The 57,412-nt window shown below is 40.2% G+C and overlaps 4 protein-coding genes across 11 annotated transcripts in view; 3 read left to right on the top strand and 1 right to left on the bottom strand.

Moving 5' to 3' along the window:
* The window catches only part of LOC131227638 (uncharacterized), an 11,828-nt gene extending 11,639 nt beyond the window's left edge, over positions 1-189 (top strand). For both annotated transcript variants that reach the window (XM_058223443.1, XM_058223441.1), the window contains one exon: positions 1-189. This exon is cut by the window's left edge and continues 57 nt beyond it. In XM_058223443.1, coding sequence (XP_058079426.1) covers positions 1-27 — 27 coding nt within the window. In that variant the 3' untranslated portion in view covers positions 28-189.
* Positions 190-14,100: 13,911 nt separating this feature from the next.
* LOC131227315 (uncharacterized) lies at positions 14,101-25,249 on the top strand. Of its 5 annotated transcripts, none has more exons than XM_058223091.1 (4): positions 14,103-14,840; positions 18,722-18,817; positions 23,622-23,689; positions 24,139-24,642. In XM_058223091.1, exons 1-4 carry the CDS (start codon positions 14,223-14,225, stop codon positions 24,170-24,172), a joined length of 816 nt encoding a protein of 271 aa, XP_058079074.1. In that variant the 5' UTR covers positions 14,103-14,222; the 3' UTR covers positions 24,173-24,642. The 5 variants fall into 5 exon arrangements, with proteins under 5 accessions (XP_058079076.1, XP_058079077.1, XP_058079075.1 ...); XM_058223090.1 differs by lacking the exon at positions 24,139-24,642 and adding an exon at positions 24,961-25,249 and having other exon boundaries at positions 14,104-14,840; XM_058223093.1 differs by lacking the exon at positions 18,722-18,817 and having other exon boundaries at positions 14,101-14,840.
* Positions 25,250-31,050: 5,801 nt separating this feature from the next.
* Positions 31,051-41,297, top strand: LOC131227065 (fatty-acid-binding protein 2). Of its 3 annotated transcripts, XM_058222770.1 has the most exons (12): positions 31,078-31,181; positions 31,845-31,961; positions 32,899-33,443; positions 33,548-33,767; positions 35,714-35,789; positions 35,964-36,066; positions 37,491-37,559; positions 39,064-39,100; positions 39,201-39,275; positions 39,361-39,412; positions 39,768-39,812; positions 40,751-41,297. In XM_058222770.1, the coding sequence occupies exons 3-12, from the start codon at positions 32,986-32,988 to the stop codon at positions 40,849-40,851; spliced, it is 1,236 nt and encodes a 411-aa protein (XP_058078753.1). In that variant the 5' UTR covers positions 31,078-31,181; positions 31,845-31,961; positions 32,899-32,985; the 3' UTR covers positions 40,852-41,297. The 3 variants fall into 3 exon arrangements, with proteins under 3 accessions (XP_058078752.1, XP_058078754.1, XP_058078753.1); XM_058222769.1 differs by lacking the exon at positions 31,845-31,961 and having other exon boundaries at positions 31,051-31,181; XM_058222771.1 differs by lacking the exons at positions 31,845-31,961; positions 37,491-37,559 and having other exon boundaries at positions 31,051-31,181.
* A 14,343-nt stretch (positions 41,298-55,640) lies between these two features.
* Positions 55,641-57,412, bottom strand: part of LOC131227180 (protein OXIDATIVE STRESS 3 LIKE 1-like) — a 4,139-nt gene continuing 2,367 nt past the window's right edge. Inside the window, exon 2 of the mRNA XM_058222922.1 lies at positions 55,641-56,317. Within this exon, the coding sequence (XP_058078905.1) occupies positions 55,873-56,317 (445 nt within the window). The 3' untranslated portion in view covers positions 55,641-55,872. The remainder of the gene's footprint in view (positions 56,318-57,412) is intronic.

The raw sequence follows: 57,412 nt of genomic DNA, 5'->3' as shown, positions 1-57,412 counted from the left end.
GTTGGAGAACCCTCGGATGGTCAATGATCTGATCAAACGGTTCATATTGAATTCACATTAACCATGCATGGAGATGAAGATCCAGTAAGAAGAATCCCTCCCATGCAAGATCCAATCTGATGTTCGATTGTATTGTATCTTCCATATACCAGCAATAAACATCTATCAACATAAAAGAGAAACGATCAATCTGACCGTTTGTCAGTCCCGCACACACTTCATGGGCCAGTTTGTGAAAATCACACCAATCGGATTATTCTAGTTTCAATCCGTACCATGCATTGTATTGCCCTAATATTAATCACTTTGATCATATGATCCTAGCCATCCAATCCATGGAAGACTGTTGGGCATGGGAGAAAGATGCCAGCTTTGAATGGATATGATCATGTCGTCTGCGTGGCTTTTGCATGGTGGGACATGAATATACAGCCCAGTTCGATCGATTAGACGGACGCGGACTCGGTCCTGGCAGGGGCTCTGTGGGGTCCACCTTGATTTATGTGTTTTATCTCCGCCATTCATCCATTTTCACAGTTCATATTGGGCCCAAAAAGGGATCAGATCCGACGCTTAAGTGGGCCACACAACACGAAGCAGTGTTGATAATGAGTAGCCGTTCAATCCCCACTGTCTCCTGTGATGTGGCCCATATGAGCCTTGGATCTGCCTTCTTTCTCTGCCTTCTTTTTGGACAAATGTCTTAAAATGGTCTGTCAAAATGGGTGGACCGTTGGATAAAACATATATGTCATGGTGGGTCCCATGGAGCCTCTTCAGGTTGGACTGCCCATTATCGTGAGGGAGTACGCATTGAACATGTCATGTTACGATGTACCAAAAATCATGCTACGACGATCGTTTGGCTGGCCTGGTCATTTGGTGATAGAGCTGTAAACGAATAGGGTTAGCTCGGTCAGCTTACCCTACTCGACTTGCAGAAGTTAGACTTTCCTCGTCTTGAAATTAGATTAGGACTGAGTTGACCTGGTTTTTGGAGTACGAGTAAATTTTAAGCTGAGTTTGAACTTGCTCGAGCTCAACTCAAACCTTAACTCGGCTCGGGACTCAATTATTTTTATCTTGATGGTGCCCGTCAAGTGTTTTAATGAAATAAGGCAACGGAGTATTGTTTTTAGTGCGTACATTCTCTGCACACTTGGTGGTGAGGAAGTAATGGATACAATACAAACTACTATTTTTTTTATAAAAAAAAAGAAAAAAAAAACTTTACATTATAAGATTAATTTCATGTTCTATTTTTTTAATATTGCTCACCAGTTATTTAATGAAATAACAGTAAAGTGTTATTGCTGTTTTATATTTTGTGAGAGATTGAATGCTTATCATATGTGTTTGAGAAAATGTCGCATACCCGAATTGCTTTAGTTTTGAATTATGCCCAGCTAACCAATCAGACTGGAGGACCAAGCCGAGTTTGAGTTGGGGTTAGATGCTATGTCTGTCTGGCTCCGTCACCGGTGAAGATTATTTTGGTCCCCCAAATTTTCAGCACCTTACCTAATGGATGGATGGGATCTATGACACTTGTTCCGCTCCAATATTCGTGCGATCTGATCTTTCCATGATGTGGAAAGAGTTCTTTCTATCTTCTAGGTAAATATCAAGAGAATTTTACTCATTGTGTGGGCCACAATGATTGAATTGACTGTTTGAAAATTTTCCTACCCGTTCATTTCTTTCGATACACTGTGGCCATTTGAGGTGTCAAATGACCTGACATTTATGCCTGAAGATCTAAACAATGTAGCTTACTTGACTGATTGCCTGGATCTTACACACGTGTGTGGATGTGTATGGATCCTCATGCTTGTGAATTAGCAAATCAAGCTAGGACTGTACACAAGCCATGTTAGCTCGAAAAGCTCTCTTGGCTCGGCTCAATCTAACTCAGCTTAACTCAGCTTGATCAATGATTCGAGATGAGCCTAGTTTCATATAACCCACCTCGTTTTGAAAATGAGCTGAATTCGAACATCGTGGATCTCAACTCAAACTTAGCTCGACTCGAAGCTTGGGCTCGGCCCGACTCATATATATGTATATATATATATATATATATATATATATATATATATATATATATATGTATTAAAAATTTTAAAAAGTTAAAACTTAAATTGTACCCTTTTGTCTGCCCATTTCTTACTATTTTTCTTCCTTACTCAACTCGCCGTGCCCGACCTCTATAATGTCTCCCTCCCTATCTCTCTCTCAACTTCAACAATAATGTACATCTATAACTTTATATAATATTAATTAATTAATTAATTAATTAATTGAAGGGTTGGGTCGAGTTGCTAGGTTGAGTCGAGTACAGGTAGGATGACAGGTTGAGCCGAGTCGAGAGCAGAGTTGACTCGACTCAAAGTAAGCTTGCCTCGACTTGATCTACTAACTCGCCTCAAGCCCGACTCGAGACAAAATCACATCAACTTGATCCACTAGCTCACCTCCAGCTCGACCCAAAAAATTTGGCAAACAATCTAAGCTCCCATGGTTAGCTCGCCTCGAGCTCGACCCAAAAATTTTGGCAAACAATCTAAGCTCCCACGGTTAGCTCGCTCAAGCTCGAGGAGAGGACGTATGAGTCCAGCCAAGCTTGGCCCACCTAAACTCAACTCAGCTCGATGTACAACCTTAGACCTGGCACAAGGAATCACTCGCATGGGCGGATGGGTGTTACACGATGACACGTGACACCTTGTTTAGTGTCACCGTTACCGTGTAGGGCCCACCTTAATGAATTTGTTTTACATCAACGCAGCTCATCCGTTTCTTCCGCTCATTTCAAGAACAATTATCCAAATCTCTTGAAAAAGTGGTGGATCGCCTTTAAAGGCCTTTTTTCGCCCACCGCAGTTTCAGATCAAGCTGATCTTTGTATTCTCCCTTTATCCGGATTTATCTGACATTCTCAGTGGGTCGGATGGAAAATAAAAATCACGGATCTGCTCAGTGTGGGCCATAGGAAGTTTTTAATGGTCGGAAATCAATCACCACTGTTCTCTGTGGTGTGGTCCACCTGATATTTGAATCTTCTTAATATTTGGGACCACGAGTTAAAATGGGATGAAAAAACGGTTGAACGGCTTGGATATACAACACATCAAGGTGGGCCCCATGGTAAGGGTGACACCCGCTAAGGTGTTACTCGGGTAACACCTAATCCGCTCCCATGGGTCACGTGCTTCACAAAGGCTGGACCGACTCTGACAGCCCATCCGTGACTTTTAACGGTTGAATACGGATCATTGGCTTTTGGCTTTTGTGATATTGGCTATACACATGGTGGCCCACCGTAACAACGGTCGCAATCACCAGATATCTTTACCTTATCATTCATGCAGCAATAGTAGCTTTGCTAAGCTCACACGCACGTACGAGGCAGCTCATGTGCTGACCACATGTGCTGTAAGCTGGCTTTGGGCTGCAATATCCAAGCCGTTACCGTCAGGTAATGCGCATTGAACATCCCATGTACCAAAGACGATGGTACCACACTCATCAAATGAGCCACACACGTGCATCAAATTCAATCCGCCCATTTTTCTGACACGAGTTTGGCCGGCCTGATCAGTTGGTGTACATTATTTTTGGTCCATACAATTTTTCTTTCACGTTACCTAATGAATGGCTTGGATTTGTTACACGTGTTCCGCTCAACGTGAGGGGCCTCGAATCATCAACTCATTTCAATACGGAAGCGGATTGTGTAGCGAGTAACTCGCTACGCGTAGCGTACTGTGTAAACTCTGTGAGGTCCACCATGATTTACATATTTTATCAGCTCCGTCCATCCATTTTATCAGATAATTTCAGGGCTTGATCCCAAAAATGAAGCATATGAAAGTTCAGATGGACTACACCATAGGAAACAGTTGAATTGAACATCTATTGTTGAAAATTTATCTAGGGCCACAGAAGTTTTGGATAAGCTTATATTTATATCTTCTCTTAATCCATGTCTATATGATCTTATGAACAGGTTGGATGGCAAATGAACATCACCGTGGGGCCTAGCAAGGTTTCAACGGCGGAAATCATTATCCCCACTGTTTCCTGTGGTATTAGAACTTTGGATATAATTCAATTTTGGGTTCAACCCATTAAATTAGATTAAAAACCGGATGAAGCGTATAGATAGACCACGAACATTTAAGATGGCCCCGACTAAGTTTACTCATAATGCAATTTGCCCCGGTGTTTTTCTAGTTTACCCTGCTCATATTTCAGTTTGCCCCGCTCGGGTGGTAGACTCTTAGGAGTTTCAACACCCGGTCAAGCGTTTGAGTATCCGTAGGTGGTGAAATTCCACTAGTGTGAGTGTGTGGGGGTGTGTGTTCATGTTTCCCTTGCTAAATTTCATATTTTCCTTGATCAATTTTCTAATTTGCCCCACTCAATGTTTTCTCAAAGCGATCATTTTTTATATATTGCAATGGAAAATTCTATCGTTTATAGTTGAAAAGAAGAGTCAAAAGAGGTTTTCCAATTCGATGGAATATTGGAAAATAACTAGGTTGGTTGGCTAAATCGGCTTCTCCTACCCCAAAATCATATGTGGTAAGTTAAGTAAATCATTCTAGTTTAGGAGATATGCTTGTTAAATAAATAGACAAAGAAATGAATTAAAAGATAGAAAAACATTTTTATATACTTATATATACATATTTACATAATTATGTATTAGAGACACGTGAAGGGTCCCGTAATTCAGATGTTTTACATAATAAAAATGGCCATTAATGACACGTGAAGGGTTACCTACATGTGCGAGGGGTGTGACATCTAAAAGTTTATTGACAATGAGAATAGCCTACATTGTTGGATAGGGCCTGTATCTCTGGACATTTTGTATTTCCATTTATGAAAAATAAACTTTATTTATTTTGATTTAACGTTTGTCATGAAGAAAAGGTCACCGAACTCGTTAGCATTTTTTTTTTTTCCTCACGAGCTTTATTAATTGTTCAACAAGGATATCTACATGAATTGGTGGGGCTTGAACACAACTTGCCAAAAACCTCTTTTAGAGGTTGTTCGACTCTAACTAAGTTACTCAAATAGGAAGTTTGAAAACTCAATTGAGCCATATGTAACCTAAATTGTCTAAAAGTTATGCAACTTGCTTATAACCCAGGGTTATATGGATTCCCTATAATCCAAAGGGATGCAGATTGCCCACAATATGAAAATAAGCAGGGCAAACATGAAAAAGAGCGGGACAACCACAAAAAAGAGCGAGGCAACCATGAAAATGAACGGAGCAAGCATGAAAATGAACAGGGCAAGCATGAAAATGAGTATGGTCCATTGGAACATTGGATACGTTTAGATTTATTGGCTCAAGCCATGAAATTATCTGTTAAGTTTGTCCCGCTGATTGTCTAGTTTGCCCCTCTGAATTTCATGTTTGCCCCGCCGATTTCCTAGTTTGCCCCGCTGATTTTATAATTTGCCCCGCTGATTTTTTAGTTTTCCCCGCTGATTTTCTAGTTTGCCCCGCTGATTTTCTAGTTTGCCCTGCTGATTTTCTAATTTCCCCCGCTCAATTTCATGTACGACTGAAAGTTGGGCGGGTTCAACCCGACCGACCTATGACCGACCCGACATTGGGTTGGGCTCAGGCAGGATATATTGGGTCCGATCTCAAGCTTGGGTTATATAAACATCAACCCGATAAAACTTAGGTTGGGCTTGGGTTGAGGTCTCAGGTTGCCCGACCCAACCCGAACCCGATCAATATATTAGTTACTTATAAATTATAATTGAGTGTGGATTGTTTGTGTAGAAGGTACACTAGTAACGTCGGGTCTCATTTGTCCTCATCATTTCCAAGGACTCATGCTAACAAGATATACCGGATTTCTCTCTCCCAAATAGATGGCGTGCTATGCTACATGACTTTTTAAAGGAGTAGTCCTATATTTTAGCTTGGTTTTTAAAAGAAAAAAATGAAGTTCTTTATGATGAATAATCACGTATATAATTAATAAAATCATAGATACAAAAAATAAGTCCTATATTGAAATATAATAAACTAATGTAATAACGAAAATATCAGCACGTATACACCCGACCAGCCCAATCAACCCGTCGAGCCCTCTTGGGATGGGCTTGGGTTGAGAATTCCTAACCTAAGATTGGGTTGGATTGGGTCAAGTTTTAGGTATAGGAACCTTAGGTTGGGTTAGGGTTGAGCACCAACCCACCCGACTTTCAACCCGAACTAACCTGACCGCGAAGTGATTGAAATTGACCACGAACTGAATGAAATAAATTTTCGACCATCGAACCGATGGAATCTTGGAAAATAATTAGGTTGGTTGGCTAAATTAGCTTCTCCTACCCCAAAATCATATGTGGTAAGTTAAGTAAATCATTTTAGTTTAGGAAATGTGCTTGTTAAATAAATAGACAAAGAAATGAATTAAAAGATAGAAAATTATTTTTATATACTTATATATACATATTTACATAATTATGTATTATAGACAAATGTAAGGGGGAAAATGTTCTCCCTGTAAAAAATAAAAATAAAAATAAAAATAAAAAAGAGAAAAAAGTGCATAGCACTACAGTTATGGCTACGGTTATAATCCGTCGTGATAGGCCAAGCTCTGACCCGGTCGACTGGGTCCCAGCCCGGTCGACCCCAACTCGCTGGCTGCATTTTATTTTATTTTTGTTCTCTGACCCGGTCGACCGGGTCCTAACCCAGTCGACCCCAACTCACTAGCTTCTTCTTTTCTTTTTTTTTTTAAAAAATATTTTTCTATTGTAATCCCCATTGATTTTTGTGGGTCCCATTATGAGGTATGTGTTATATCCAAACCGTCCATCTATTTGGCGAACTCGTATTAAGGCTTGAGGTGAAAAATAAGATAGATCTAGCTATCAAGTGGACACCACTATAAAAGGCGGTGGGGAATTGAACGTCTACCATTGAAACCCTTTTAGGGGTTATAGAAGTTTTGGATCATTATGAAATTTGTTTTTCCTCTTCATCTAGGTCTTTGTGACCCTATGAATGAACTTATACGGGGAGGATTTCTCACAAACATCACAGTGGGCCCCAACTTAGACGGAGGAGGATTTCTAATGATTGATGCTCATTCAACATTGTTTCCTGTAATGTGGTATATTTAAGATTTGGATATACCTCATTTTTGTCTCATACCATAAAATGATCCGGAAAAATATATAGACGGCATGGATGAAAAGCATACATCATGGTGGGGTCCACAGACCACCGACGATCCGCCATTGGCGGGTGGCAGGCGGAGTACCCAGCCCGTTTCTGTGAAAAGGAGGGGTATTTTGGTCCTGGAATTTATCGTCCGTACGAGGAGGTTTAGGTGCGTATGTTAAGTTTGTATTGCTTCAAGAATATCCAATGGATAAAAGGTGGGGTCCGCAGTCGTAAATTTCTCCAAGTTCGCGCGACGCGGATTGCGTACTGAGTTACTCAGTACGCTTAAGCGTACCGCGCAAACTCTGTGGGACCCACCATGGATATTTGTGTCTTATCCACACCGTACATCTGTTTTTACATATCATTCTAGGGATGATCCCAAAAATGAATTATATCCAAAGCTCAAGTGGACCATACCACAAGAAACAGTGGGGATTATGATGTCCACCGTTGAAACCTTCCTAGGCACTTAATCCGATGTCGCGCATGCGTGTATAAAAGCCCACACGATTGTACAAGGCAGCTCATGTACAGGCCACAAAATGTGCTGTAAGCTGGCCTTTTGGGTGCAGTATCCAAGCCGTCCATCATCTGAGTCTGAGGATGTATAAACTTCCTTCCTGAAACGAATCTGGTGCATTGAACAGGTGGGCCACTATATTTGAAACGGTTGAAGGGGCAAGAAAACTTTAGCCAAGCTTTTTCAGCCGTACGTTTATTTTGTAAATGGTGGCCCACCTATCGGTGCACCAACCTGATTCTCCGGGTAGATCATATAAATAGTGGTAAGCCTCTGATGAATGGACCGGATCTCCTACCCACGCGGCATGCTGGCACTCGTGTGGCGCGTACATGATCTGCCTGGTACACACGTGTGGGGTTAGCAAATATCCTCCGCCCAGAAAAAATGCAACTTGCTGTCCTTCAACATTCAGTACATTTGAGACCACGGTCGGTGCAAACCGTCGATCTGATATGCCCACGGTGGTTCGTGCTTCCTCGACCGTCTATTTGTAGGCCAATGATCAAAAGGGTTAGAAACTTCCACTATGGGAGAATTTTGGGGAATGCCTTATCCATTGCATGGCCCATTAAATGGACGGTGTGGATCACGTTATCTGGAAAACAGGCCTCTTCAGGAAGGCCCCAGACTCATTTTATTGCAAAGAGGAAATAAAAGAGGAGTTTGGTGAAGAAGTAGCTGTGCAGGTCATCAACAAATAGATGCCACCAAACGTGCGCTTCCGAAATTCAATTCCCACGTACGAGTTTGCCAGAATACATCCCGATGTATTGAAGTAAGATACATCTGTACCCTAGCCGTTGGATTTTGAATTTTTTTTAAGTGATCCAAGCCGTTTATTTGATAGAGCTCTCCTCCGGTGTGGGATAACACAAGAAAAATCTTGGAATTTATATTTTATTCCCATGATTAGGCAAACGTTATGGTCACCGTTCATGTTTAAATCAAATGACCCAAATTATCAATCGGTTGAGATAGTAAAAATTAGAGGTTTTATTTGATCAAATTACAGGATTCAAATAGAGGTTCGTCGGATAAACGGTTTGGATCGTTGGAAGATGACTCAGATTCAAAGGCTAGCGTCCCGACGTACCGTGATGTAATTTGTCGTGCGAGTGAAAGTCCACTTATAAATGTTTCAAGCAGAGAACGATAGGCCAGGTCGGGCCTGAAATCAGAATTTGAATAGGCCCGGCCGGATCTACCGACCCGAAACGTTCAAAATCCGGGCCGAGAGCTACGCCATGCCTGGCCCGTTGACAGCCCTGAGAAAGAAGGAAGCCTTGTCATCCGTTTCTCCAAGTGGGACGCGGATTCCCCGCGAACGTCTTTCCAAGAAAATTCCTGTGATGGGAAGCTATGTGGGCCCACCGTGATGTATGTGGAATTCCACTACGTCAATCACTTTTGCAAGATAATGCTAGGATATGGTCCCAAACATAATCAAAATCCAAATTTTAAGTAGACCGTGTTCATCCCCATTATCGTTATTCCTCTTAAAAGCTGATTAGAATTAATTTTGTGTGATTTATACAAATCCAGATGGTGTATCTGGAGATTTGAAAAGATTTCTTCGCAAACAAGACAATGCCACGTTGATGTCTAAGCGGTTCGTGAATAAGCAATCATGACGAAATGGTTACAGGACAGATGACAATGGGAGAAATGGAGGAAGTAGTGGCGAACAATTATGGCAACCTTTAGACCTTGAGAAGTATTCAAATGACTAAATTAAAGTTAATTATAAATATAAGAGGAATGTAAGAGAGATTTCATCTCATACTAACTCAATCAAACCAAACATTATCTTTCAATTATAAGTCAATTTACATTCTATAGTATAATAATTTACTCTTCATGTCGAGCAAATTACACTTCTTAGTCTAATCCTTTACTTTCAGTTCACTATTTACATTTCCTAGTGTAATTCATAGTATTAATCAAGTAGCTGCTAATTTTAGCTGTAATTTGAGTTTGCGCTCGCATGTTGGATTAATTTTTTCACTCAAAAAAGTATTTTGCAGCTATTATTTATGACCGACTGTAATAATCCATTTCTCATTTTACTTTATCTGTATTGAAAAGTCCTTTTCGTACAGAAAGCAAAGGTGCAACCCGTCATTTAAATATGAACCCCACCTATTGAATATCGCCTAATCTTATTTACACATTGAGTGAGTGGCTAAATAGGTGACCGATTTCATCAGATCTCGGTCATACACTATATGTCTGCATATCTTGGTGCTTGGGGTCATAGAGTTGTTTGGTTTGAATTAAACCACAATTTCAATTCTGATACGCCTGTAAATGTACAACCAAAAAATAGAACCATGATAACTGGCCGCACATCAAGAAAATGTGTGTAGGTAAATTCCTACCTTTGAAATCTCCTTGGGTCTACTGTAATGTTTTTATGACATTTGTACAATTCATAAGGTTATTACTACTACGATGAACTGAAAACACAAAAGCTAGCCTGATTCAAAACTTCTGTGGCCCCATGCATTTTTCAACATTGAACGTTCAATCCTCTTTTTTGCGTGGACAGCTTGGAGATACTATAAGATGATCCAGTGAGCCCCACATAAGATATGAGATGGAATTAATTGGTGGGTCTCTTGTGTCTAAAGGCCATTTAACAATTTTTTTTCTTTCTTCTTCATTTTTTTTTTACGAGTGGGGACCATTTGGGCATTAGGACCATTGCTACCTCTGTGAGACTTACTCCGGCGAGCTTCCAGTGTAATTCCCTCTATTCTGGCAAGCTTCTGAGTATTTCTTTTAAAAATTATTTTTGACCACACTCTCCAATAACAGCAAAAGGTAGGTTTAAATTTGGATAGTAGTAGCTTTTGTATATTATTCTTTTTTATTAGTGGGTATCAATAATGGAAGTTTGTGAAAGGATGAGAGTGTGGTGATTCCCTTTATAATTATGTTTTTATTTTTTGTTATGAGTATAAATGGTTGGAGTTTATGAAAAAAAAAATATTTATAATGAAAGAATGTTGCAATGGATGAATTTTGAAATGAAAAATTGCTAAAAGTAACAGATGTAATGAATGTTGCCCACCATTGAAACTTTTCTTTAATCCACCATGATGTTGATTTGTCATTCAACCCCTTCATTAAGTTATATAGACCTAAATAAAGGGAAAATATAAATATCTATAAGAAGTCTTCAATGGTAGACATTCAATTCCTATTATTTCTTGAGGTGTCGTCAATTTGAGCGTTTGAACTATTGAAATTTGTGGTTTTTGAAAATAAATCGAAATTCGATTTTTTTTGGGATTTTCTTTGCCAAAACACTTTTTAGAAATTTCAAATTGAAAAGTACAGCATGTGCTTTTGTCCCACATCAGAAATGAAAAGAAGAAAATCATACTTTATATGTGGAGGTGTGTGTGTTATTCTTACTTGGAGCTTTGGATATTGAGACGCTCGAGTTGCGTGTTCCAGTTCTTAGCATTAGAATGCGCCCTCGGGCACGGGTAAGGGCAGTGTGGCGCTAGTTGGTGTACTTTTTTTAAAAAAAAAAAAAAAAAAAAAAATGCTTGCGAGTGATCTAATATGAGCCTAGGTGTGATGGGTCAACTGTCGGATTATTAATCTGAAATGGTCGGCCGTTTCTGAAAAACGGCTAGTAGCCTTGAAAGCTACAACAGTTCGAAAACGGACAGGCCATAATTATCCAACGGTCAGATCTTCTGATCCGATGATCAGAAATGACTCAAATTAATGATCAACGGTTAGAAACGTTTTTCAGATATTCTGAACCATTGATGACTATCTAGCAACGATCCACTCCCTAGTGCCTATATAAACCGGACCATTTTGGTCCAAATTCCATCAACTCAAAAAACACATTTCTCATCATCCATCAGATCCTCTAGATAACATCTCCATCTTAGAATACTATAAACATATCCACTATGGATTTCTACTAGAAGATCTGCTATGTTGAATTGTTCCTAAGTGAACTCTTTGTGATTACTGCACGTAGGATTTACACATACTTGTCTAGCTTATAACCCATCAACAAATGATGAAAATGGGGTGAATCACACTTGAAGGACACTGTGTATTTTACATGATTTAATGAAACCAAATTAATCTTATTTTATTTTAATTTTTCAGTATTTCCAACACATTTTACCAACAAGAGTGGCCTTGAAATGATGTATACCAACGTAATAAATTGCATTTATAAAACACATACATCACGGTGGGGCATACAGGCCTTGAGGGGAATGTCGGTTCCTGCCTGGGTCCGGACGGGTAGTGACCACTCGTCGACCTTTGCAGGGCGCGGACTGGGTACTCCCCTGGCTATCCCGTGTTCTGGACAAACTACGGTTATTGGGGCCACCATGATGTATTTATTTCATTCACACGGTCCATGCATTTTTCCGCGTCATTTTAGAATACAAATCTAAAAATGAAATAGATCCGAGTCTCAGGTGGACTTAAACTCTTGTACGTAGAAGTTTTGGATGAAGCTGATATATTTGTTTTCCATTCCTTAGTAAAGTTTTAATGGCAGGCATCATTAGCACCGCTCCTTCATGTGATGTGGCCCACTTAAACCTCGGATCTGCCTCATTTTTGGACGCATGATCTAAAATAACATGAAAAAAAATACATGGACGGTGTGGATAAAATCCATACATTACGGTTGCTCTCCGAGCCCGACGCAGATTGCGTCCTACCCAAACCTGTCTACAGCTGGGAACGGGCAGCAGGTTTTAGTAGCCATCATGATGTATGAGTCTTATCAACACCGTCCATACATTTTTTCGTATCATTTTAGGGGGTAAGACAAAAAATTAGGCAGATGTGAAGCTAAATTGGGCCACACCACAGGAATCAGCGGTGATAATGATACTCACCATTGAAACTTTTCTAGGGCCCACCATGATGTTTATTTGACATCCAACCTATTCATAAAGTTACATATATCTTGATGAAGATAAAACACAAATATCAGCACCCTCTAAAACTTCTGTGGCCCTCAAGAAGTTTTCAACGGTGAGATTTTAATATCCATTGTGTAGTCCACTTGAACCTTGGATCTACGTAAATTTTCGGCTTACACCCTAAAATGATAGGAAACAATGGATGGACGGTGTAGATAAGATCCATACATTACGATGGCCACTCAGAGCTGCTGCCCGTTCCCAGCGGTGTAGACGGGCGGGATAGGACGCAATCCGCGCCCGCTTCTAAGGGACCCGAATAGTCCACGACATCTATTTTACACGGCACCTAAAGCTCCGGTGATCTGTGACCCGGGGACCGACCCGTTGCATATCTAAAATCCACTGTCCACCAGGTGAGAATCATTCTATATCTAAAATCCACTCCGTCCATCAGGTGAGAACCATTGTGTAGACCTTAATTACAAAATATCAGCTTGATTAAAAAAATCATATGGGCCACACCACCGGAAACAGTGCAAAATTTCTCGAAAAATCAGTAAATTCATGGCAGGGTCCATCTATTTTCATTAAGGTGAGTTACACCCGATTAATGGGTTTGATGATAGATTCACACGACGGTCGCTCTACATAAAAACCTATCGGTTGGCATTCCATACGCAGTCCTCCATGTGTCGTGGCCCATCTAACTTGAGAATCTAAGCTGATTGGTTAATGGTTATATATATATATATATATATATATATGGGAAAGGTACTATGCGTTCCACCTCACCAGTCCGTCCCATGAGGTTGAGCTGTGTGGGCCCCACCGTGATGCGTTTTGAACATCTACCCCATCAGTCAGATGCACCATTCTATGGTGGGCCTAGGTCTCAAAAATCAAGTCAATCCGTGACTTTTGTGGGCCACACAACATACGTAAGTGGAGAGGGGCTGTCCACCATTAAAACATTCATAACAATTTTTTGGGCCCACCGAGATGTGGTTTGTAAATCCAGCCCATCCATTATGTGTGTCCCACTTGGATGAGGGTTCAGACCAAGTTTCAGCCACATGAAAAATTCAAGGGGGCCCCACAAAGTGCTTTTATATGTTTTAACGGTGTATTCACATGATTTTAGATGGTATGGCCCACCTGAGTTCCGTATACGGATGATTTTTGAGATATCTCATAATTTAAAGGGGACCCATCAAATGCACGGTGTTGATGGTCGACACGCATCACGGTGGGGGCCCTCACAGCTTGACCTCACGGGAGCTTATCGTGTGTGTGTATATATATATATGTGGGAAAAATGGTGGGGCCCACAGCTGTAAAACAAGCGTTGTAGATGATTCCAGGCATTTAAGAGGATTGCCATCTCATAGCTCGCGTATAAATCTTCCCCCCCTCTCTCTCTCCACTTCTCATAATTCCACAAAACACCTTCCCCCCTTCTCTCTCTCTCTCTCTCTCTCTCTCTACTTCTCATAATTTCAAAAAACACCCTCCCTCTCTCAATTTCTCATAATTTCCAAAAAAAAAAAATCCCTCCCAGATGTTCGGTTTTAGTCTCGTCTCCCTCTACTCCTACTATCTGCGGCGCATCTTCCGCTCCTCCGGCCTCTACCCTCAAACCATCCAAATAGACCCCCAAACCACCATCCACTGCTGGCTCCCCACCAAAAGCGGTTTTCCGTCTAAACCGCCGTTAGTGCTCATCCACGGCTTCGGCCCCTCCGCCATCTGGCAATGGCGCTCCCAGGTCCAATCCCTCTCCCGCCACTTCTCCCTCTACGTCCCCGACCTCGTCTTCTTCGGCGGCTCGTCCACGTCATCACCGGAGAGATCGGAGGTCTTCCAGGCGGCTTCGGTCGCCAAGATGCTGGAGAAGCTCGGGGTCGAGCAGTTTTCCGTCGTGGGGACGAGCTACGGTGGTTTTGTGGCGTACAATTTGGGGAGGATCTGCGGTGAGAAGGTGGAGAAGGTGGTGATCGCCAGCTCCGGCGTTAGCAGGAGACGGCGTGATAACGTCGAGCTTTTGGAGAAAGCTGGGGCAGAAAAGATTTCGGATCTGATGCTGCCGTCAACGGCGAAAGACTTACGGACGTTATTACGTCTGTCTGTTAATAGGCGGCTGCACATACCGGACTGTCTGCTTAACGACGTTATCCACGTAAGTGACGTTTGCTCGAAATTCGCAAGGCCCACGCGCGTGTACAAATAGGCTAATGCAAACGCACGAGCCCCGCATGTGCCAGCGTGGCAGACATGTGCGGTATCCGAGCCATCCATCAAAAGGGTGCCACTATATAGATTCTCTCGCTAGGAATCAGATCGGTCCACTGATTGAGCGCTTCGGGTCTGGCCAAGATAACACAGTTCTGTCGAACCGTAATACGGCCATTGCAGTGACTCCACCGACTGGTTTTGGTGGATCTGTGGGTGGAATCTCTGACAATGGGATCCAATATACGCCTTATATCCACGCCGTCCATCCGTTTTGAAAACTTATTTTAGAGCATGATCCAAAACATGAAGCTTTTAATGGAGGGGATTCAATCATGACTGTTTCCTGTGGCATGGTCCACCTAAGATTTGGATCTGTTTCATTTTTTAAATTCGTGCTCGAAAATGAGCTATCAAAATGGATGGACGGTGTGGATGTAAGGCATATACATTATATTGGGCCCCACAGTTAGAGATCCACCCGAACGCCACCAGCCCGGTGGCTGGTGGTCGGTGCTCATGGACCCCACCATGATGTGTGTATTTTATCCATTCCGTTCATCCATTTTTATAGATCATTTTATGGATTGATCCCAAAAAATGAGAGGAATATAAATCTCAGGTGGACCACACCACAGGAAAACAATAGTGATTTGGTATCCACCATTAAAATCCTCCTAAGAACCACTGTACTGTTTATTTGACATCTAATCTGTTGATTAGGTCATACAGGCCCAGATGAAGTTCAAAAAAAAAAAAAACAAAAACAAAAATCAGCTTCATCAAAAGCTTTTATGTCCCCCAAAAGGTTTCTAATGGTCGACCCTTGTTCACCACTGTTTCCTTTGATTGGGATATACCTAATTTTTGGTCTCATATGATATGAAAAACTAGATGGACGGCATGGATGAAACACATACATCATGGTGGGGCCCACGGAGCACCGACCACCACCATTGGCTGGTGGCGGGGGAGTAGCCAATCCGTTCCCGTTCCCCCTGTTGCGATCCTAAGTTAACCGATCATGTCTAGCGTGCCAATAAAAAAAGTGCCACGTCAGCATAACGGAGCTCAATGTTATCCGATCATGACCCACTCCGCTCCGCCCAACCTCACTAGAATTAAATAAACAAATGTACGGTTGTAAAGAGGTGGGCCGAGATTTTCTAACCTGTCTATTGTAATTCAAGGCACACCTACTGAGTGGACTACCTTTGTCTTTCGGTAGCAGCATGTAGGCCGTTAGATCCACTTAATGGATGTGGATGGCTTGAATATTTCACCGGTATGTAGCGCTGGCATTAGTGGGGGGGGAGGGGGGCGCTCTAATAATTTCATTGAGTACTTGTAGACAGAAGCTTTGTGGGGCCTACTTTGTATCCAAAGCACAACTGGGCCAAACGGTGTGGATTGAACTCCCACCGCTGAAACCTTCGTGGGGCCCACCTTAATGTCTCTGTTCCACAGAACTGTTCATAACATCAAATCCGAATGAGGGTTTCAAATGGTGGGAGTTGAATCCTCACTGTTTACTGTGGTGTGGCCCAGTGGAGTTCTGGATCTGACTCGGTTTTTGTTTCCTGTACTAAAATAATTCGGTGAAACTGATGGACGGATTGGATTTCACACGGATATCATGTTGGGCCCACAAAGCTTCTTCCTACAGCGACTCCCGGTAGGCAGGAAATTAGCGAGCTGGCGTGTTCAATGGCCAACTTGTACGTGTGCGCTTAGGAAAGCTCGCGTTGCAGGTCTGTTTGGTAGTAGTAGTTCGTGGACTAAAGTAAATTCCTAATCCGTTGGTCGGGCCATGTGTCTGGATGATCGGAACCGTTAAAAAGGTACGTCTGCTATGAATTACTTCTAATTGAAGTATGAGTTTCTCAAATGAGCAGATAAAACTGGACCACTATCAACAGTGTACTTCCAGTCTGTTTTTTTGAATGCCTAAGATCAGGACCGTCCATGGCCTATGCATGGTGGGGTCTACCTTCTATAGTGGATCTTACACTGGTAAACATGGCCCACCTAACGGACTATGATTTCACTCCAGTAGTCCGAAGACTAAAGTGTTTTTTTATTAATTTTTTATTTTATTCCCTGCCCACTACGGAACTTTGTAGATTAAGCTTAACCTACCACAAGATGTTGGGGCCGAGCATGATGTGTGCGTGACAACCCCGCTTATTCTTCTTGGCGCCCAAACAATCAGGAAAATCCAAAACTCAGGTGGGCCACGCCCGAGGGGAACAGTGGGGATGGGGACGGCCCTCATTAAAAGTCTTCTAGATTGTCTGGGTTCCCACCATTGTTTGTATATGCCATCAAACTCATTCAGATCCGACCCGTCAGGATGAATGGACACCTCCAAAATCAATGATTCAGAAGTTACATGATTTGATCTATGGTATGTCTGACCTGAGTTTTGGATGGGACTGTTTTTGGGACGCGGCTTGTCCGGTGACCCTTTTTTCTGGATTGAAAGCTCTACGATCGGTCCCAATCATGATGTTTATGCTTTATCCACGCCGTCCATCCATTTTCCCAGCTTGAATTAGAGGATGAGCCCAAAAATGAGGAAGACACAAAGGTTGAGTTTACCACACCACAGGAAACCGTTGAATGCTTACAGTTGAGAACTTGTTGGGGCCTACATCAATGTTTATTTAGCGTTTATTTGCCATCCAACCTGTTCATAAACTCACGTTACGCTGTATAAAGGGAAAACAGAGATATTAACTTGATCCAAAACTTCTTTGTCCCCGACGTGTTTTCAACGGTGATCGTTCAATCCCCACTGTTTCCCGTGGTGTGGTCCACTCAACCTTTGGATCTACCTCATTTTTGGGCTCATCCTCTAATTTTAGCTGGGAAAATAGATGGACTGCGTGGATAAAACACATAAATCATGTTGGGGCCACAGAGCTTAGACTCGTTTTTTTGGCTCATGCCCTAAAATGAGGTGGGAAAATGGATAGACGGCGTGGATAAAACACGTGCATCATGGTGGGCCCACAGCTTTTGACACCAGCTAGCTGGCTGGTGTTGGGGTCATCAGCCAAACGGTGTATATGCTTTATCCACACCGTCCATCCAATCATGATGTATATGCTTGATCCACACCGTCCATCCATTAGACATGTACAGAAGGGTGGATCCGTGTCGTCTGACATCCCCTTCCAATGTCTTCCAGTCGTCTATTTGGTGTGGCCCACCTGAGTTATAGATCAGGATAGATTTTGGGATTTAGTCTTACTTTTGGGGGGAGCATCTAATGGACGGTTTGGATGGCACTCACGCAGCACATTGGGACCCACACGCATGTGGAACTCGTGGTGATTTTGAACACGCACGAACTTGCGTAGTCCCGGTTAACTCTCAGAATTACTCCCGTACCGTAGCTGGCCGGAACGCTTGTGTGCGCGGCCCCGCATACTGTGGGCCCCACCTGACATACAGACCGATGGTTAGAGCTCCTAATTCCAACGGTTCACATTTAACCGGGGATGGTTAGGGTCGTGGGATCCGGTGCATGATCTTTCACAAGATGAATGGTTCGCATCACGAGTGGGCCCACACACACTGATAATTGATAAACACGACTGCCCATTTCAGTGCACAAGCGGAGGAGCATGACCATCCATACGCACGCAGTCTGCCACTGCACACGTGTCATAAATGGACCCCAATCCAAGCTCTTCAAAATCATGGGGGCCCATCGCAAAGATGCAGCGATCGGTACCGTCGGATTGGCGACCACATATGAATTCTAAGATTATAACATCCCTTCTCTTCATTTCTTTTCTAATTTATTTTGATTGATCACAGACACTGTACAAGGAAAATAGGGAAGAAAAGATGCAGCTTCTCACGGGCCTCACCATCGGAAAGGAGGACGATGTACAGATTTCTCCTCTCCAACAGGTACTGATCTCTAATGGATATAACGGGATTTCTCCTCTCCAACAGGGGACCCTTCAACCAAAGGCTATGTGGGTCCCATCATGATGTCTGTGTGACATCTGCTGGGCCCATCAAATGCAGCTCATACTAGCTAAAAAATAGAGCGGATCTAAACTCAAGTGGGCCGCAGCACCCCAAACAATAGGATGGGAGTAGAGCAGTACACGAGCCGAACCGAGTCGAGCTTGACCCAGCTCGGCTTGGCCCGACCAGCAGGCTACCTCAGCTCGAACTTAGCTCAGCTTGGTCTTCAAGACTGGCCAGCTCAGTCTTTAGATCTTTTGAGCCAACTAGTTGAGTTTGAGTTTAGATTTTAAAATTTTTAATATGTATAATATATAATATATAATTGATTTAAATATATAAACATTTACAAAACATTTATATTAAGCAAAACCAAGCCGAGTTGAATCGATTCGAACCGAGGCAAGTTTGAGTCAAGTCGAGCCGAGCATGGTCTAGCTCGAACTCGGCTGGAAATTTTTTCTAGCTCAAAGGCTCAGCTTTGAGTTGAGTCGAATCAAGCTTTTTCAAGTTGAGCCGAGCGAGTTAACCGAGCTACCTCGGTTCATGTACAACCCTAGATGGGACACTTGTTGTCAATAGTCTTAGACATTTTTATCCCTTTGGGATTGATGACATAGGATACCATTTAGATCAATGATAGGGTTCTTTCATAATTATGAGGGCTTAGCTGTGTTGTTGTTCAATTAGGTTGCGTTGCCACGCTTGTTACGAATGGTTTAAATTCAGTTAATTGTGTCTGATGAGGAATAGCATCGGGGTGCCAGAGTCAATCAAATGAATGTTTGTGACCCTAGGCGTCAAAATTAGTTAGATTAAGATCAAACCTGTGAAGGTTGATTGGGTTGTTCAGTCACCAAATCTTACGCAATTTAAGAAGAGATGGTAATGGATGGGCAAGATTAAAAATATAGTTGATTGTCAATTTTATTGATTTGAATATAAGGAAAGTTCAATCAGCAAAAAAGAAACTAAGCAGAGAAGAAAATAAGTACAACACCTACTTGTGCCGACGAAACGGTCGTGAAAAAGACCAGCTAGTCGTAGCATGAATTTAGCAAGCCGTGACTGATGATCTGTCAAGTAAGAACTCAATGATTGGGGATCCAACGACGGTGGTCTTGGATATTTAAGCCACTTCTAGGGCGTATTGTAGCGATAGCACAGGACAATAGCAAATCTAAACTAATATAAGGGCTCTGAACTTATTGCAGCATAGCTTGACAAAAATGGAGTGTTTAAGTAAAAAGTTCAAAAGCTATAGATATGCAATATTGCATTATAGAGATATTGATTGTGTATGGGAGAAGTTCAAAATTCTTCGTCGAGTGTTGTTTTTATATATTTGGAGAGATAGTGACCGTATTGTAGTTTCCTTGTGAATCTTTGATAGCGTTGCAGCCGTATCCTAGTAGGATCTAGAATCCTTGCCATATGATGTCATTATATATGATTTGCTTTAAATTTCGAATGAACTTTTCATTATTTGTTCGCATTTTCTTACTGTGATTGAGAATCACCGATCGTCTCAAGGGAATTTTCCTTTCGTATGGATTTGTTTATGTTTTGGGATGGTTGTGTTGTGCGTGAACTGGATTGCAAAGAATCTGCCATTGGTAGGTCTTTGGAAACTTCTTGTGTATGTAAAAGGTTACACGTGTCATGCATGTGTTGGTCACATGTCTTTCGAATGATGTCTGCCTTTTTTTGCCACAGACATGTGTACGACTCTGAGCTACCTTGCTTTTGGCAGGTTATGTGTTGTTGATTGCTAGGTTCTTACGCCTTCTCTCTAGCGTAGGTACGATTGCCTCCTACAATTCGTACATAAGTGCCGACACATGACGACTTCTCACTAGGTATCCTGGACTATGACAGGGTAGGTGTAAATGATGCTCCCATATCACTTTACATTTGGAGAATGTGAAGGGACGCCGTGACATTTCGATTCTAATAAGCATAAACATATCTACTTGATCCAACAGTCTAATACGTCCATCAAGCTCCTATATGCAGCTCATATGCATCTTCCTAGTGTGAGGTCCTCAAAGATGTATGAACTTGCATGTAGGGTCTTCAATGTGGCTAGGAATGTGAATTAGGTCAGGTGAGCCACATCTAATGGTAGTCCAGGCATAAGGAGATTGGCTTAATCCTTCTCCTTTAGTATGATGCTAGATGTCCTCATCATGAATGTTTTCTATTTCACGTCCGTGTTAAAAGTTTGAAATCATGGCAAGTGATTTCCGATGCTATAAGGTTGCCCATGACGACCGAGCGCAAACTCTGTGCCGCTACTGTCACTTGTTGAACGCTCATTATAATCAAAATGTCACATCTCTTCACATTCTCTGAATGTAAAGTGAAGTGGGGGGCATTATTTACACATGGCCTGTTGTAGTCTACATTGCCTAGTAAGAAGTCGCAACGTGTTGGCACTCATGTACGAATGACGAAGACAATCGTACTCACGCAATAGAAAAGTTGAAATGACCTAGCAAACAACGATACATAGTTTGCCAAAAGTAAGCTTGCTTAGAGTCGTACACACATTTGCCATAAAAAAATGTAGATATCATTCGAAAGACACGTGACCGACACACGCACGACACTTGTGACATTTTACGTACACATGAAGTTTTTAAAGACATACTGATGGCAAATTCTTTGAAATTCAATTCACATGTGGCATGATTGTCTCAAATCATAAACAAATCCAAGCAAAAAGGAAAATTCCCTTAGGATGATCGATGATTTCTCGAGGATGATAAGGGCCCGTTTGGCCGGGTGGATTGGAAGGGATTGAATGGTATTAGGGTGGATGGCATGGATTTCAAGGTAATGATGGTGTTGTCAGTGGATTGTCTTAAGATCCATGGGATTGCTATATCCTGGGATTGCTATATTGAGTTTGTTTGGTAGGCCCGGCCAATCCTGGGGTTAAACCTTCCCATCCCTTCCAATCCCTCAAACCAAACACGTCCCAGACAATTTTGAACGGATTAGGGTGGTGGATTGGATGAGATTTAAAGGTAATGATGGTGTTGCCAGTGGATTGTCTTAAGATCCACAGGATTGCTATATCCCGGTATCAGATCACCCCGTCTGTTTGGCACACCCGGCCAATCCCGTAATTTAACTTCCAATCCCTTCCAATCCACCCGGTCAAACGGGCCCTAAGGAAATAGGAGCAAATAATAAAAAGTTCATTCGAAATTAGAAGCAAATCATATAGGATGACATCATACAATAAGAATTCTAAATCCTACTAAGACATAGCCATTACACGATTAAAGATTCACAAGGAAACTACAACTGGCCACTGTCTATCTAAGCTTATAAAAGTAACACATGGCAAAGAGTTTTGAGCTCTCGCCATATACAATCAATCTCTCTACAACGCAGTGTCGCATATCATTAGTTTTTATCTTCTTAGCTTAGACGTTCCACTTATATCTAGTCACACTGCAGCAAGTTCAAAGCTGCCTTAGATTATTTTAGATCCGTTACTATCCATCGCTATAGTGCACCCTACGAATAGCTTAAATATCTACACCTATTGTCATCGGATTCTTAATTAACAAATTCTTAATTGGCAGATTACTAGTCACATCCTGCTGTCTTCACACTACAACCGTCTCATGGTTTCTGATATTTTTCTATAATCATTTCATTAGCATAAGCTGTGTTTATTTTCTTCTATGCCTAGTTTATTTTTATTTTTCATTGATTGTATTGTTTTTTACATTCAAATCAATAAATTTGGTAATCAACTTTATTTTTAATCTTACCCATCCACTATTAATTCACTTTTAAAATAAAAGTCCTCAACTCAAGGCAAAAAAAAAATAAAATAATTATTTTAAAGAGTAATCCTTCCCTTTTAAAGCCGCCTGTCGGCTGTCGCTATAATGATTAGTCGCTAGAGAGTCATATCAATCTATATAAGTCTAATATTAATATAGCAAGTTTGGTGACCGACCGGAGCAAGCATTCAATCAATTCGAGTCCAATGTAAGTTTAGCAGGCACAACATTATCATTTATCATGCATATTTGACCGAATTGACAAGTGTAGTCCGGATTTAACCGAAACACACACCCCATGGTATGACAACAAGGAAAATAGTTTTTTATTCCGTCAGTGTGATGAAATGAAATTACCGAGAATGTGAAGACTTTTAGCATACAACTAAGTCAAACTCGACCATCCAAGATTATGAGAGATAGTGAACGGGGCTTGGAGCGGAATAGGCCCACCAATGCTAAATCTGTCTTCTGAGCGGGACCTTCTTAATGGACCCATTAAACAGATGCAAGCTTAGGGCCCCAGCTGTTAGGGCGGACTACGCGGGCCTGGAGCATGGCAGATCGTGATGCAGTCCTCTGTTTCCTGCCAACACACGTTTGTAGGACATCCCCACCGTACAAACTATGGGCCCCATTGTGAAGGTCTCCAATATCAAAATTCAGGGTGATGCACTCATTAGGTGGGCCACACCTGAATGTGGTGTGAGACCGCTGGCTTTCTATTGATTCCAGCGGCGTGGCGCGCCTGATGAGCGAGCCGGCCTGGTTTTTGTGCCGGGTGATATCAAGGTGGGGCCGAACCGTTTTTACGGTACAGATGTCTTATGCAAGTGGCACGTTGGCAGGAAATATGGAGCTGCATGGTAAGTTAGCATACAACCAGCTGGATTTTGATTTGTAATGTTGAATTGAAATTGAGAATGGTTTTGCAGGAGGTGTTGATAATATGGGGAGAGTTTGACCAGATATTTCCCTTGGAGAAGGCCTTCGAGCTTAGAAAGTAAATATTCTCTTCATCTTAGTTCCATACAGACCTGGTTAAAGTCTGTGGGGCCTACCCTAATACGTGTGTCTTAAATCCATGCCGTCCATCCATTTTGAAAGCTAATTTTAGGGAACGGTTTAGAAAATGAAGCAGATCAAAATCTTAGGCGGACCACACCACAGGAAACAGTGGTCATTGAATACTTACCATTAATGGCCATCGGTTTATTTGCCATCAATCTGTTGATAATGTCACAAAGACGTAGGGACCACACAAATATCAGGTTGATCCAAAACGTTTCTGGCCCACGAAGTTTTACTTCTTTATGGTAAATCTCAGGTGTGGTCCACCTGAGATTTGGATCTTCTTCATTTTTGGGATGATGGCGTGAAATGAGCTGTCACACGTTCCCCTAGATATCAATATATGCAGCACAGATCTAAGATATCTGAGCCGTTCATCAGGTGGGACCCCGCCCTGTATGTGGCGTGGCCTTAAAATCAGGCAGCACATAACTGGATCCCTACCATGGCTACTCAAATCCTACACTCCTTGCACGTGCCACTGCATCGTGTGCTCTGGGAGATCTGGGCCTTTGATTACGTTTTTACCCACTGCGGATGTGCTGTGGCATGGAAATCAGGCCGTGGAGCTATCAGGTAGGCTGCCCTTGTACGATTAATGGGGACCGTTGGTTGATCTTTTGAGCTGTCAATACACGTCTGGCCCACCTGATGCCGGACTGGCTTAATGGTGCACGTTCCTCGTTGACACGTATGGGGTCATCTGATATAGGGATGTAATACGGTGGATGTGAACTTTGTATTTTTTGCTAAGCATGCACGCATGTGCAATTAATCTAATGTACACGCCACACATGTGCCAGCTTGGCACATTGGTGCGAGATCTAAATCATCCATCTAACATTTTAAAATAAAATCCGGTCCAATCAGCACGTGGGCCCCATATATTGGAAACCGATGGATAGGTTAGAAAATTTCAGCCAAGTATTTCAGAGCCGTACATTTTCTTTACAACTGTGGCCTACCTGACCAATGGATCAAACTGGTTCTCGGGATACTGCATCAATATAGTGGTGCCGTTCTGATGGACGGATTGGATCTTGGACTTATCATGCCATGCTGGCACATGTGCGGCGTGTACACGAGCTTTATTGCACGCGTGTGGGTTCATCAAAGCTCTTCATTTTCGTTGTCTTTCTGGCTACCTTATGTGAGACTCAACTGGATCATTCGCCCGTGTGGTTTTGACACATGTGGCTGCAGGTATATGGGGGAAAAGGTTAGGATGGAGGTGATCAATAAGGCCTCGCACGTGCCGCAGATTGAGAATCCCAAGCGCTTCAATGAGATTGTGAAGAGCTTTTTGTTGGCATTTCCAAATTCTTCAACGTAATTGATTCTAGGGACCTTAATGCTGATCAAAATGATGTGGCTCACTTGTGATTATGTGGTTCGTTTTGGCCCTCTGATCGCTGGTCAGCTTCTTAATCTGATCTTTATTGCATAAATTCATTTATCTTGGAAATAATACATGGTCATCAATTTTGAGTGACGAATGATTAAAGATGGCGTGTGAGATCCGAGCCACTCATGAGTGGGGCCTGCGGTTTGATGTTCAACGACTGGATGGTCACCAGTAAGATTTTCAGGTTGATCTGAGCCGTCCAGCCTGCCGTTTTGGATCTACCTCGTTTTTGGTCTCACTTCCTAAAATGAGGTGATAAAACTGATGGACGGGTGGATTTCTCACAAATTTCAGTGGATCCCCCCTAGCTTCCTATCGCAAGAGCTTCCTCGGTCGGGGTCGCAGGTAATCTGCATCTCCGCCAGATGAATCAATGGAAAACGGACGTCACGTGTCCGAGGCATGACTTCGAGGCATGACTTCTTGTACGATCGAGCTGCGTGGGGCCCACCATGATGCATGACGTCCAATCCATCCAAATGCAACGCTATGGCCTAGAGCCTAAAAATCAGCCTACTCCACAATTAAGTGGGGCACTCCACGGAGCAACAAGGCATTGGGGAGGGAGATTCAGATGAAGTCCACCTTTGGCAACCATTAGTGGATTTTGGATGCCACCTGACAAAATTTTAAAATCATGTGTGAATGCATTAGAGAATGAGAAGGTAGAATGGGTTTTACCTTTAAAGACCCACGGGACCCACGGGAGAATCGGCTCTACCTTTAATGGGCTAAGTTTATATAACCTAGCTTAAGAATGACACCATGATCCATAGCTCAAGTGGTAGACTGAGTGAAAGATGCCTTGTTTCAATACTAGGGTCTTGGTATCAATCCCTGGTGGGGGGGACAGTGGGGCGTACCAAGTTAACAGAGAGAGAGAGGAAAAAAAACCTAGCTTAAGAATGCACAAATAAATGTGTACAGAAGTCGAGTTAGCTCGGTCAGCTTGCTCAATTTGACTCGATGATCGGCACGCCTTGGCTTGAAATTGAATTCGGAACGAGTCAAGTTGGTTTTTGGAGCTCAAAAAAATTTTGAGCCAAGTCGAGGACTGAGCCAAGTCGAGTTTGAGCTGGGTTAACTACTGGCTGAGCTGAGCGGAGCTGTGGCAAGCTCGACTCCTGTACAACACTATGCACAAAGGGTGTTAACAGGCCGTGTTGGAAGTGGGTTGTGTGGGGCCCACCTTCCAAGTAATCCATCTCTCCGTAGTGCATTTTTACTGCCATATTCACCCTTACCTTTGGTGGCCAGAATAATAGGAGTGAACTTAGTATTTCTTTCCCTGTAGTTGTGATTGTGGACCACCCTTTTGAATTCGCCATTTCATCTCTTGATGATCAAAGTCCACTCATTCTAACAGCTGTGTTGATTCGTCTCCATCATTGATCGCTTTCGAACGGTTGGCCCATTTCGGCCTTTTAGCTCACATGATGTTGGGGTTTGTCTGATCTATGACCCATATCTTATAAAAACCAGATTTGGCACACGTGCCACAGTAACACACATGGAACAATCAAATTTCTCCACACGTTCTAGATCATAATTTGATGGTAATCTAGCGGTGGGACCCGAGTGGGGTTTTCGGTAATGGGGAGTTGTTTGATACTCTGGATGTGTATAGTACTTGATATGCAGGTAATTAGAAATGGTACACATGGTATCCATTAATTTGAATTATACAAAACAACTGTTCTTAAGTTAAGGTATGTAAGTTAGATTGGTTGATTGATCCTGACCGCTGATTCCTGGACACTTGCTTTTTGAAATATGACCAGTTGAAGATTTCATTTTTAACCATCTAATAAATGTCGACCAATCTAACAATCAGATCATTGATAAACCATCTAAAAGGGTACCCTAAATTTGGACAGTTTGATTTGAATTACTTGTATCCCATGTATGCAATTTTCAAGTAAATTTAAAGTGATCTGTGTATCATCAACCACACTCTACCAGAGTACTAAAGTTTCTATCACCATGTAACTCCCAGAGGCAGTTACAACACCCCCTCTTTTTTTGTAAGTCAGATCCTCTTCAATTATTGTAAAATAAGCTTATTTTATATGTGGGGTCCACCGTATTTTAATACTATGTCTACATTGTCCATAACTTGAGCCCTTCAGATTCACCCGTATTAAAAACGGGTCACAAGGCCACATACGAGAGGGGGCAGTTGGGATGGGACACCTAACCGTAAAACCTTTAAAGTAGTGTACGGTACACGGATTTCCTGCTAAAGCCTTACGCGGGAAGTTGGTGAGTTGATTTGGGATGCCAGGTGAGATCCACCGTCATGTTTGTGAGAAATCAACATCCATCCATTTGTTTTAATAGACCATTCTAAGTCGTGAACAAAAATGAGATGAATCGAAAGCACAATGGTCCGCATGAGAGGAAACAGTGAGAATTCATGGCCACAAAGTTTCATATGAGGCTAAGTTTTTTGTGTTTTCACTTATCTTAATGGAAATGACCTTATAAATAGTTTAGATGGCATATAAACAGTAGTAGATCCCAATAAAATTTTAATGGTAGGAAACTCTTTCCCCAATATTCTCTCTAGTATGGCCGCCTTGAGTATTAGATCCACCTGATTGGTAGTATCATGTCCTAAAATGATCTGAAAAAATGGATGGACGATGTGGATTTCTCACAAAATTTACAGTGGCCCCACCTAACATCCCCACACCGGAGCTTCCCGGTTCCTTTCAGCAGGAAATCTAAGTCCGTGTACATGCCCACTGTGCTTTGTATATATTTTATCCAATCCACTAATAAGATAGGCCCCATCATGATAACTGGTGACATAAATATATGGCCATTAAAAAGTTAAGGTTGGCCACACCATGTGATTATAGTAGTTTCATGCATAAATTTATAAGGTGTCCATCACTTGAGTTAAGAATTAGTTTGATTTTTGTTACCTTAGGTATGGTTGCTCATTGTCTCTAAAATGAGAATATTTGATTGGATGACAGATCACTATCAAAGATAGAACCCATACATAGCATGTTCGCATGTTTTTAAAGGAAGTACAAATTTAACTCGGCCCTTTTTTTTAAAAATTAAAATTTTACATTTCCTAATGTCTAATCAAATTATGTACGTCAGGAATAGAGACAGCTCAGTCTAAATACAAGCAACATTCAAATCACATTGAAAAAATGATGAAGCTGAAATGACATAATAAACACATACGTTAGTCACATAAGCATTTTTGGTTAGGAGACTTTCCCTGACCATGTAGAGTTGTGCTATAACCATTCGCTCTTTAAAGAGACGGGTCATGGGTGCCTAAGTTACAAGGATGAAAAATGGCACAGCGGTTTGTCTACGCAACCTCATATCAGGCCTTGATCAGGACAGCACAATGCTCCAAAACTTAGGGGGGCCTTATCAGAAAAAAATAATATAAAATCTACCTAAAATCTTTAAATACACGTGGTGTGTCCCACGTGTTTTATTTAACACATTTTTAAAAGTACCTTCATCTTGATAAAATAACCATGATGTGGCCAACCTTATGATTGCCCTGTATTGCTAACCTATGTTTCGGTGGAATTTTGGGCCGCCATGATATATATATAGTCAGTTTGATTAAAAAAAATTTACATAACTCTGAGAAGTTTTCAATGGTAGGTATTTAATCCTGGCTCTTTTTTAATGGTGTGGTCCACTTGAGCTTTTGATATGCTACAATTTTGGGTTCCTGACTTAAGATGCAGAACAGATGAACTGCGTGGATAAAATACATGAACCACAGGGGCTCCGACGTAATCTTGCCGGCACGCATGTCGGTGGTCTGGGGTGGGGTCACCACGGAATCCGCGTGTTTTGGACCGATCCAATATCTATTTTTCAACGGAAACGTGAGTCAGCCTACCCAGTGGACGGCGTGGATCTCATGCGTGTTCCATGGCTACACGTGGACAGGACAACGCCGATGGAATAAATTCCTCTTACGGACAACGAAAAGTCGGACAGAGACTCTTTCCAATGGCAAACTTCATCGTGTATTCCTGCCGAAAGTTCTCACCATCCAACCGACTAACCGTGTCGCAATTTCACAACGTGACTTTGTAAATTACCCAAATGCCCTTTGAACTTATTTTTGTTTCTAGTGATCAGTTCACGATGATCTCGACCGTTGATCTAGTAGGCTCCACCGCCGCTTAAGAGTCAGATCCAACGGAGAGTCTCAACAAACTTGGACCGTTGAAGCATTTTTCGCTGTGAATTGATGGGCATCAGGACGGTAGTTGTGAATTTTTGGATGTGCCGACATCCACCGTAACCATTCACGTGCACTGGCCGTGTGTACGGTGGAGACTGGATGAGAAGTTGAAGTGGTCCACTCTCATGTTTAAAACATCGAGTAACGGTCAGGATTATCCAACTGGTGCACCATTCAATGCATGCGCTCATTGATCAGGTTACTTGGGGTGTTCAACCGACACTAGCATGTTCTGTGGGCCCACCGTGATGGTTCTATGCGGTCGAGCTCATGGGAACTTCCCGTGAGGTCGAGCTGTGTGGGCCCCACCATGAACCATTACGCCCCCCATCACAATATGGCCCACGCAGCTCTACCTCATGGGAAATTTCCATAAGCTTGGCCGTATAGAACTATTGTGCACTCCTCAGTCGGAGTTAAGCGTGTGCAACAGAAAATTGTAAGTTAATATTTATGTTTTTTTTTTTTTAATCTCTGACTAATCTTATAAATATGTTAGATGACAATTAAATATCATAAGAGCCTTTTGAAGATTTCAAGGTTGGGTGTTACTGTCTCCATTACGTTTTACCTATGACATTATCAACATGAGCTTTCTATTAGCTTCCTTATAAGGCATTCTCACGGATAAAACACATATCTAAGTGAGGCCCACAGAACTTGCTGATATCAACACACCACCCAACTAAACTAGCCTAGCTTTATGCATTCTGTGTCTCCTTCTTGTTAATGGTTACAAAACATATCATATTTTATGAGGTAGAGGTTTTAAATTTTTTTTTAATTTATCTAGACACAAGTTGTCCACTTAATTAAATGTTTTAAACCCTAATTTAGAAGATGGGTAAGAAAACTCATTTTTAAGCAAATTAAATTTATTTAAAAAGACTTTTGGAAAATTTTAAGACATCGTAACACCATTTGATTACTTATACGTGCTATTATTCATGTGTATAAAAATTATAATATATATTTTTTAAAGTAGGAGAATGTCTCAAGTTCAACCGACTTAATCATAAGTTACAATCCACCCGGTGAATAACTTCCACCCTTTCATTTTTGTCCACATCCAACCCGTCTAATAGGTAGACCCTATATCGAGAATCATGTGATGAAAAAAATCATACCCATCTGCTAATCCAGTCGACTACACTTATATTTAATTATTTATCAATGGTTAGAAATTGTTTTATAAACTGTCGTCTGCCTGTTGTGTATATAGGGCTGATTTTTTCTATTAATAATCCTTGTAGTGGGGCCAACCTATTGGAATGGTCAGATTTCAAGGTCACATTATCCACTGAGTGGTCCAACTAGTTGGACGTAAGATCTATTTAATTATACAAACGTACATATATTTTTGTTTTTTTAATCCAAAGCATATAAAATTCGAACTTTTGATTCTCGGAATCCTTGACGTTTCGTAAGATGTACGGCTGGATCAATCAAAATCCAGGATATATCGTCATTTCAAAGGAAGTATATGAGAGATTAGTCATTTCGCCAAAATGGATGGTGGTATTTAATACCATACCCGCCAACGCGTTCCTAAAAAGCCAAAAGAAAGAGAAAGAAAGAAAGACGGGTTAACAAAGATCTTCTTCCGCAACGCATTCCAAGGAGAGAGAGAGAGAGAGAGCGAATATTGTTCCTTTCTAACCATTTTTTTTTTTTTTTAAAATTATTTTCATCTTGCCCTAATTCCATCCAAACAGGAATCCTAATTTCATCATTTCCTCTCCCCGCCATGGAATTCTCCTTCAGATTCTCCCATCCCAGGTTCGTGGATTGTTCAAATATTTGATTTTTTGTTTTCGTTTTCTTCGATTTTGAAATGGAATCGATGTATGGATGTTGTTTGATCTGAAAAGGGGAAAAAAAAAGATTTATATTGGATCGACGGTTAGGATGTGACGGCATTGGCAATTCGGAGTTATTTTTTCTGTTTGTTGTTTGGATCCGTTTTTTAGTTGTTTGCATTGTATTTGTTGGAAAGTAGCGATTGGTATTTTGATTTTTTTTTTTCGGTGAAAGAAAGGGGATTGAATTGAAGAGGAATTTTACAATTTGGAGCTTCGGAAAATGTATAGCTTGCAGACGTGTAGGATCTGTATGTGTGTGACCGATGATCCCAACCGTTAGTCCTGCGGGCCGCATGTTTGATGGGGGATGCTCCCAGATTGAGAGATTCTATGCTTCCAATCTGTCCTTTTGTCTGTAGAATGCGGACTGATGCTGTTGGGTTAGGATATTCTGAATTGCGAATTCCTCCCATGATATTAACGGTCAGGGTAGCTGTACCGTGGAGCCCACATGTAAGTGATCTTGCGTGTCAGCAATCTGTATATTTTTCCTGAGGCTCAGGGTCCTATTATTCCCTGTAATTATTTGATTTGTTTTGAATATGCTTCTTTCTATTGATTCTCATCCATACTGTTACAGTTATTGATCACCAATGATCATGATTGGAGCGTTTCAATAGGATAAATTGCGAAACAATCTAGTCCGTACGGGTTTGGTCTTATAACCAGTCAATGGTAGGGTCCACCAGATAAACAGGCAAGACCACCACTCATGATTGGTCTCCTCTCTCTGTCTATTGTGAGATTAGCCGTGGAGTCTCATTCCCATTCTGTTATTATGATTACTAACTTACAATAAGTTATTTGTCTGCAGAAGCTGTTTTGTTACTTCTACAAATTCTGAATTTGTCTGGCTTGGATGCATATTTTCTCACTTGTGTTGTGCTAACACTGTTGTGACATAAAAAAGGCTTTGTCACCTTCTTATTCAGTGTTATCTAATAGTAAAGAAGAAAATGCAATTCAAAGAAGCCACCCTTGGCTGCATAAGAATCCCAGCTGGTTAGTAGCTGAAACCTGAGGACAAGCTATCCAAGATACATGGCCTACTAGATTGAAATCCATTTTTGTATTGGGAACATCATATCTCGTCTCTCTTCTGTATAGAAACATTTGTCAAACGGTTAAAAGGTCTATAAGCAAATTAAGAACTAATCTCCAACTGTATGACACATACAGCTTGGCGATTGTTTTTGGGCTTAATAATTGTTGGATGCAGATATATTACTTTTTCCAAATTATCTAGGTATCATAGTCTTCTCTATGACCTACAAGGATGGATATTCATTTGAAATGCTTTCCCCATAAGAGATGCACCCTTTTTTCCATAACTTCTCAATGACATGGTTCATTTATCCATGTATGCGAGTAATCTTATTAACCTAATTGTCCTGGTGTGGGTGAAATCACATAAAAAAAGATGCACTGATTTTCAGTGCACAAACATTATGTTTCTGTCCATCTAATAACATTAGTTGCTTATATATATATATATATATATATATATATATATATATATATATAGGTCATTTGCTGCTAAGTCCCATTGTCTTTTGGCCTGCAGACCACATTGATTTTCATTATATAACTGAGACTAGCATTTACTGATTTCTTAAGTCTTTTAACTTCTACAGGTATATGAGAACTGGCATGGTGTTATAGCGAGAACAACTCTCCTCTCCTGAGAACAGAATTCTGCACTAATCAGCACATAATAAAACATGCGGAATAGTTGGCTGTTTTTTACAAATTTGGATCTTGATGGTGGATGTCCGTATTTCTTTCCAGAGTCCCACTTATACTATGGACATTTCTATATTCCTGGAAGTCTAGCTCTTCAAGAAGCATTTAGTTGCATTTCCAAGTTCACCGGTGCTCTACTAGTCTGGTTTGCTGGTGGGCTAAATTCCAATTTACCCTGTAAACTATCTGGCAATCCACATGGTTCGAAAAATGGAAATTGTCAGTCTTGTACACAAGTCAAACACATTACATCTTCTAGACATAATTCAGCAGGGTTCCAGCTTGGATCTAGATCAAGAGTGGAATCTGCTGCCCCAATGTTTTTTGGTAAGATCATGAGTTCCACAATAAGAAATCTATGGAATGAAGTTGAGCAACTTCAATCATTTCCCATGCTCTCATTAGCTGCTGCCCTTGTGCCTCCATTTGACAATATGTATGTCTCTTTTTTGCTTTGTACTTTTGATAATCTCTCATCATTGGTCCTTTTTCTGCATTGGTTTCACATACTAACTTCTATTCCGTGTTGACGGGCATAAGATCAAAGGTGCTAGCTGTCCCACTAGTGAATATCGATGAACAAATCAGTGGACAAATGGATCAACTAGCCTGTGGAGATGAGTACAAGGGGTGTTCTAGTCTTTCTCTGTCAGAGATAAAATGGAGAAGAGATGCAGTTGAACCGAGAACGGGCATCAAGTTCCCCAGTGTTTTGGGCAATCTTGTAGCTGGAGACAATAGATCAACTTTGACTTCTGAGGTCGATATTACACTTCCTATTATATGTACCATCCACAAATGCTTGTTATTTGCTTCTGATAACATGCCAATTAATCACTATAAAATTGTCTTAAACTAGGCGCGGATTTTAATGGTAAGTTGGCCAATTGGAGACTTGTTACAGCCTACCATGCTTCAAGGAAATATAACTTGCTAGTCAGTTTGTTGAAATTCTTGTTTGTAAAAAGTTGTGCTTTTGATAAGCTTTTGCTTGTGTTATATCTGTCTGGGTAATCCATTGATATTCAGTTAGATTATAGGTAGTTAAAGTGTAAGCTTTTGAATTTTCGTGGATTGAAAATTGTACAAGTTAGGTGAAATTTGAGTAAAATACAGAGTTGCAGAAACGTGGTCTGTTATCAGTTGTAAACTTCCCCAATTAGATGGTTACAAATCTCTTACGTTACTTATCTATATATATATATATATATATATATATATATATATAGTTTTCTGTAAAATGTGATTAGAGAATTTGAGAACTTAAAAAATGTGGAATCTGTGATAGACTGATATCATGCCTTAGAACTCTAGTAAGGTCTGTTGTTAGCAGCAGGCTGCCATTGGTCAGATGAGTTTTGACTCTTAGTCGCAATTTGAATTTTGAATTCTTGACCTGTAGCGCTTACAAACTTGCAGCAACTGTCATTCGAAGTGAAGTGTGTGTACAATACATCGTTTGTAATCTTAGTATATAGTGGTCCTAAAACCAGAGAAATTAGTCTCTGGATGCTGAGGAGAGGCAGGTAATGAAGTGCAAATTCCCTCTGTCCATTGCATGCCAAGGGTCTTGAAACATCATAGTCAATCAGTTTTTGGCATTGCAACTGGCACTTTCCAGCTGAGGAGAGATACTCCAATGCTTTCAGACACTTAGAAAGTCGGATTCATTGGTCCAGTCTGTTCATTAGGTCCAACACTTTTCTTATGGGCTATGATGCAAACATCACACAATTTTACCAATACTAGTCATTTGATCGATGGCCTTTAATATTGACGGTTAACATCATTTACATAAAAGTAGGCCCAATCAACAATTTGATCCATCTATTTGTTAGGGACCATCATGGACTGCTTATGATTCCAAAGAATCACTTTTAATTGGGAATCATAACCATCCCATCCATGGCTGAAATAGCATGGGTATAGAAAATAAGGCTAAATCAAGGATGGATTGGATCATTCAATTAGTGTTTTTTTTTTTTGCTTAGTGGTCCATGAAAAACATTATGGACTTAATGGATAGTTCAGATGATTGATCAGTCTGTCCAAGTGAACTGTTGCAACTAGAAGCACTATAACTTACAATGTTCTGAGTGCATTGAAGCATTTCTCATAATTGAGAACCCAAAACCATCAGTTTGATCTTTGAGTATTTCTAGTAAAGAAACCCCTGCTTCTGATTAATATCTTGGTTTCATCAAGAGCATTGCACTTTTTACCCAGCTTTGTGGTCGGAAAGAATTACAAGTGGAAAATGCAATGAGAATTATTGAATTATCAAGGCTTCATGATTTTACAACCCATGTGCATATGTTACTGAAATTAACATGTTTTTAATTGGCTTCTCCCCCTGAAGCATTTTCTTTATCAACGTCATAGGTCTGTCCTGCAATGGTTTTCTGCCTCAACTTCTATGATTAAAAGGCTGGTGTTGTTTGGATGTAACTGCAGGTTTTCATGTCCTTTTTTTTTGAGGTTGATATGGTTGCCACCGCTTGATGTTATTTTCTGTCATTATAAGCTATTTGCCACGCCACACTTGACGTTATTTGCTGCAATGACATGCCATTTATCACCCTGTGCTCACCATCTTTATTGCATTCTACTAGGTTATTGTTATATAAGAGTTCCTTTATATATTTTATTCTGATTGGCCGGCAACATTAATAAAACAACTCCATGAACTTTTTTTTTTTTTGGCAGGTACTTGTTGGAACTGGTTCTAAAAGCATGAGAATAATTAAAGTCAAATCTCTGAAGGTCTATGCATTTGGTGTATGTGGGTATTCCAATTTTTAAATTGTCTTATTTTGGTTATGTAAACCATTGAATTACTTTTCTGTCTTTCCTTTTTTCCCCCATCTTTGTAGTGCTGACTTGGCATTGCAACTTAGTTTTTATCCATGACTAAAATATTTAAAAGCAAATAAATAACTGCATTATTTATTCACAGATGTTCACCCTGACTCTGTTTGTGAGAGATTGGGTCCGAAGTATGCTACTGTGCCAATCACTGAACTGAAGAACCACCCAGATTTTTTTGAAGATATGCTTAGGTATGTTTCATACTCAAGTTCCTTGTATCTATAGTTAAGATTCTAACCTGCAGCAGCAATTGCTTTTCTTTTTCTTTTTCTTTTTTTTTTTTAAATTTTAATTTTAAATTTTTTTAAAAAAAATCCTGATATATTGTTTCTGAAATGATTAAAATTCGTACACGAGTTATTTAATAATCCACTTCATAATAATAATAATAATAATAATAATAATAATTATTATTATTATTTTGTTGTTGTTGTTTCTTTGATTAGAATCCAGTTGAGTTGTAAAAGAGTTTGAAGTGATGGAATGTGCATTGGCAGGATTTCAGTCTTATTAGAATGATACATTTTGGTATCAGACTTGAGGGTGCTTACCAATCTTGTAAAGTTAATGTAATGGATTATTGATTTAAATAAATTAATAAAAATTGGAGGTGCACTCCAGTGGCATTTGTACCACTGTAAGTTTATGGTGGTACCAGGCAGATGTGGCGCCCACGTGATGCATGCAGGACACCAAACCCGTCTGTCAGATGTGTGAGTTCATGCCACCCTCATTCATAAAAAAATCAGCCTGATCCGAACTTAGGTGGGCCACGGAACAGGGAGCAAGTTGGGAGGGAACGCCCACCCTTGATTTATACAGTGGCCTATCTGAGTTGCAACACAGCCTAAGTTTTTACCTGACCCTTCATCCATGCCAGATGAAGGGTTGGAATGGCCTGGATTTCACATACACTACATGGTGGGCCCCCATTCAAATCAACGGTAGGCATCCACTCTCAACTTGTTGCATGTGGTGTGGCCCACCTATTTTTTAATGGGGCTGATTTCTGGTTACCGTCAGTAACTTGAGGTCCTTGCATCTGATGGATGGGTTGGATTTCATGGATACATCATGTGGGCCCCCACTTACTCCAGGTATCACTGGAGCTTATGGTGGTAACAATACCACCGTGCGCGCCCATAAAAGTTGATGTATTGATTTCAGAGTTACTTAGACCCGGGGGTGCTTATTTCAGTTTGTACATAGGCATGAGGTGGCAGACATGAGGACCTAGAAAACCTGACTGATGACACATCCAGTTATATGATAATTTTTTTTTAAAAAAATTCACAGATGTTAATTTAATTCATAAAAGCATTAAAAGGGAGAAAACATATGCATTGAATGCATTGCATTAATACAGTATAAATAGAATACAAATTATAATAAAAGCAATACAAGAACAAAAATAAAAAGAGGGTTTCTCCTCACAGCTGTCTCATGTCCCACCCTAACTAGTCATGAACATGGAAAATTTTCAAAACACTATCCTTGTTAAATAGTCTAGCAAGTAGATTCACAAAAGATTTTGGTTCTGTTTTGAAAATTTCATTTATGTGGTAGAAGTTTGTTTGATGCTTCTCCTAAAGGTGTTTCTCTGAGGGTGCTGCAGGGAGGATATTCACATGACTGTTAGGCTTGTGGTGAATTGCAACGGGCTAAAAATCAACACTGTGCGAGAGTAAGTGTTCTTTCTAATTTCAGACTTTTGTTCTATATTATAAGTTTACTGTATTTTGTATTTATTTTCATAGAAGGGAAGATGGACAAGTCTCAAAGATCAGGAATCTAGGGATTTGGTAGGGGTGGCAATGGCCGCGTTCGGCCTGGCCTAGGTCCGATTCTTAAGACCCAAGGCCCGAGACCGAAAATTGGTTGGGCCCAGGCCTGACCCAACCCAAACTGACCTAGTCAGAAATTTGATAAAATCCCTATTTCCCACTTGAATGCTTCTAATCTATTCATTGTCCAAGTTGGCCACAGATGCACAAAGAAACAGTCATTTTAGAGGAATGAAGCCAACATTCTACATTCAATATGGATGGGTTTGCCCAAATGAGGATTGGGATGGCATATTTCTTGGATATAGCACATGTACATATAAAGCCGGGTTAGGCCAGGTTGGTCTAAAAGGACTTGAGCCTTAGCCTGATCCAAAAAATTGATCTGGCCATGCATGTAAGGGCCAAAGCCCAATCCACGGTCCAAGATAGTAGGTCCAAGCCTGGCCTAAAGTTGGGTCGGGTGGGCTACCTGGCCCATTTCCACCCGTAGGATTCAGTTCCTTATGTTCCTTTTTCCTACTTCCATTGGCTTTCCACAATGTAGCATCCAATACTTCCCATCCCCGGATGCAATTGCATGCTCCATGCCAGAAGTGAATGGTTAAGTTCCTCAGTTTGAAAAGGATCCATGAATGTGCAAGACAATTCTAGTCTCACCATCTACTGCACTTGGACCCCACTGTCTAACCTCCCCTTACCTTAAATCATAGCTGGGCCCTTGAGATTACTAGTCCAATTCTCACTCCAGCCAATCCATCAATTTTTAGGGGGTAATAAAAAACTGAGCCTCGTTCATTAGTTTGCAAACTCGATCCCCTGCCACCAAGTTGACCCTTTTCTTGTTTTCTCCACTACCTGCAAGAAACGTCTTTTACTGTTCTTCATCTTCCATCGAACAGCAATTTACCTTAATAAAATGTGCTGCAAGAACTTAGTGCATGATTTTAAGGTTGGATTTCATCGTGCACTGTAGACTATGATCATGGTTTGACCTATGAGTAGAATATGATCATGGTTTGACCTATGAAGTGTTATTCTTTCGTGGAAATGATGTTTTCCAGGCTTTTTTTTTTCATAAATGAATTTTAATGCTTGGCACTTTTAAAGAGAATCACCATACCATGGTGACACTCTGAGAACATAAAGCAGGTCATCATCATCATCTAAGCCTTATCTCACCTAATCGGGGTTGGCTACACAAATCCTGTTCTGCCATTTATCTTCTGTCAACATAAAGCTGGTAACTTCTTATATACCGCAGACTGTTTAATTCACTCATTAAGTGGGCCATACCGATACAGTCGAGTCATGCTATTGGCTATCAAAAAACACATTACCATGTAGTGATGATGAAAGAAAATGATGAAATATTGCTCAATCTGATCTAATAATTTTTTGCAGTTCTTTCGAGAAATCCCTCCGTGCCAGATTGCTGAAGGTATGTCCCACCATAGATCTAGTTCACAAGCGTCACAGTTCCCTTGTGCATGGACACTGCTAAAGAAACTGCACTAACTTTTACTCGTTTTCCTGATAAGGTTAACCCTGACACAGATTACAACTGCTTGAAAGCTTTTGGTTCTTATTTCACTCAAGATATCCCACTACCAGCGGTAATTAGACAGTTCCGAAAGATGCACTTCTTTCCTCTTTCATTGAAACTGCATGAACACCATTTGACTTTGATGTGAATTGCAGGGCACAACGATAGATTTTCGACGAACAACCAAAGGCCAGCTAATAACAGAAAGTGAGTGGTTACTGTTTTTTTATTTTTTATTTTTATTTTTGAGTCTGTTTGGATGTGTGGAATCCATGGTTGTATAGCAAAGAAAACCCTGGAATCCATGGTAATAATCGTTAGGCTTTTCCTCAGTTGGCAGAAGATACAAGATGGCCATTGTCTCATGAGAAATGGGGTTTCCACTTTCTATCCTAACAGACCATCCTTGGGAATCCACCAGTGAATGGTGGTGGAAAATGTAATCTTACAGTAATCCATGTCGAATCTGTGGATTCCCCATATCCGAACAAACCCGTAATAATTGTTTGAAATTTTGAGCATTCATTCTGCCTGACTTTGGAGTATAAATGGTCATATGCAGTTGGTGGTAGAACAATTGGAGCAGTTGATAGCAAGGATTTATGCAGTAAGTAATCTTTTACATTTCATAAATGAAAATTAAGGAAGAAGTAAAATGTACCTTTTTAACATCGTAATAACAAACTGAGGAAAGCATAAATGTATATATCGGCAACATTTTACTTGTAGTCCCTGTACCTGGTTTCCCACTAAATCAACAGTTCTGATTGCCATAGAAGTATGCCACATGTAATGTGTACATGCTGGAGAGGAACGCGGACGTCCTGCAACCCTCTAAAAAAAATTCCATCTTATTTTTTGTGGAATACACCTAGTGGTGGTATAGCGGAGTTGTCGTTGTTTCTCAGAAGCAATTTCTTGTCTTGCTCGGGTTAAGAGTCATCTGAACCTGAAGGACTGCAAGGATGGATGCCCGTGGCAAGGCCATTTCTCTTTGCATGACCCCATCTTAGCTTTCTTCTCAAGAGGTCAAGCCATCCAGCACATGCACTCATTGTGTAAGGTTGTCGTGGTCAGTCTAAGTACCTCGAGACATTAAAATTCAATATGAGTCTTGAAAACAAAAAAATAAAGAAAGAAGAAGAATGGGAGGGGTCAAAAAAGAAAGAAACCTTTTTATATAGATATGATGGTAGTAAGGATCAAAATACAATTAAAAAATGGGTGGACTGTCCGGACCCCATAAATGAAAAAATAAGTTGGATCTAGACCTTGAGACATTAAAATTCAATACGAGTCTTGAAAACAAAAAATAAAGAACCAAAAAGAATGGGAGGGGTCAAAAAGGAAAGAAACCTTTTTATATAGGTAGGATGGTAGCAAAGATCAAAATTCAATTAAAAAAAAGGGTGGACTGCCTGGACCCCACGAATGAAAAATAAGTTGGATCTACATTGGATCTCACCAGAAACAAGAATTTCAATTTATTACTGAAGAGCTTTATGCCGCTAGCTTCCTTGTTTGATTAAAAGTTTTTTCTTGCAGGGGCATTTTTCGACATGTATATTGGGGATGTTCCGGTGTCTGTACCTGCAAAGCAGGAGATTGCCACCAATGTTGCAGGCATGATGAGGAGATGCTACTAAGCTGGCGTCAGTGGGGCCCTTTTCTTTTAAAAATTACTTAGTCCATTTTTTACAAGATTAGATGCTGGCAAGATGTCCCAAAAGATGTCCTTGCTTATTTTCTACCATTGATCTCAGCTTCTATGCTAACCAGCATATTAGTGGGCAGCTAGTTTAAGGTAGGGAAAAGGGGGAAATGGAGAGGAAATGCCAAGATGTACATTCAGAGCCCAATTTGTTCGGCAAGAGCTGACCTTTCAGAGGTATATGTTTGTCAGATAGACAGAGATATTCAGAAAACTTTCCTATTTGGGTTGTGCTGTTTGTTTAGACCCTGCTTTGGGGTCAGGGAAATCAGAATGTTAATTTGGTAAACACGTGAGTTTGTCAAATTCATGTATTTTAGATTTGGCAAATTTCAAAGTTCACTGCTTGGCAATTAAACTACAAATTCATGGATTTGGAGAGATTTATTGTAAAGGAATTACTTTTTAAAAAAAATACCTTTCTTGTCTTTTGCTTCTTTTTATTTTGAAGTTATATTAAGTATTTAGCTTTTTTAAGGATTTGGATTTGCTTTTTTTTTCATGGTTTTTATGGAGGTGTGGCTTTGAGAAATTCATGGATTTAACAAATCCCCAATAAAAAACAATAGGGGAGATTTGGATTTCATAAATCCCTGCCTCAAATCCCTCACCCCAAACAACCCCACAAAGAATATGAATTCTCCTGATGTGATGGCTTCCAATGTTTGAGAACTAAGGGGGGGAAATCCATTTTCTTATCCTAGCTTTAGCTCAAGAGTAAAGTCATTTTCCTAGGAGGAAAAAGGAATTTTTTTTTATAGAAAATAACGCTCACAACCAAAGAACAGAGTTGCATTGGATCCCAAAGTTCTTTATTTTCTAAAGATTTTGTAGGGGTCTTGGATTTCCATATTTTGGGTTCTCTATATCCAAACAGGCCAGTTAGCTTTTTTGTGGGATTTGGGTGTAATTTCCTTGGGAGGACAGTATCTCTGCAAGTCCTTTTAGAATAAGTTATTCTTGGGTGGGGCCCACTGGGTTGTATGGAATCTTACCTGTTCCTTAGCCTCACCCCTGCAACGAACTTTGGATGCTCGAGCCACCACGTGAGTTAGGAGGTTTTTGGATGTAGGTACATTGGTTTTTATTGTTGGGTGCGCTTTTGTTTTCTAGACTTAAAAGAGGAACAAGCTGGGGTGGAAACTCTTTCGATTTGGCTGACTCGAAATTACAATCGGACGGTCAGGATTCAATACTGGGCGACGTAAGAACATTTGAAAAAGGTTCCCTCTTCATGCCCCAGATCACAAGCGAGATAAGGTCCCAAACGGATCCCACCTTCGTTTTGGCGCCAGGCGTCTGAGTACATATTTCTGCCGAATATAAATCCTGACAACTAGGCCCTGTTCAGTTAATCCAGACCATGGATACTTTGGATTCCTGGCCCACAGATATATAATCTATATTGCGCGGGCTGTTGTGGACGATTCTTAAATTAGTCTTCAAAGAGTCTTCAAAACCGTTATACGCAGCACAAAAAATCATATACATAGAATCAAAAAAGAAAAGAAAAGAAAAAAATCTGGAAATATGAGTGAAACTTTAATACTCTGGCAGAGTGTGAAGGATGATACGCAGGCACTAGAAACTACTTATATAGTGTGGCCCAGTTGAGTCTTGAATCTGCTGCATCTTTTGTCTACCATCCTTAACGTGAGCTGGCGAAACTGATGGATGAGGTGGCTTCACACCGTTGGTTTTTATGAGATTTCTCAATCAATTGATTTCTAGACATGAGCAGGCACTAGAAATTGATTTCTCAATCAATTTATGAGACTGTTATGGGCCATCCATTTCTTAGCAAATGATTGAACGGCTAGGATCAGCTTACCGAATTGATGTTTTCCAACGTATCAGAAATTACAGGTGGGCCTGACACGATGGACGATGTAGATCAACCGATGGAACCAATTCTAGACTTTCTAGCCCTGGCCAGTGATTGGTCGGCTAGGATGATTACAGCGTCTTGCTCGTCGGCAAAATGTACGAGTTGCTGACTCGGGATGATGTATCCACGTGATGGATGTTACTGTTATGGATTCATCCATTACTAGCCGTTCATCGGACGGGTCAGCTCACCGTAGCCACTTGATGGGAAGCGGATTGCCTGGGACCGTAGGTGGAGCCACCATGATGTTTGTGAAAAATCCATCCCGGCCATCCGTTTTTCCAGCTTATATAAGGAAATGAACCCAAAAATCAGGCAAATCCAAGCCTCCAAGTGGCCACACCACAGGAAACAAACAGTGGGGATTGAACGTGGTGAGGCCACAAAAAAGTTTTGGATCAGGCTAATATTTTTATCTTTTCAGTTCAACGCAGCGGGAATGACATTATGAACGGTTTGGATGGCATATAAACATCACGGTGGACCCAGGAAGGTTTCAACGGTAGACAATTCCTTCCCTACCTTTTCCCGTGGTGTGGCCCATTTGAGTTTTGGATATGCCTCATTTTTGGGCTCTAAAACTAACATGAGCATGCAAAGCAGATGGATGGGGTGGATTTCTCACAAACATCATGGTGGGCCCCACTTTTGTTGCGACCCAGGAACTTCCAGCGATAGGCGTTGCAGGCAATCCACGTCCAACTCATGGGCGATTCAAGGTGGAACCAACGTGATGGATGATGAAGCTCAACGATCAGATCAAACGAATTCTAGTATAAACAATATGGGTCGTTCATTCGCCTAACCATTGATGGGATGGTTAGGATGACTCCAACGTGTTGCACATCAGCAAATGTATCGGTTGCTGACTCAGGACGATTCCATGCACGTGAGTGGGCCACATGGTTTGGTAATCCAAAGGCTATTATGTGGGTTTCCAATTCTAACGAGTGGGGCCCACTAGTAGATAGTACAGGCTATTGGTCCATCCACGTCCCATCTGATGGAGGATAAGGACCCTAGTTTTTCCGAGGCTGGGAATTTGCACCGGAAAATAAAAAACATATGAAACATCTATGAGGTTTTTTTATTTAAAAAAAAAAAAAAAAAAACAGAAAAGAAAAAAAGAACGGCTATGGTTTAACCATTTGAATAATTTTCGGGCCGTCCAACATCCATCCTAAAGCCATTGATTAAACGGTCCAGATCAAGTAGTTAACACCTAAGAGCTGAGGAGAATAAACCAAACAGTCCAAAGCTTCTCTAACATTGCCTGAAGTTTCAAACAGACAAAGATGCAAGTATTCTTTCATACATTAGCTGAAAAGTTTAAAAATACACCGTGGATGTTCGCACATAAAATAAATAAATAAATAATAATAATTTAAGTATTGTTACATTACCTTATGTTGGAATATATAAATCTTAGAGTTTCAAAATACACCTAAAAGTCCACGTTCACATAGATATATAAAAAGAAAGAAAAAGACCTGACAATCAAGTAATTTTTTGTCCATTTCGCGACATACAAGAGCCGTCGTATATATAAAAAGATAGCATGGGGTGACCCGCCACAACTAACTCACGGCACTCTGCGACAAGATTGAAGCGTATTTCATTTTGCGCGCTCTTCTTCTTCATGGGAAATAACTCTCCCTTGAATTGAAGTTTGTTTTGTTTGTATTCAATCATTGAAGAGCCCACTCGATAAGGCTTATGATAGTGAGGATTGCTTACACAACTAGTTGTACGTCTAGCTAATTGGTGTGGGCCGGGGGACCTAATCCTAATATTTGTATAACATTCCACCTCTCTACCATGGAAGCTGATTGGCTGGTGTACCACACACCAGCTATATGGTGTAGACACGTGTGGTGCCAATACAAGCGCCAACGCTCCTCGATCTCCGAGTTGTATGAATGGTTCAAAGGAGATCAAAGTTACATGGGCCCCTCAATAATGTATTTATTATATCCATACCATTCATCCATTTTTGAGATGATTTTAGAGCATTAGACAAAAAATGAATCATATTCAAAGCTCAAATGGACCACCAAAAATAGCAGCGAGGATAATGATTTTCACCGTTAAAAAATTCATAGGGCTTACCATAATGTTTATTTTCCATCCAATATATTAATAAGGTCACAAATACATGGATGAAGAGGAAAAACAAATTTCATATTGATCCGAAACTTCTGTGACCCCCAAAAGGATTTCCATGGTAGACGTTCAATTCCCCACTGCTTTTTGCAATGTGGTCCACTTGATCTTTATATCACATAACTCATGATGGGACCCACAGGACTTGCTGACGTCAACACACCAGCTATATAGCTGGTGCGTGGTACAACAGCCAATCCGCTTTGTCTATGATGAAAATGATGCTTTTAAAAATAAGTAGATTCAACCATTAGATGTATATATATATATATATATATATATATATATATATATATTTATATATATATATATATATATATATATATATTTTGTTATCTTATCATTTGTTGTAAACTTTGTCATGAAAAGATACCTGCATGTTACCAAGACTTTAGCGAGGTATCTTTCACTCAGTCTACCACTTGAGCTATGGATCAGGGTGTATTGGATGAGGTTTATATGAATGTAGAGGTTTTCTAGTAGTTGTTCGTTCTGCTTGTGGTGTGATTGACAAGATAGATAGACATGATTTTTATACAAATGCCGTGAGGCCATTATTTAGAATTTAAAATTTTCAAGATTCCAACTTATGAGAAAATACATGTGCATGGTCCATGCCTAGCTAGCCGCCTTAACATGACCGGTCGCTTACATGCAGACCAAATGAGTGGAGCTTTGATTTATTTCTCATTGGTGTGAAAAATATCGTCAAGATTTTGAAAATAGAGAAGTGTATTAGACAATGTTATTGTGAGTTTCAGCAGATTTTAAATATTTTGATATTATTTTCAAATTTTAAAAATTTTCTTAAGATATTTTTAGACAATCACACCAAAAAAGAAAATATTTTAAAATTAGGGAAATTTTCATGTAATAGCTTATCTTTTAGTGTATTTTTCAAAAACTACCTATTTTAAAAATTAAGAGTGGATCAACGCGAAGCTTTTAGGCCATGGCTATTTAAGGTGAAATCGTTCATTTGCTTATTCAGATTAGGATGAAAGGAGGACACTAAGATCATCATGATCCAAAACTTCTCCAACCCCAAGAATGTTTCAACGGTGGGAGTGCAATCTCAACTGTCTCTTCTTGTTTGGTCCATTAGAGTTTTGAATATAACTGATTATCTTGGCTCATTCCCTAAAATGTGAGGCCAAAATGGATGAACGCTATGGATGTTAAAGAAACACCGCAGTGGGCAACACCATCTTAAAGTGAAAATGGTCCATTGCATCAAAATCAAACTAATGCCCTTTTTAGTTAACCCTCTTTCAATTGAAATCAAATTTGTAGTTAAGGTAACAACTTCAGACATGGCCGACTCCCATAATAGCGTATCATCTTGACTTGATTTTGTTTACTCCATTTGTTTGTTTCAGTAAGTACCAATTTAGATTCTTTTCCTACCAATATCGAATGGAATAGAATATGTCAAGCAAAATCTTCTTCATATATATATATATAAATTTTTGCTAAGGAGCCACTTTCATGGGACATTAATAACATGCCTAACTTTAAATGGCACATGGGGTGACCTATTATTGATTTGAATGAATAATTCATTCATATAACCAGGAGCAAGTCATTGTGTAAAAGTCATGCCAATTAAATGATCTGAAGTGTAGGACGAATAGCATAAAAAATGGATGGTTAAGATTAAGTGAAGAAACAAAATAGCTCCATCTGCTAGATAAATCACACTTTGTATTGCTAATGATTCCAAAGTATTACTTTTGATTGATTATTGTAACTTTTTGACCATATTCAATGGGTTAGAATCATGTAATTGGTGTGATTTTTGCACTGTGACTCGCTTCTATTGGCATGATTGAATTGACCGTCTTGATCGACGATCAAGCATCCACCAATTTGGTTTTTTAGTATTTTCTCAATATTATGATATTAACTAAAAAAGTAAAAATATAAGATATATATATATATATATATATATATATAATTTATTTAGTAATTCAAAATAATTATTTTTCCGTATTTTCATTTCAGCGAGGTTTTTCCTGTAATACTTAAAGAAACCCTAAAAATTTGAAAATTTCCTGAGAAATTTCTAAGCCAAGAAATTGCCAAGAACAAGATGCCTCTATGCCCAACATGCACCATACATGGGACCTAAACTATTGTTATGAGAATAATTCATCAGGGTTGCATGTTCTAGATGGATGAATGGTTCAATGGTTGGGATAAACCTATTGGTGGGGACCAAGAGGATTCTCACGGTGGATAACCTGAGAAAAAGGAGTATGCCCATAGTTAATATCTGTCTTTGCTGTACGAAGAACAGAGAATTTATCAACCATATGCTGCTTTTCTGTCCTTTCATCTTTCGGATTTGGAAAGATTTTCTCAATTACTTTAATATGAGGTGGTGTTTTCCTGGTTCTGATACCCTTCTTCTCAAAGCTTGGCATGGGGTTAGATTGGGCAAGCATAGGACGCACTTGTGGCAAATGGCAATCATTATTATTTGGTGGTCAGTTCAGGAAGAAAGAAACGATAGATGCTTTAGGAACTTCTCAAACTCAGAAGCGGTTGTCGCGAGCAAAGCTAAGCGGCTATTGATCAAATGGGCTGTCTATGGAGTGGGCCTAAAGGATGTTGATTTTCTTTTTCTTGGAGTCTAGCCATTGATTGCCTCCTCGGCGATGTCTCTTTTCTCTCCTGCTTTGTATCCCCTTTCCTTTTCTAATATATATTCAGTGACTTCTCAAAAAAAAAAAAAAATTGGTTGGGATAAATCTCAAATTTGAGTAGCATGAAAACATTCAAGGGTTTGGACAAACTTCAGATTTGAGTAGCATGAAAACAGAAGGGTCAAAGAGACCCCCCAAAACTAAACTCTTATGTTTTAGTCCGATGGGTCAACTCCAAGACACGATCTTACTCGACCAGTACATTTTGAATTGATTTTTAATAAATAACCTATTAATTTAAGTAATTATCATTGGAGTACCTTCCGCATAGATTTTTAATCGAAGTTAGGGTTAGCTATGTGAGCAAAAGGGATGGGCAGCTCAGGTGGACCCCACGGCGATGTTTATGTAAAATCCACTCCCGTCACTGGGTGCTTCACTGCATGTTAGGTGAACCACATAATTGCAAACGGTGTGCTTAGGGCAACACTTACCCTCCAAATTATCCCCCTTGGCATGGCACACCTGAATCCTGATTTTTGGGCCCTAGGCCTAAATTTTGGTGTGGTATGCATTGTTCGAAGTATCTCCAATGTTATCTATAACTCTAGCTTAATGATACCAATAACGCTAGTAGCAATATCTATAATACTAATAGAATAAGCAGTTTTAGGTAACATTGTAGTGTGAAATATCACCAATGTATCGCCAATATTTTCAACTGTGTAAATTTTAGGTGTCACTTGTATTACCGATGTATTGATATCGCCACCATATTATCAATATTTTTGACTAAGTAAATTTCAGGTGTTACTTTTTATTGCCAATGTATTACTAATATTTTGATAATATCATCAATGTATCGATGTTACAAAAGAAATAAATCTATTTATTTAAAAAAAATCATTTCAATTTTTATTTATTTATTTATTTTATAGCCATATAGTTGTATGCAATGTTCAATTTATTAAAGATCATATCACAACATTATCATTATCACAAAATAAGTGATATTGAGACCACACTTTTTATTTCCTTTTCAATAGTTGTCGATGATTTATTGGCAAAATATCATGTTTTGTCAATATTCAACCATATGTATTTTAACGTCTCCTAAAATTTTACTAAAAATTTCTACCATTTTCTCCATGTTTCTCCAATGTCCGATATTGTTTCTATATCCCCAGCCAATGAAACTTATAGCAATACTGATACTTTGAACAGCGGTGCCAACAATGATGGCCTGTAATGGTTGGAGTGAATTCATATAATCATCAAGGTGGACCTTGTAAAAGTAAATGGTTGGAGTGAATTCTTATAATCATCAGAGTTGGCTCCGTACAAGTATAGGAAGCCCACTTGCCCACCCCGTTCTTTTTTTCTTCCCTTTTGTTTCATCAGTGCATGGAGACCTTCCCATCCACCTAGTTGCATTTGGAATCTATGACATCCGCATCACCTATCTGGACCGTTCATTACTGACTGTCGGATCTCTGCGCTGCGAATGCCCATCATCCACGGTCTGTAATGGATTGTCTCACCAAATGGACGGTACTCTAAAAAGAAAAAAGAAAATGAAAGAAGGGAAAAAAGAAAAAAAAAAACAACGAACAGAAGTTCCATACCATCGAGTTTGAGCATTTTCTCCACTTAGAATCTGATGGCCGTGATGTTGAATTCCTTTAGAGAAGTTCCTAAATCAGATGGGGATAGGGAATCCTAACCTCTGATCCATGGACACTTGTTTGTTGAAATAGAACCATTGGACATTTCTTATTTTAACCATCCAATAAATGTCCAACAATCCAAAAGTCTAATAATCAAATAACCCTAATTTCTCATAACACATCTAATCTAGGACCCGTAATTTGGACATGTTTAGTTGAATAACAATGCATGCCTGCCTGTTTGAAAGGTCATATAAGTGGGCCTGAATGCTAGAAAGCATGAGCCAACGGTATCTAGACGATTTGGATAGGACCTTTCCAAGAGCCATAAATGGATAGCCATATGGACCTTTCCAAGGGCCATAAATGTATAGCCTTCTACTGGTACTCCATCACTAGGGGTGTACACGAACCGAGCTAGCTCGGTTAGCTCGCTCCACTTGACTCGAATTCAAAGCTCAGTTCCAGCCGGGTCGAGCTGATTTTTTGCGCTCAAAAATGAGTTCGAGCGGGCCCCAGCTCAACTCGACTCGGATCGAATCCAGCTTAAATCGAACTTGGATTGTTTGCCATTGATGTTGCTCACCATGTGTTTGATAAAATGACTTAACGAAGTGTGGCTGGTGGCAAGGTATGTACATGAAACAACTACCCTTTTTTTTTTCTTGGTTTTTCTTGGTTTTTATGTTGCTTAGAAGGTGTTTGATAAAATACATGTGAAACCGTTTTTCTTGGTTTTTATGTTGCTTAGAAGGTTTTTGATAAAATACATGTGAAACCATTGCCTCTGCTTCACATACAGAGGGATTTTGAAGGTGCAGTCCAGGTGTTTGTGGAAATGCAGCAATAACGAACTCGGCTCGATCTTGGCTCGAACCGGCCCAAGCTGCTGACTGAACCGAGCCGAGCTGGCCAGTCAGGCTCAAGGACCGAGCTGAGCTGAGTCAAGCTGAGGCCAGCACGATTCGATGTACACCCCCATCCATCACGGCACTACAGCCGCAAGATAGAAGTATTCCACCCCACTAATCCATGGCCAGGATAGCTCACTGATGCAATCAATGGCCTTATCCCATGATCAGATCCTATGGACACAGTCTTTTTCTCTCTTTTATTTGCAGTTATGATGTGTGTAGTTAAGTGAGGGGAAACCATGAGGGACCCACATGAGTAAATACATATGTAAGAAAAGATCCATAGATGGTGAAGAAGGGCATTCCTCCACATGGCATTTCCAAAGCATGGTACTTAAATGTTTAGAACAAAGGGCCAAAGCAAGGGAACATTTACATGAACACAACAAAGATTCTTGAAGTTGTATTCAAATTCTAACCACTCCAATATTAGAAAGAGATAAATACATGCAGGAATACTTTACATAATCACCTGAGAGTATGCTCTGGCCAAGCAAACTACTGAAACTTCTTTTGCTTGTCTCTTGGGCTGATCGACGAGGTCGAGCTAGCACTTTGCAAATCCGTCAAAGAGAAGGATCTTGCCGAGATAGACCACTGGGGTGCCGGAGTGCTGAGTGAAGATCTCACATGTGGGCCTGGTGGCAGTGGCAGCCAAGGCTCATGGTCCTCACTCGTGTTGCTCTCAGAGCTGCTCATGGCAACAGCGAGGGCCAATGTGCTTCGGCTGGAATTGGTGGGTCTCTTGGATATACCACAGCTGCTATTCCTCAGGGGACTGTTACGGTTCCTCTCCCAGATGTTACGGTTCCTCTCCCAGGTGAAATCGTTCATTTGCTTATTTAGATTAGGATGAAAGGTGGACACTAAGATCATCATGATCCAAAACTTCTCCAACCCCAAGAATGTTTCAATGGTGGGCGTGCAATCTCAACTGTATCTTCTTGTATGGTCAATTAGAGTTATGAATATAACTGATTATCTTGGCTCATTCCCTAAAATGTGAGGCCAAAATGGATGAGCGCTATGGATGATAAAGAAACACTGCGGTGGGCAACACCATCTTAAGGCGAAAATGGTCCATTGCATCAAAATCAAACTAATGCCCTTTCTAGTTAACTCTCTTTCAATTGAAATCAAATTTGTAGTTAAGGTAACAACTTCAGACGTGGCCGACTCCCATAATAGCGTATCATCTTGACTTGATTTTGTTTACTCCATTTGTTTGTTTTAGTAAGTACCAATTCAGATTCTTTTCCTACCAATATCGAATGGAATAGAATATGTCGAACAAAATCTTCTTCATATATATATATATATATAGCTAAGGAGCCACTTTCATGGGACATTAATAACATGCCTAACTTTAAATGGCACATAGGGTGACCTATCATTTATTTGAACGAATAATTCATTCATATAACCAGGAGCAAGTCATTGTGTAAAAGTCATGCCAATTAAATGATCTGAAGTGTAGGACGAATAACATAAAAAATGGATGGCTAAGATTAAATGAAGAAACAAAATAGCTCCATCTGCTAGATAAATCACACTTTGTATGGCTAATGATTCCAAAGTATTACTTTTGATTGATTATTCTAAACATGTGATCTATGGATATTAAACAACAGATGATTGTAACTTTTTGACCATATTCAATGGGTTAGAATCATGTAATTGGTGTGATTTTTGCACTATCACTCGCTTCTATTGGCATGATTGAATTGACTGTCTTAATCGACGATCAAGCATCCACCAATTTGTTTTTTTAGTATTTTCCCAATATTATGATACCAACTAAAAAAGTAAAAATATAAGATATTCATATATATATATATATATATATATATATATATAATTTATTTAGTAATTCAAAATAATTATTACGTATTTTCATTTCAGCGAGGTTTTTCCTGTAATACTTAAAGAAACCCTAAAAATTTGAAAATCTCTCGAGAAATTTCTGTGCCAAGAAATTGCCAAGAATAAGATGCCTCTATGCCCAACATGCTACATACATGGGACCTAAACTATTGTTATGAGATAGTTCATCAGGGTTGCATGTTCTAGATGGATGAATGGTTCAATGGTTGGGATAAACCTGTTGGTGGGGACCAAGAGGATTCTCACGGTAGATAACCTGAGAAAAAGGAGTATGCCTATAGTTAATTTCTGTCTCTGCTGTATGAAGAACGAAGAATTTATCGACCATCTGCTGCTTTTCTGTCCTTTCATCTTTCAGATTTGGAAAGATTTTCTCAATTACTTTAATATGAAGTGGTGCTTTCCTGGTTTTGTTAGCCTTCTCGTCAAAGCTTGGCATGAGGTTAGATTGGGCAAGCATAGGATGCACTTGTGGCAAATGGCAATTATTGTCATTTGGTGCTCGGTTTAGGAAGAAAGAAACGATAGATGCTTTAGGGACTTCTCAAACTCGGAAGCGTTGTCGCCAGCAAAGCTAAGCGGCTATTGATCAAATGGGCTATCTATGCAGTGGGCCTAAAGGATGTTGATTTTCTTTTTCTTGGAGTCTAGCCATTGATTGCCTCCTTGGCGATGTCTCTTTTCTCTATTGCTTTGTATCCCATTTTCCTTTTCTAATATATATTCAGTGACTTTTCAAAACAAAACAAAAACAAAAAACGGTTGAGATAAATCTCAAATTTGAGTAGCATGAAACCATTCAAGGGTTTGGACAAACCTCAGATTTGAGTAGCATGAAAACAGAAGGGTCAAAGAGACCCCCCAAAACTAAACTCTTATGTTTTAGTCGGATGGGTCAACACCGAGACACGATATTACTCAACCAGTACATTTTGAATTGATTTTTAATAAATACCCTATTAATTTAAGTAATTATCATTGGAGTACCTTCCGCATAGATTTTTAATCGAAGTTAGCGTTAGCTATGTGAGCAAAAGGGATGGGCGGCTCAAGTGGACCCCACGGCGATGTTTATGTAAAATCCACTCCCGTCACTGGGTGCTTCATTGCATGTTAGGTGAACCACATAATTGCAAACGGTGTGTTTAGGGCAACACTCACCCTCCAAATTATCCCCCTTGGCATGGCACACTTGAATCCTGATTCTTGGGCCCTAGGCCTAAATTTTGGTGTGGTATGCATTGTTCAAAGTATCTCCAATGTTATCCATAACTCTAGCTTAATGATACCAATAATGCTAGTAGCAATATCTATAATACTAATAGAATAAGAAGTTTTAGGTAACATTGTAGTGTGAAATATCACCGATGTATCGCCAATATTTTCAACTGTGTAAATTTTAGGTGTCACTTGTATTACCGATGTATTGATATCGCCACCATATCGTCAATATTTTTGACTATGTAAATTTCAGGTATTACTTTTTATTGCCAATGTATTACTAATATTTTGATAATATCATCATTGTATCGATGTTACAAAAGAAATAAATCTATTTATTAAAAAAAAAATTCATTTCAATTTTTATTTATTTATTTTATAGCCATATAGTTGCATGCAATGTTCAATTTATTAAAGATCATATCACAACATTATCATTATCACAAAATAAGTGATATTGAGACCACACTTTTTATTTCCTTTTCAATAGTTGTCGATGATTTATTGGCAAAATATCATGTTTTGTCAATATTCAACCATATGTATTTTAACATGTCCTAAAATTTTACTAAAAATTTCCACCATTTTCTCCATGTTTCTCCAATGTCTGATATTGTTTCTACATCCCCAGCCAATGAAACTTATAGCAATACTGATACTTTGAACAGCGGTGGCAACAATGATGGCCTGTAATGGTTGGAGTGAATTCATATAATCATCAAAGTGGACCTTGTAAAAGTAAATGGTTGGAGTGAATTCTTATAATCATCAGAGTTGGCTCCGTACAAGTACAGGAAGCCCACTTGCCCACCCCGTTCTTTTTTTCTTCCCTTTTGTTTCATCAGTGCATGGAGACCTTCCCATCCACCTAGTTGCATTTGGAATCTATGACATCCGCATCACCTATCTGGACCGTTCATTACTGACTGTCGGATCTCTGCGCTGCGAATGCCCATCATCCACGGTCTGTAATGGATTGTCTCACCAAATGGACGGTACTTTAAAAAGAAAAAAGAAAAAGAAAGAAGGGAAAAAAAAAAAAAAAACAACGAATAGAAGTTCCGTACCATCGAGTTGAGCATTTTCTCCACTTCGAGAAGTTCCCAAATCAGATGGGGATAGGGAATCCTAACCTCTGATCCAGGGACACTTGTTTGTTGAAATAGAACCATTGGATATTTTTTATTTTAACCGTCCAATAAATGTCCAACAATCCATAAGTCTAATAATCAAATAACCCTAATTTCTCATAACACATCTAATCTAGGACCCGTAATTTGGGCATGTTTACTTGAATAACCATGCATGTCTGCCTATTTTGAAAGGTGTGTTATGAGAAATTGGGCATATTTTTTATTTTAACCGTCCAATAAATGTCCAACAATCCATAAGTCTAATAATCAAATAACCCTAATTTCTCATAACACATCTAATCTAGGGCCCGTAATTTGGGCATGTTTACTTGAATAACCATGCATGTCTGCCTATTTTGAAAGGTCAGATGAGTGGACCTGAATGCTAGAAAGCATGAGCCAACGGTATCTAGATGATTTGGATGGGACCTTTCCAAGAGCCATAAATGGATAGCCTTCTACTGGTACTCCATCAGTAGGGTGTACACGAACCGAGCTAGCTCGGTTAGCTTGCTCTACTCAAGCTCGATTCAAAGCTCAGTTCCAGCCGGGTCGAGCTGATTTTTTGAGCTCAAAAATGAGTTCGAGCAGGCCCCAACTCGACTCGACTCAGATCGAATCCAGCTTGAATCGAACTCGGATCGTTTGCCATTGATGTTGCTCACCATGTGTTTGATAAAATGACTTAACAAAGTGTGGCTGGTGGCAAGGAAGGTATGTACATGAAACAAATCCCCTTTTTTTCTTGGTTTTTATGTTGCTTAGAAGGTGTTTGATAAAATACACGTGAAACCATTGTTTCTGTTTCACATACAGAGGTATTTTGAAGGTGCAGTCCAGGTGTTTGTGGAAATGCCTCAATGGCAAACTCGGCCTGAGCTGGCCCGAGCTGCTGACTGAACTGAGCCGAGCTGGCCAGTCAGGCTCGAGGACCGAGCCGAGCTGAGGTCAGCTAGTGGCCGAGCCAAGTCAAGCTGAGGCCAGCTGGATTCGATGTACACCCCCATCCATCACGGCACTACAGCCGCAAGATAAAAGTATTCCACCCCACCAATCCATGGCCAGGATAGCTCACTGATGCAATCAATGGCCTTATCCCATGATCAGATCCTATGGACACTGTCTTTTTCTCTCTTTTATTTGCAGTTATGATGTGTGTAGTTAAGTGAGGGGAAACCATGAGGGACCCACATGAGTAAATACATATGTAAGAAAAGATCCATAGATGGTGAAGAAGGGCATTCCTCCACATGGCATTTCCAAAGCATGGTACTTGAAATATTTAGAACAAAGGGCCAAAGCAAGGGAACATTTACATGAACACAACAAAGATTCTTGAAGTTGTATTCAAATTCTAACCACTCCAATATTAGAAAGAGATAAATACATGCAGGAATACTTCACATAATCACCTGAGAGTATGCTCTGGCCAAGCAAACTACTGAAACTTCTTTTGCTTGTCTCTTGGGCTGATCAAAGAGGTCGAGCTAGCACTTTGCAAATCCGTCAAAGAGAAGGATCTTGCCGAGATAGACCACTGGGGTGCCGGAGTGCTGAGTGAAGATCTCACATGTGGGCCTGGTGGCAGTGGCAGCCAAGGCTCATGGTCCTCACTCGTGTTGCTCTCGGAGCTGCTCATGGCAACAGCGAGAGCCAATGTGCTTCGGCTGGAATTGGTGGGTCTCTTGGATATACCACAGCTGCTATTTCTCAGGGGACTGTTACGGTTCCTCTCCCAGATGTTACCGTAGGCTAAAAGATTCTTGCGCTTCCTGGTGTAGGAATTCTCAGGTTTTCCTAGATCGTTTGCAGAAGCGGAAGACGTGTCTGCCAAGCTGGTGAAGGATTTTGACTTGCCACAGTAGAATCTGGAGATGCCTCGCCTGCACAAGTACATTGGACAGATATGAATCAAGGTTTTCCGTATCCGTTACGATACGCCCATAAAGGCCAATATGTATAGGTAACGGCTATGACCGTTACGCGATACGGGGGTGAAGCAGGACAGTTGGTTTTTTGGGACCATATCTACCGTTACGGTGGTCGTAAAGGCCGTTATGGGGCATAATGACCGTTACCCTCGTAACAGTCGAAAAACAGCCTCCCCCCCCCCCTGCCCTTTTTTTTTCTCATTCCAAAAACTTACTAAGTTTTTAATATTAAAATCGTAGATTAAAATGATTTGAGCGAATAGAAGCTCCAATGGATCGTTACAAATTCACTAGACAGCCCGATGCGTGGATCGTTACACTACCATAAACATGTTCAAAACAAAAAATGAATACATATTTGGAATATTTACATTATTCTTGATTTTATAAATATTTTTTCTGAATTTTTCGAGCAATAGAAAATTTTCAACCGTTACAGTGGTCATAACAGTTGTTACGCCCCCGGTATCGGCCGTTACAGCCGATACCCGTATCGGTAATGGCGGAGACCGTTGTAGTCACTGTTACCGATATGGAATACCTTGATATGAACTAAGGGACTGCTTTCTTGGTAACAACATCAGGAATTGCAAATGGCCCACAAGCTAAGAAAGCCTTTTAAAAAATAAAAATAAAAAAATTTATAAAGATGAAGCAATTTATCAAGGCAGAGCCAAAGAGAACAAAACAAGAAAAGGAAACAAAACAAAACTGTACAGAAAGGAAAAGGTAACTAACCCTAGAAAAAAAACAAAAAAAAAAAACACCCTGAAACTAAAATACAACAAGAGGACCCGACCCCCACAAACCCTAGGGTGCCCAATCCCTAAACAACGCACTAACCCAAGCCAGAAACCCCGCCGTCGACTCTCTTATCACTGAAACAACAATGATTCCGCTCATTCCAAATTACCCATAGGGCCACTAGCATTGCTAACCTTCATTTCTTTCCGCCGAGCAGACCCCCTGAACAGGCATGCCAAAAACAGAAGAAATGGGCTATAGAAGAGGGCACCTCCCAAGAAATCTCCTCGAGGGAAAGGATTC

Source organism: Magnolia sinica, chromosome 15 (genome assembly GCF_029962835.1).
Source record: "Magnolia sinica isolate HGM2019 chromosome 15, MsV1, whole genome shotgun sequence".
Taxonomy (NCBI): domain Eukaryota; kingdom Viridiplantae; phylum Streptophyta; class Magnoliopsida; order Magnoliales; family Magnoliaceae; genus Magnolia; species Magnolia sinica.
This window is presented reverse-complemented; position numbering and strand designations above follow the sequence as displayed.

What these genes read in the sequence shown, in the direction of transcription:
- LOC131227315 (XM_058223090.1), top strand. Translation starts at nt 14,223, where the DNA reads ATGTTCGGTTTTAGTCTCGTCTCCCTCTACTCCTACTATCTGCGGCGC. An exon ending in TGCTTAACGACGTTATCCAC is followed by an intron (nt 14,841 to 18,721) that starts GTAAGTGACGTT and finishes GATTGATCACAG; the next exon opens with ACACTGTACAAGGAAAATAG. An exon ending in AGATTTCTCCTCTCCAACAG is followed by an intron (nt 18,818 to 23,621) that starts GTACTGATCTCT and finishes ATGGTTTTGCAG; the next exon opens with GAGGTGTTGATAATATGGGG.
- LOC131227065 (XM_058222769.1), top strand. Translation starts at nt 32,986, where the DNA reads ATGCGGAATAGTTGGCTGTTTTTTACAAATTTGGATCTTGATGGTGGA. An exon ending in AAAATCAACACTGTGCGAGA is followed by an intron (nt 37,560 to 39,063) that starts GTAAGTGTTCTT and finishes AATTTTTTGCAG; the next exon opens with TTCTTTCGAGAAATCCCTCC. An exon ending in AAGATATCCCACTACCAGCG is followed by an intron (nt 39,276 to 39,360) that starts GTAATTAGACAG and finishes TGTGAATTGCAG; the next exon opens with GGCACAACGATAGATTTTCG.